Here is a 72089-nt window from a genome sequence, read left to right on the forward strand (position 1 = left end):
GCGCCGACTCCATGGGGCCTGAGGGGGCCCGAGCCCCCTCAAAAATTCGTTTGGGGGCTCCGCCCCCCAATAATCTCGGGCGCCCCTCCAGCAGAGCGCCACCGTCGCCCCTCCCCCAGCCCAAAATGCACAGGGTCGGTCTGCATGCCTCCTGCCCTCCCTCCCGAGCAAAAGCTCCACCCAATTTCCTTCGGAGCTGATTAATAGGCGCAGCACGCTCTCCCCTATTCGCTCACGAGGAGGTGGCGCCACTTTATCTGCATATTCATGAGCTTATTTATTATTCATGAACTTTCCCGGCCCCCCCAATATTTTTTATAAGTCCGCGCCCCTGCCCCCATAGGGATACAGCCTCAGTCTCTTCATCCCAAACAGTTCATTTCCAGCACTGTAGATTTGTCCTGCTTGTGGCACTCTTAACTTTTCAAATTACTAATTATTTCACAATATCCAAGGGAGAAAGAAAGCAGCTCAACCTGCTGGATGGGAATTCTGCCTATTGGGAAATTTGGAAAAGGCAGGTCCTTAGTTCTTGCACAACCTAATCCACATTTCCCTCACTCACACCTTTGCAAAGAAGGAGCGGCTGGGAATGCCCTGGCATTATGGGAAATCGCTGCAGCTGGGGTAGCAAATCTACTAAAACTTAATTTCCAAGAGTAGCTGAAGCGTGGAGCAATGTTCTTTGCTGTTGTGGCTGAGGTTAGCTAGAAAGCACATACAGTATGTATGTAAGGACAATTGCCAAATTAACAATACAGTCCGTCCGTCCCGTCCCCGTCCCCCATTACTTCCTTGAAAATCTGAAAGGCTGTGCTATCCTCAATTATCTATCATGCAGGCAAAGGAAACTGCCACATAGATAGCAAAATGGATGAGGCCACTCATGAAGATATGCTTTGGCAGGCACATTTTAACTATAAACAATCTAATATACTCATCCAAAGGGGTGTGTGTGTGTGTGTGTGTGTGTGTGTTTTCTCCTAATTTCCAGATCAGGGATGTACGACTCTAACTCCCATCATCCATGACTGGCTGGGACTGATGGCAAGTGCTGAGTCCAACAACATGAGGAGTGTGAGGTGGTCTCACAGTGTGATAGGTCAACCCAGTATTGTCAGGAGCAACTGCATATGTAAAGGTAAAGGGACCCCTGACCATTAGGTCCAGTCGCGGGCGACTCTGAGGTTGCGGCGCTCATCTCGCTTTATTGGCCGAGAGAGCAGCGTACAGCTTCTGGATCATGTGGCCAGCATGACTAAGCCTCTTCTGGCGAACCAGAGCAGCACATGGAAACATCGTTTACCTTCCCGCCGGAGCAGTACCTATTTATTTACTTGCACTTCGATGTGCTTTCAAACTGCTAGGTTGGCAGGAGCAGGGACTGAGCAACGGGAGCTCACGCCGTCGCACGGATTCGAACCGCCGACCTTCTGATCGGCAAGCCCTAGCCTCAGTGATTTAGACCACAGGATCACCCACATCCCAGTATTGTCAGGAACAACTGCATATGTATATACTTCCAACTCATCTGCCTACTTCCTCCATTCAGATATGGGTATCCAAGGAGGTAAGACCCAAGGATGTTCACATGTTACAGGCATGGAAATCCACAGTGATGTCACTGGGTCACATGCAAGAGTGCTGCTTTTGGCCCACCAAAGGGCTTAGGCATACTCAGTCTAACTGACAGACATCCCTTTTGAAAAAAGAACACATTTTTTTTTTTTTTAATTCTAAAACTCTCCTGGTATGCTCCAGGGCATATACTAGTGACTATCACCAGAAGGAGAATGTTCTACAGGCTGCATATGAACAAAATGAATTCAAGGAACTGCAGAAAGAGGGGGAAGGGAATCAGTTTAAATGTTAAAATGATTGTAAGATTAGATGTTTTGTTATATCGCTTTTACTCTTCCCGTTCCCTTGGCCTGGCGAAGTGTTGATTTTACCTACTTGCTCCAGCCATCCTGCAGTGCCATCATTTTTTATAAAAGACTTCCAACATTTACTAGAAGACACAACACCAGATAAATACAGTGCCTCGTTGTCATGTTGAGATCTGCCCAGCCTTGGGGAGGCCCATATATTTTTCTGGAGCGATCCATGAAAATGGCAGGGCAATCCACCCTGTTTCCTTACAGAATTATTTTGTGTAGCAGGAAGTAGGGGAAAGGGCTTTGGGGAATCGCCTGTTATTTTAACAAAGGAAAATAAAATTGTAAAATTAGTGAAATGTATGAATTTGAAAAGCATAAATATTTTAAAAATATGTATCTATTTTTAGTTAAGTATTTTTATTTATTCACTTGGTTTGGAGGGGAGGTGCAGCTGCAACGCCTCAACCCACTCCGTGACTTCAACGTTAAGAAGCACCAGATTTCAGGAGAAATCATAGAATCATAGAGTTAGGAAGGGGACCCCAGGGGTCATCTAGCCCAACCCCCGCTGCCAGGCCGGAGCCAATCGCTGCGGCGCGCGCAGAAAAAGCAGAACCTGCGCTTTTACTTGGCATGGGAATAAAAGCGAGGGCAGGGAAGGGGAGATTCCTGCCGAGCCCAGAGGCGCCGGGGAAGCGGCCACCGGGTCGGGCCCCATCTTCCCCAGCGCCTCCGTCCCACTCGGGGTACCGAAAGCCCCAAACACCGCGTCGTCGTCCCGTCCCCCCCCCCCCGTTAAACCGCTCTTAAGCAAATGAAGGCAGCTGGCCTTGGCGCCGACGAGGAAGTGCCGCTCTGCCGAAACCCAGCCGCTGAGGAAACTCGAAAATGAGGAAGCGGGCGCTCCAGTCATCCTGAACGGACCCGGGGCTCCTTCGGCGGGGCCCGGCAGGCGTGGCCCGCGAGAGACCGCCGAGCCCAGGCCGGCCTTCTTCGCCGCGGACACTCGGGCTGCTGCTGCTTCGCCGAAAGGGCGCGACAAGCGGGGAAGAAGGCTCGGCGGCTTGCGCGTCGAGCCTCGCCCGGGCAGGTGGCCGGCGGCCGGTCTCCAAGCCCGCGGTCTCTTCTGTCCTCTCACCCCTGCCCACCCCGGCCTGGGAAGGCCGCGTCTCCTGAGGCGAGACAGAGACGTCACGTCAGTTTTCCCGCCCATTCCCCTCAGGTAAGAGACGCTTCTTCTGCCTCAGTTGAAGGAGGGACGGGGGGGGTGGGACGACGACGAAGGGAGCCACGGCTTGGGGCCTGAGGGCAGTGCTGGGTTTACGTATAAGCTAAACTAGCTGCAGCTGAGGCCCCAATAAAATTTAAAACCCTGGGTGTACATTTCCAAAATATGAGATAAAAATTAGATAAAATAAAACCTACACACAGCAACAGTGTTTTGTGTACAGATAGGTAGCCGTGTTGGTCTGCCATAGTCAAAATAAAAAAGTTCCTTCCAGTAGCACCTTAAAGACCAACTAAGTTAGTTCTTGGTATGAGCTTTCGTGTGCATGCACACTTCTTCAGATACACTGAAACAGAAGTTGCCAGATCCTTCTATATAGTGAGAAGGTGGGGAGGGGTATTACTCAGAAGGGTGGTGGGAATGGGAGATAGGCAGATAGCTGAGATGAGCCTGTTGACGACTCTTAACGACTGCAATAGGTCTTACAGGAAAAGGCAAGGGGTGAGAAGGTGAGAAATGGCTTAGTCATGTATAATGGGATAAGAATCCAATGTCTTTGTTCAAACCAGGTCTCTCCATAGTTTTAAGTTTGGTAATGAGTTGCAATTCAGCAGCTTCTCTTTCCAGTCTATTTCTGAAATTCCTTTGTAGTAAAACAGCTACTTTGAGATCTTGTATCGAATGTCCTGGGAGATTGAAGTGTTCTCCTACTGGTTTCTCTGTTTTGTGATTCTTGATGTCAGATTTGTGTCCGTTTATTCTTTGGCGTAAGGTTTGGCCTGTTTGTCCAATATAGAGAGCTGAAGGACACTGTTGGCATTTGATGGCATACACAATGTTAGACGATGAGCAATTAAATAGTCCCGAGATGGTATGTGTGATGTTGTTGGGGCCAGTAATGGTGTTGTCCGGGTGTATGTGGCAGCAAAGTTGGCATCTGGGTTTATTGCAGTGTTTTGTGTTGTGTAGGATCCTGTGATGTAAGTAATGGGCCCTGCCTCCTAGCCTAGAACATCAATGGTTTGCTCATTTCTAGATATAGTGGTACCTCGGGTTAAGTACTTAATTCGTTCCAGAGGTCCGTTCTTAACCTGAAACTGTTCTTAACCTGAGGTACCACTTTAGGTAATGGGGGCTCCCGCTGCCGCCGCGCTGCCACCTCACGATTTCTGTTCTCATCCTGAAGCAAAGTTCTTAACCTGAAGCACTATTTCTGGGTCAGCGGAGTCTGTAACCTGAAGCGTCTGTAACCCGAGGTACCACTGTATAGGGTGCCTACATTCTGCATGTGCAAATGGCTTTAGATACCTACGAGGTCCATAAATCACCATATATTCAACACACACAAAAGCAACAATTTGTTGTTGAGAAAGGACAGCTGGACATATAAAGAGCCCCATTACCTTCAGTAGCTTAGGACCTCATCAAACCTAAATCCGGCCCTGCCTGAGGGGGTCGCTTGGCTGAAGAAATTCACGCGGGAAAGAGCTGGGGTGGGGGAGGGGGGCAAGAGTGAAGTGGTACATCTCTCTCCCCCCCCCCCACCGCCATAAGTAAAAGTAATAATAATAATAATAATTTATTTATACCCTGCCCATCTGGCTGGGTTTCCCCAGGTACTCTGGGTGGCACCCAACAGAATATTAAAAACATAATAAAACATCAAACATTAAAAAATTCCCTAAACAGGGCTGCCTTCAGATGTCTTCTAAAAGTCAGATAGTTGTTTATTTCCTTGACATCTGATGGAAGGGCGTTCCACAGGACGGGCGCCACCACTGAGAAGGCCCTCAGCCTGGTTCCCTATAACCTCACTTCTCGCAGCGAGGGAACCGCCAGAAGGCCCTCAGAGCTGGACCTCAGTGTCCGGGCTGAATGATGGGGGTAGAGATGCTCCTTCAGGTATACTGGGCTGAGGCCGTTTAGGGCTTGAAAGGTCAGCACCAACACTTTGAATTGTGCTCGGAAATGTACTAGTAAAAAGATAATGGACCCCTGGATGCAAGAGTCCATACCCAGCAAGCATTAATCAGGCCAGAAAGAAAGCTACAAGGGGCAGTGCATGAATGGCAGGGTGATTTGGCACCCCGGCATTACATTGGACCAGGGTGAAAAAAGGTAAAGGACCCCTGAACAGTAAAGTACAGTAAGAGGTGACTATGGGGTTGCAGGGGTCATCTCGCTTCAGCGGCATTTGTCCACAGACAGCTTTCCAGGTCATGTGGGCAGCATGACTAAACCACTTCTGGTACAACGGGACACTGTGACAGAAGCCAGAGCACACAGAAACACGTTTTACCTTCCCACCACAGCAGTACCTGTTTATCTATCTGCTATCTGTGTGCTAGGTTGGCAGGAGCTCGGACAGAGCAACGGGAACTCACCCCATTGCGCGGTTTCGAACCGCCAACCTTCTGATCGGTAGCCCCTATCTGGACAGGGGTAGCCTAACTACTGTTGACTATGCTCTGGTAACCTCAAGCTCAGATTATTGCAAAGGGCTGCCTCTGAAGACAGTTCAGAAACTTCAGCTAGTGCAGAATTCAGCTGCCAGGTTGCTCACTGAAGCAAGACGGTTTGAGCATATTACACTAATCCTGGTACGACTGCGCTGGCTACCAATTAGTTTCCGGGCCCGATTCAAAGTGCTGGTTTTGACCTATAAAGCCTTAAACTGCTCAGGACCGCAATACCTCAAGAACCACCTCTTTCCTTATGAACCTACCTAGACCCTGAGATCATCTTCGGAGGCCCTTCTTCGTGTGCTTCTTCGAGAGGTCCGGAGGGTGGCAACATGAAAAAAGGCCTTATCTGCAGTGGCTCCCCGTCTGTTGAATGCTCTTCCCAGGGAAGTTCGCCTGGTGTGTTCATTATACACCTTTAGGTACCAGGCAAAAACGTCTGAAGAAGTGTGCATGTACATGAAAGCTTATACCCAGAACAAACTTAGTTGGTCTCTAAGGTGCTACTGGACAATTTTTTAATTATTTTGACTGCGTCAGACCAACACGGCTACCTACCCAAACCTTTTTAACCAGGCCTTTAGTTGATCCGATTTACATCCTATGCCCTTTTAAAATGTTCTTTTTTGGGGGGAGTGTTATTGGGTTGTTATTTTGATTATATGTATTGTGGTTTTATATTTTTATTTTGTTCTGTGAACTGCCCTGAGACCTCCGGGTATAGGGCGGTATGTAAATTCAATAAATAATAAATAAAAGCAATAAGGACACATGCTACAAAAAACAAAGCAAAAAAACCCCCTCTTGCAGCCATTCCTTTTTCTCTGTGCAAGTCTGTGGTCATTCCTTTTTTGGTTGTTCCTCCTTGTAGTTCCCTATAGCAAAATCTGAGCAAAAAAACAAACAAAACTAAATGCTTGGAAGGATTTCATAATTTCTTCACTTGGTTTCAGTCTCAACAATATTGCAGTTTATTCATTTTGAAAGAAGCATGAATATTTTTATTTTAATAACAGTATGGTAAAGTTTGGGGGGAAAGGGAAGGGGAGCTGGACATGGGGGTGGGAACCCAAGCCTGTCTTTTGTAACACTCTTGTGCAGGCTTTAATTTGGTTGAGTCTGTTGAATGCAAAACAGAATTCAGGTTTCACTACTGGGGCAAAGGAACATCATGTTTGTTTCTACATTGTAGAAGTTTGCTTGAAGTGAAACAACAAATGCATCATTTTTAGAAGGTGCATTTGGGTTTGCCACACTCCATTATGAAACTTTCAACTTCTGCTACATGCAGTCAGTGTGATAAATGGGGAAATATTTTCAGGGCTGACTCCCCCTCCCCCTTTGTGCTTCTTGTGTGAAGAGAAGAAATAAACAATCTAATTCAGCCATGCCCTTATTTCTGTATGTTTTTATTTATTGGACATATTGGTCACTTTTTAAAAAACAATATGTTAACTCAAAGTGACCTACAATTATTTAGTCTAATGCAACTAAAATATAGCATCATGGAACTGCATTGGTCCAATTGGTTCAAATCAGTGCTGCAAAATTGTTAACTGGGAGTGGGCAATTTCAACATATCGCAACAGTGTTTTAACAGCCAAACAGGCTCCCAGTTTTTCTGAACCAAATTCATTGTCTTGGTTTTAACATTTAAAGCGCTTAACAGGCTGGGACCAGGATAGCTGAAAGATCATCTATTCCCATATATACTTATACAGACCTTAAGATCCTCTTCAGAAGACCCATGAAGTGAAACAGGTGGTACCAGGGAGAATGTGCTCCCTCAGGAGGGCCACAGTACAGTGGTACCTTGGGTTAAGAACTTAATTCGTTCTGGAGGTCCGTTCTTAACCTGAAACTGTTCTTAACCTGAGGTACCACTTTAGCTAATGGGGCCTCCCGCTGCCACCGCACCACCACCGCACAATTTCTGTGCTCATCCTGAAGCAAATTTCTTAACCCAAGGTACTATTTCTGGGTTAGCAGAGTCTGTAACCTGAAGCGTCTGTAATGCGAGGTACCACTGTATTTTCTTCAAGGCCATTTGGGCACCAGGTTTAGTCTTCCAGTCCTTTTTTTTTTTTTACAAACTACCAGTATGTTTAGTGTTCTGAACTACTGGCTTTGTTTTTCTCTTTGCTAGCAGCTTTTACTCTGGAAGTATTTTTCCATGTATAAGATGCCCCCATGTATAAGACGACTCCTATTTTTTTAGCCCAAAATTAAGAAAATGAAACCTTAAAATAGAAGTGAAAATCTGGATGATTGGTGGTGGCAAGTTGTTGATCTTTTGGGGGGCAATTGCCCTCAAAGTTTCCAGCATGAGGTGCATGCAGTGCACCGTGTTGCAGAAGCAAAGGCAGTGACTGCGGCTCCACATGCTCCCCCTCGGTGGTAGCTGCTGCTGTGGGGAAGCAGGCTCCCAAGCAAGATGTCAAGGAAGAGCCGGGGGAAGGCAGCGGCCACTCTGCGTCAGGCCATGCCGTCGAGCAAACTGAGCTGAGGAAGGTGATGAGCGGGCTGGGGGCAGGGTGGGAGTTTGAGAGGGGAAGAGGAAAAAAAGGAAAGAAGGGCAAGGAGAGGTAGCTGAAGCAGCTCTCAGTGGTGGCAGCGGTGGCTGCTCTCAATCCGGTGGTCGAGCCAGTGGGGGCTTCAGGAGGTGAGCCAGTTGGCAGCATGCAGCCCCGGGGGGGGGGGGAGAGAGAGAGAGAGAAAGGTGGGATGGTAGCAGGAGGGACCGCCTCAGTCCGCCCAAGCCAAAATCCCAGACATATGCTTAAATATTTTTTTAAAATTCCCCCAGATGCCCATGTTCCGTGTACAAGACGACCCCCATTTTTTAAGAGCAAAAAACCTCGTCTTATACACGGGAAAATACAGTGATATTACTGGGCTTTTTATAATTACAATAAAATATATAAGTAAACCTTAGGACTTGATGGTTGCAATGTGCTCTATACAGGGTTACCCTTGCACCCAGTACAGAAGCTACAACTGGTGCAAAATGCAGTGGCTAGCCTGCTGGTGGAGACAGACCATGGCCAGCACACAGCTCGTGCTTAAAAGCTTGCACTAGCTGCTCATGCATTACTGGTAGCCAGATTCAAAGTTCTCGTATTAATATACAAGGCCCTCCACAATAAGGGTCCAGTAGAACTGCCTGATCTTTTATATCCTGGCCCAATTACCAAGATCTATGCAAGAATCTCTGTTGGTGGTTTCCAATGATTTAGAGGCACAGCTCATAACTACTAGATGTGCATTCAGTGTGCTGTGTCCAAGCCTGTGGCACACCCTCCCAGCTGAAATTAGACAGGCACACTCCTTCCTAGCCTCAGGTGCATGACGAAGTCTATCTTCTTCCAGCAGACCAGGTTTTATGATAAAGTTTTAATGTTTTATTATCCTGTATTTGTCATGCATTTGTTTTCTGTAGATTGTTTTTATGTACACTGCCATGAAATGCAAACAATTAAGTGATATATAAATGTCTTCAACAAACGAATAAAAGATAGAATGTAGCTAGACGTCCCAGATGGGATTGTAAATCCCAGTTTTCACCAAGAGAGACATCTAGAAATTAAGTCTTGCCTGAACAGTACAGTGCATATGTGCATTATCCTGTTTATGATTTCCAATCCGAAAAGATAGAAATCAGTGTGCAGAAATCTTGCTTCTGCTTGTAGATCTTTCTTGTTGAATGATGGTGAATATGTTTAAACAGTATTATTTTATTCCTTGTCAAAATAAAAACTGAGCTCAAGAATTAGAACACTTCTGATGGGAGGAGCAAGTATTCTGCATTTAACAACGGAGGTTATTTGCCCCTCCCAAGTCAGTCTTAGCTTGGCCAGAACCTGGACAAGTTACTTACCAGGAAACCCGAGTGAACTCTTCTGAGCTTTTCAGTGGGAGTTTGAGATACAAGCATAATAAACAGGTAAATAACATCATTGGAGATTAGATAGATAGATAGTCACTTCAACAGGAGGTGCCTAGTTCTGTTCTAATGGGCTTTCTTGTATTTATTGTAATCTGCTTTTCAAAACCGAAAGGGCCAGTTACAGGATTCACTTCTCCATCTGTAAAAGTTGCAATATAAAGAGTGGCCGTAATGCACGTAACAAGTTACAAGAACAGCAGGAACGGCAGAAAGAAAGGAGGAGAGAAACCTTTAATACTGATTGTTAAAGAAAAAAGACTGGCAAAAAATTAATAAGCTTTCACTTGTGTTTTTTGCAAAACAGAATGACTTTTGTTCCATTGTGATAGAAGTATTGTAAAATTTATCCAGCGCCACGTTAGAAAAATAATAATGAGACAGCTATTTAGTTTAAGCTGGCATGAATCCCAGAGATAAAAGGAACAATGTTGAAATGAAGGGATAGAATTAACATTGTACTAGGAAGATACTTATTATAAAATTACACAATTTAAAACAGTAAGTACATAAACATTTTAAACACTGCATTTACAAACCTTAATAAAGGTATTTAGCATACTTTCTAGTAGGATTGCTAACTATATACAGTGGTACCTCAGGTTATATTACCTTTGGGTAAAGTAATTTCGAGGTACGAACGCAGCAACCCTGGAAGTGTATACTTCCAGGTTTTGCTGCACATGCATGCGCTGATGCACTCTATCATGCCACACGCATGCAGAATCGGCGCCTCCGGATATGGACTTTTTGGTGTAAGTATGGAACCCCGGGACGAATTAAGTTCGCATCCACTGTACTATAGGGCTCTACAGAAAATACTCCCCTAAACAAAATTTCCTAGAGGTCTAGACACAAGCATGAGTGAAATATAGCACAGCAAGTTCCAGATATGTTACATTATAGATCCACAGATGAACAAATCTGATAGTTATGTGGCTGGTACTCAACCAGAGATGTCTCATTTAATAATTGATTTGGGTTAGGGAGATACAGCACCTTTCTACATAATATTCCACATGGTTGTCTGCTAGCATTGACAAGAAAGGTACAGTTTGAAAGCAGAAAGACAGGGGAACAGAACAGCTGGCACAAATCCAGCAAAAATTATTAGCAGGTAAACCCTATTGAAATATATGGAGCTTAAGTAAAGTTCACCTCCACTGCTGTCAATATGACTCCGTTCAATTCCATTGCTATAAATATGGTTTACCTTTGGTTTGTAGAACCTACAGCTTTCCATCTAGGAGAAAACACTTTCCTCCATGGATCTGAGGACCAGACCACACACCTGACATAAGAGATCCGTGACCAGATCTCTTGATATTGTGAGTTTTAAACTTTAAAACAGGAGATTCTGAATTTGACTGAAGGCATGTTTAACCCATCCTCACTGGTAGTATTAGCCCTTCCCCCAGATACAGATACACAAAGATCTGGATGATCAACAGTAACCATGGAAGATGGAACTAGGAAACCCCGCTCAGGGCTCTACAGTGAGCAATAGCTTTGAAATGTCCAATCTAGACTTTTTGTTTGAAATTGATTCAACATTGAAATTGAGTAAACATTGGAACCCCTGGAGTCGCTTGCTGCTCAGAGATTGGGGTTGCACGGAATAGTATTAACAGTTCTGCTCAACTTTTGCCAGATTTTCCTATCATTGCCCCACATCCTATTGCATTCCTAGTGCATGGACACTGTCAAAACACTGTAAAGAATAAGTTCAATGAACTGTGCTAGCAGCTGAAGAGATTATATGGCAACAGAGGAAATCTGAGAATTAAAGCCACTTCACTGAGTGGAGGACATTTTATTTATTTACAATTCCCTGGGCAGCTTACAGTAAAAAAGAATTTAAATACAACAGATCTTGAAGTGAGTGCCAGTGATAGGAACCCCTTTCAGATACTAGTCAAGGATGTGGAAGTGGGATCGCGTATGTTTGACCATACATTCATTGCACAGGATTAAAAAGAGCACCTGTGCATGCAAAACGTGCCAGTTTCCCAACTGCACAGAAAGAGCCTGCTGCTTTTACAGTCGTACACATGGGGCTGTTTCAAACCTTATACTGAACACGTGAAGGCCGAGCACACACAGTCTTACTTTGAGCCTCATGCATTCATCCAAGTTCAGAACAAGGCCAAAGTTTGGGTGTGCAATGCTCAGAGTAGTACTTAGGGGTTGGTAAGGTTGGTCTTTGCCAAGGGTGCAGGCCAGGAGGAAGGTGCAAAAATTGTGCCTCTCTTGTAACTTCAGCTGAGGAATCTGGATGCCGGTTTGGGCTGTCTCAGCAGCTGCAGGGTTCCCTTACCTGTCCCTGTGAGGGCTTCTCCCCACCCTCTGATCCCCCTTGCTTGCCCTAAGAGCAGCCTTTCAGCTGAGAAACATCAGGCGAGGCTCTTAATTTACGATAGCCAAGTCGCTTTTTCCTGGTTTCTTTCCCGGCTTGACCAGTTTCCAGCCCGTGGGCCACTGCAAGTTTACCCCAGAGAGCAAGGGCCATTGACTTAAGCAGGGCTTACTTCTGAGTAAAGGATGCACTGGGGTGCAACCTCCAAGTTATTGCCTTTCTGCTGGCTTCTTGACCGAAGTAGTGAAAAGGCAAGTGAGGTATTGTCAGAAGTTCCTGCCTCTGACTTGCCAGATTTAGGCTGCAGTCCTGTGTACCTACTTTCATAGGAGTAAGCCCCACTGAACTTGGTTGGATTTACTTTTGAGTATAATGCTGTTAAATGCCCAGTTCAAAAGTCATTTGTGATGACTGAATTACATCATGGGTTTTTTTCTGGAGATGGGTGGACGGGTGCTGATACATCTCCTTGTCAAGGGTGGAAGGGAGCCTAGGTACACCTCTGCTGATGCTGCATATCAGGGTGGATAAAAATCAATTATATATATATATATATATATATATATATATATATATATATATATATATATGTGAGAGACTTTTTTTTCATTTAAATCGGATTTTTAAAATAAAATGCTTTTGGAGGAAAAATCTTTCTAAAGATAGTTTTTTATTTAAGTTACATTATAGTCCAAAGGCTATTCATCAGGAAATAAGGATTTGTTTTAAGTTTTTCATGTGTGGTAAAACTTAGCCTAAGTTTGTTTAACCACAACAGTGTTTGCCTTTCCACCTGCCTTGTCCTGCTCTACAGTTTTCACAAGGAAGTTGCTGCAAGAAAAACTCCGAAGGGGCTTTCTGGACATTAAGGTCAAGATATAAATGTTATGGCAGGTGCTAGGCACTAATGCCACCAACTTTGTGGCTACTTTGGGATGTGAAGGTATTGCATACTGTTAATTGGAACTGTTGGTAAGCTTTGTAGGGATATAGGGAGCTGCCTTACACTGAGTCATACCATCAGTCCATCTGGCTGATTATTGTCGGAGTAGACAGGCAGAAGCTCTTCAGGATTTCAGGCAGGGGGCTTTCAGAATCCCACCTGGAGAGCTGGGGATTGAACCTGGGACATTCTATATGAAGTGTTCAGTTTTTGATATATTTCAAATTAGCAGTTAATTCTTAGTGTTTATGTTGTAGATCTAATTTTTATTATGAGTTTTGGTGATTGTATTAGACTTGTGTGAAGCACTTTGAGCAAAAATGTGTATGGTCATGGGGACACATTTTCAGAGAAGCACAGGAAGCGTTTCTCAAAAACTGACAAAAAGAGTGTGATTCTTGTAAGACCAGAGTATAATTAGCATAGGCAGACTAAAGCCAATAAAGGCTTGAATATAACTTTTTGTTTGCATTGAGCATAGTCAGCTTCAAGTGTTGTATCAAGCTGTTGCTATTGTTACTGTTACTGTTATATTTATTAGACTCTTCCCCTCAGAAAAATGAATCTCAGAGTGACTTACAAAAATGAGTGCACTGCAGTTTTAAGAATATAGACAAAGCAGAACCGGGGTAGAGGAGGGCAAGAAATGAGTGATATGTAAAACAAATCCTATGAGGAAAGAGTGAAGAAGTTGGGTATGTTTAGCCCAGAGAAGACTAAGCAGGTGAAGTATGAGCAAGAGAGAACGTTTTCAAATAGTTTTGGCTCTTAGTGACACAGAAGACAAAGGGCATGACTAGATTGAATGGGCTTAAGTTACGAGAGGGTTAGAGTTGTGCCTGAATGTTAGGAGAGGCTTCTTCACAGAAATAATAGCTCAGTAATGAAATCAATTAGCTGGAGGAATGATGGGCTCTCCGGTGCTGGAGGTCTTAAAGCTGAGACTAGACTTAGACATCTTTTGGGGATGTCTTAAGCTCTAGATTCTCTACGTTGAGCAGAGGATTGGAGTAGGTGACCAGAAGGCCTTCTCCAACTCTTCTACAGCACAGCCTTCCCAAGTTTGATGTCCTCCAGTTGTTTTGGACCACAGGCCTCACTGGCCCTCACCACTGGTCATTCTGCCTGTAAAGTGAAAAAAGGGGAAGACAAAAACAGGTTTCAGTTCTGCCTGTTTTAAAGGCATATTTTCTCACAATCTGTACTTTTCTCTGATATGTACTGGATTGGCGTAATTCTTGCCTATGAGCTGCAGCTCAAACATTTGGTAAAACGTTCAGTGGCTTCTAGATCTATCATTAACTTTTATGTAAATTTATCAACCTGTAATCTGGACAGGGTGAGAAGCGTCCTTGCATAGCTACCTCTAAGAGGATAATTTCTGAGTGTTGCTAGTGAGTTACTTTCACTTGACACAGCAAGTGTATGTCCTTCCTTTGTAGTGACCTCTTCCAGCCCAACATCACTGAAGTAATGTTACACATCTATGGTGCAACCTGAATGGAGTACAGTGTATGGTTCTGGCCACCGTACGTAGTTAAACCATGGGATTCACTCCCACGAGGTAGTGATGGTCATCCACTTGGATGGATTTTAAAAGATTAGACAAATTCAATGGATACGAGCCAGTCCCTTTCTTCTACCTCCACTGCTGGAGATGGTATGTTTCTGAATTCCAGTCGCTGGGAATAGCAACTGGGGAAGAATACTGTTCTCAGCTCCTGCTGATGGGCATTTTGCTGGCCAATGTGTGAACAGGGTTGCATGCAAACCATACATTTGAGCCACATAACTTCTCCCAAGACTCCCGGGATCTGGTGTTACCTCCTTTCAGAGCTACTATTACTAGCACTACAGTTTCCAGGATTCTTGTGGGGGAGAAGAGTCCTAAATGTGCTTTAAATGAACCCCCCCTCCGGGAAGTTCACCAGGTACTTTCATTATACACCTTTAGGCACCAGGCAAAAACGTTCTTTTTTAACCAGGCATTTGTTTGATTTGATTGAACTCCTATGCCCTTTTTAAATGTGTTTTTGGGGGGGGGGGCGTTATTGCGTTGTTCTTTTTATTTTGATTATATATTTTGTGGTTTTATATTTTGATTTTGTTCTGTGAACTGCCCTGAGACCTCCGGATATACAGTGGTATATAAATGCAGTAAATAATAATAATAATAATAATAATAATAATAATAATAATAATAATAATAATAATAATAATAAATAGTTTGTATGCAGCCCAGGATGCTGGTCTAGATGGGCTATTGGCCTGATCCAGCATGCCCTTCTTATGTTCTCATTTATTGCTTTACTTCTTTATAAACATAAAAATAAAGCGAATGCTACCAAACTGACTTTTCGGGTACATTACTGCTGTGGGTCACTGCAAATTACGGATGTGCAATTAGTGTCAGGTGACATGCATACGTATACTGAAAAAAGACTTCTGTTTTCTTGCTATTCCTCTTTCATTGTAGCTCTGCGTCTGTCCCCTTAGCTTCTGTGCCCCCCAAAAGACTATAGGATGCCAGGCAAGAGGGTGATCCCTCTATTTTCTTTACGAGACTAAGCAGGCATAATGACTCTTCAGCCATGCATTCCTGTACAGAGGTTGGGGTGTAAGCAGCAATACAGCATAAAATGATATGCATGGCGGGTGACAGAATCAAATTCTGGGATGTGCTGCCCCTGCTTGAAGTTTTTCAGTGCACTGGCTCATGCAATTTGGGCCTTTGTTTATCTATAGTGGGGCTCTGGCATTTCCCCATCTTAGCATCTCAGACTAACACACTGCCAATCTTGCCCTAGTTTTGTATTTTTTACAAGTTGTAAAACAATGGGATATTTCTGGGATATTTAATTTTATTGTGCAAGTCCTTCATATATATTTCCCCATTGCTTCTCTTGTGGAGATGAGAGAACCTAAAATTGGAAGATAATTTGACTTTTCCTAATTAACAACACTTGTTGTTAAGTATCAACTTGAGTGTTATTAAGTTCATGTTTTGTGTGAAAGATTAGCTTGATTCCTATCTAAGCTGTCTTAGAAAACTGCATTCCTCCTCTTGTCTAAAAGTTAAAATCCATCTGGAAAAGTGCTATGTTGGCATACTAAATATTTCCCCCCTCATTTATGCTGAACATAAACATTCGGGGCATTGGATTGACAGTTATTTTTAGGGCAACTTATTGCTATTTAACTTTTTTTATTACACAGCTGAGCTTTTCATTTTTGCATATCATTACTGTAGTAGCTCTGACTCTAGTGCCTTTTTTATGTACATGTACCACTTCCTAGAGATACCAGCTTTACATTTTCACACACTTGCAGATGTATAACTATTCAGCTTTCTTCCCTTGCATCATGCTAAATCATGGGTTGGGGTTGGGGGGTTTTCTTCTTTTGTACAGCTCAGTTAAGTGAGTGGCTGGTAAACTGAAATGTCACTTGAAAATGAGAGAAGCCTTAGTTTTTGAGCAGCATGTAGAAAGCAGAGTCTCCACACACATAAACAGAGCCCAGGAACCCATAATACAGTGCTGTCAGCATCCAAACTTGCATCCATTTCCAACAAGGTAGCAGCACCCATAGAGCTTTTTGACACCCATCCTTGTTACCACTCCATGGTGTGCCAACAGCAAGTCTCATAATTCCTTCCAGCAGATCCTTTTGTTGTCTGGACCTAAGTAATATGGGAAATGTGCCCCCCCCCCCAATTCCATCATTTTACACAACTTGGGATTCAAAGAGATACCGTTGAAATTCTCAGGGGCTCTAACATTCCTGGAGAAACATTTAACTTTTTCTATTGAATTAAAAAGAAGATTGTCATTTGGCCAGGGGTCCTGTATTTCAAGGGCTTCCTGGGATGGTACCCTCTTTCCATACACCCAATACTGGGCATATGGGATGAGGCAGGCAAAGACAAATTTACCTTCCTGCCTTTTTTGCCTAATTAAGCCAGAGGAAAGCCAAAAGCTGAGCTCCCACTGCCAGCTCATGCCTGCACTGCAGAACGAAGCTTCAAATGCCGCTTGTTGGGCAAGAATGAAATCAGCTTCCTTTCCAGGAACTTTCTACAGGAAAAGAAATGGCTCCCATTTCTTTTTCTGCATAATACACATGGGAAGGAAACAGCATCATATCTCAGAGGTATTTGAGATTTCAGCTCACAGAACATCAGCAAGGTAGCAGTGGCAACTCACCTGCCAGGTGAGAAGAAAGGAAAGAAAGAAAGAAATCACTTGCCAGCCACCTAATCTTTAAAGCCCTAAATGGCCTTGAGAGAGTATACCTGAAGGAGCGTCTCCACCCCTGTTGTTCAGCACGGACACTGAGGTCCAGCTCCAAGGGCCTTCTGGTGGTTCCCTCACTGTGAGAAGTGAAGCTACAGGGAACCAGGCAGAGGGCCTTCTTGGTAGTGGTGCCCTCCCTGATGATATCAAGGAGATACAGAACTACACAACTTTTAGAAGACATCTGAAGGCAGCCTTGTATTGGGAATTTTTAAATGTTTGACACTTTATTATCAGATCCTTTCTTGATCTGTCAGTCATTGAAACAGTTCTGATTTTGGAAACAGGGAAGGTCCGTTGTACCTTTCATTCTCAGTTTCACTAGAGACTGGAAGCTAGGCACTTGTTTTATATGTCTCATTCTCAGTTATTTCCCTTATATATAGATATTTAAGTTAGTGTTTATATATATTGGTTTTTGCTGAGGGAAAGGTGTTTCACTGATCAATAGTTCTGTGCTTGTCTCTATTATCTTCCACTCATTTTCTTGCACACTGATTAAAAAGTGTCTTTTGGTTAAAGTAGGCAACTTTTGAATGTCCACTAGCCACAGAAGGAAACAGAAAGGCAGGTTAGACGCTTTCGGCTAGAGAGATACAAATACTTAAATGCTGAGGAGCTGAGCATTTGTGGCTTCCTGTGTAACATGAAAATAATTTTAAAAGCATAATCGAAGTGCATTGCAGTCTAGAAAAAAACCTAGAGTAGTGGGTGGAGAATAACACAAGCAACAAACCTTATAAGATGGTTTTTTTGGTCTAACCATAGACCAGGGCTGCAGTATGATAAGCAAACATGGACTTTCCTGTAATTCAGCAGCAGTTAGAAAGATTTAAAAGGCAGTTGCACTTGTGGTAGCAAACCTAGCATGTATGTTTGAGCTGTAAGTATATAGTGGTATAGGCAAAAAGTCTCATTTCTGTTGAAATGGGCAGAGCAATGGGTAAGCGTGTGAGCCAGGAAATCCCTGATTCAAATCTCCTCAACTATGAACATGGCCTTAAAAGAGCCACAAGCTCTCATCTCAGCCATACCATCTGCAATATGATAATACAGTGGTGCCTCACAAGACGAAAAGAATCCGTTCTGTGATTCTCTTCGTCTAGCGGTTTTTTCGTCTTGCGAAGCAAGCCCATTGACGGATTAGCGCTATTAGCGCTATTAGCGGCTTTTAGCGGCTTATCTGCTGATCGGATCAGCTGATAAGCGGCTTAGCGGCTTAGAAAAAGGGGGGGAGGGAAAAAAACCAGCAGGAACTCGCAAGACATTGTCGTCTTGCGAAGCAAGCCCATAGGAAATTCGTTTTGCGAAGCACCTCCAAAACGGAAAACTCTTTCGTCTAGCGAGTTTTCCGTCTTGTAAAGCATTCGTCTTGCGGGGCAACACTGTATCTTTAATTCACTGGAATACTTCTTCATATGCCACCCATATAATCCAAGCATCACTTCCACCTGTGTTGAATTAGCCAAGTTAACTTGTGTGTTTTCAGGATTAAATCTCACCTACAACCAAGGGTATCTCAAGAGAAGAAAACAATAAAGGTAATTTGAAGGTTGTACAGTGGTACCTCGGGTAAAGAACTTAACTCGTTCTGGAGGTCCGTTCTTAATGTGAAACTGTTCTTAACCTGAGGTACCACTTTAGCTAATGGGGCCTCCCACTGCCGCCACACCACTGGAGCACGATTTCTGTTCTCATCCTGAAGCAAAGTTCTTAACATGAGGTACTATTTCTGGGTTAGCAGAGTCTGTAACCTGAAGCATCTGTGACCCGAGGTACCACTGTATTTCCCCCCATTCTCTCCCTCCTATTAATAGGGAAATGATTCTGGTCTAGTTGAGTTCATGGCAGTAGGGGCAAACAGATTTGTAGGACAATAGTCAGAACCATGGCTCTTCATCTTCATGGACACAATTCACAGAATGAAGGGTAAAAGCATCACCAAAATATAGATTCTCTGTAGTTTAGCATTGCATCCTTTTGGCTACATATGGGGCTCTCGTTGTGTTGTGTGCATCCCAAAGGTGGCCCTCAAGGTGATATGCTTTAATATGAGGTCACATTTCTTCAGACAATTTCTTCTTTCCTTACAGGTACAAAATAATCACTATAAGGAACTAAGAAGTGAAAGGAAAAAATGGCAAGTGCTAATCCTGTTAGTCACCTCGGCTTTTTCTTTGGCAACATCACACGTGAAGAAGCTGAAGACTACCTGATGCAAGGCGGGCTGAGCAATGGACTGTATCTCCTGCGACAGAGCCGCAACTATCTGGGTAGCTTTGCTTTGTCCATGGTTCACGGTGGTAAAGTTTATCATTACACCATTGAGAGGGAAATGAGTGGTTCTTACGCCATTACAGGAGGAAAGTCCCACAGGAGTCCTATAGAACTCATTAACTACCACTCCGATGAAGTTGATGGTCTTGTTTGCCTGCTCAAGAAACCGTGTCATCGACCACCAGGAGTGGAACCAAAAACAAGCCAGTTTGAGGACTTGAAGGAAAATCTAATTAGGGATTATGTGAAACGAACGTGGAATTTGCATGTAAGTTTAGTTCTCCTGTGTTTTTCTGTTTTGCATTTGACACCTGGTGAGTATGGAGATGTGTGAAGGAGAATAAGAAAAGAAGTGAAACCTCACACTTTTGCAATGGCACCCAAGCACTGTGAGCATAAATGACAAAATTCCCCAGCTAAAGAAAAATACCATTCTTGCCAGCACTATTCAGGCGGGGGTTGGGGTTGGGGTTGGGGTGGAGACTACTTGTAAGTTTTCCAGTTTCAAATTCCATGTAGCGATCAAATTTACTGTCACAAAAGCACAGGGTAGATTTTAGGGTGCTGTGTTTTCTTGCATGGGTCAGTCTTTTATGAAATCTGTTGGATTATTTGGCATTTTATTTTTGCCTTCTAAAATGTGCCTTTTGAAGTATTGTAGCCTATTCTACTACTAATTGTACAGTTTTTAAATAAACAGATATACCAGGGGGTTAGCAAACTTTTTCAGCAGGGGGCCGGCCGACTGTCCCTCAGACCTTGCCGGGGGGGGGGGAGGACTATATTTTGGAGAAAGAAAATGAATGAATTCCTATGCCCCACAGATGCATAGATGCAGATGCATAGATGCAAATGACCCAGAGATGCATTTTTTTAAAAAAGCACACATTCTACTCATGTAAAACACGCTGATTCCTGGACCGTCCGCGGGCCAGATTTAGAAGGTGATTGGGCTGGATCCGGCCCCCGGGCCTTAGTTTGCCTACCCATGAGATATACAGAAAAAAAGTGCTTTGCTTAATATAGCTTAAAATGTTGTTGGGCTAAACATGCCTACCTGCCAAACACACACACACACACACTGGCAAAATACTCTGGATATGCCCAGCACCTAGCTCAACTTCTGGAACTGCTTATTTTGTATTCTTACAACTTTCCCCCATTTCCCCCTACTGTGCAGGGCCATGCCCTTGAGCAAGCGATTATTAGTCAGAAACCACAGTTAGAGAAATTGATTGCTACAACAGCACATTTGAGAATGCCTTGGTTCCATGGGATAATAACTCGGGAGGAATCAGAACAGCGTGTTCTTCTGGGCACAAGGACCAATGGGAAATTTTTGTAAGTAAACATGTTTTTCTTGCAATTTCTAGAGGCTTAATGCCGATAACCTGAACTGCAGTAGGAAGACTAAGTAGTAGAGTCATTATTTCTAACAATACCAAAGTTTGCCAAGTATGTTTATCTTTACTCATCTATATTTCCATCTGGCCTTGCCTTCCTGGAAGCAGCATTTATGGCTTATTTGCCGAGACATTGTAAGTTATTTATGAAATATTGAATTGACTCCTCTTTTTCCTTGTTATGGATATGGGATAGTGTTTTTCAAGACAGCATTGTTAAGCTAACAGTGGATTATACTTTAACTGTTATTAACCAACTTTATAACTATTTTTCTATGAGAGGCAATGGTGATGTGGTGTTCTTCAGCACACTGGAAACATTAATTGTCCCAAGCACATTCCACTGTTTTATTATCTCAAGTACTAATCCCTGTTGGTTGTTGAGTATATTCAAACCCAATGATCTTGGTGTAAGATTGTTGATTTGACTGTGTGCAAACCCAAATTTTATAAAGACAGAGATAACTTACCTAAGCCTACTAAAAAATCAGAATTTACTGCTCTGGAAAATACTCTTTGGTCGCTACCACACTGTTGCTCATGACAGGCATTAAAGGCCGTGGATTTCTTTGCGGTGGAACAAATTAACTGAATCCCCATCCCATATTTCATTCACATTTTATATTTTGGGGTTTCTCTCCTCTTTTATCTGACTATGTCCTGTAATAACAACATTTGTAACGCCTTTATTTCTGGTTGCCTTTATTTCTGTTAACAGCTACGTAATCTATTTATAGATAGGCCAAGAAGTGCACAGTGTTCTAGTAATTCAGGAACTGGAAAATCCAACTCACCCATGTAGCTTGGACTAGGCAAAATCACATTAGTTGTTCTGCCTCTCTCCCCACTACCACCCTAGGCTGTGGCATAAAAGAAGTATGATAAGCCAATAGATTTGCTCTTCCTACCACATTACATCTGTCCTTCACTTTGGAAGCCAGTTGTTTTTAAAATGAAGGACTACTGTAGTAGACAAAAATGGAAATCCTGAATTTTAAGGGTGTGATGTTTTCTGTAAAAAATAAAATCAAGCCACACTTGGAGGGACCTTTGTGTAACTTGCAGGGAAGTGAGAACTTGTAGATGTTAGTGCCTGTTAATAATAATAATAATAATAATAATAATAATAATAATAAATTTATTATTTATACCCCACCACTCTGGGCGGCTCCCAACCGAATATTAAAAACACGATAAAACATCAAACATTTAAAACTTCCCAAGGAATATTAAGGAGCTAGGAAGGTATTTGTTTTATGACAGAGTAATATTCTGAAATAATTATTATTTTATAATAATTGGGATTATTATGAGAATTAAGGAACCCAATAATCCTTACTAAATGGACTAGGTAACTGCACCAGTCAATTCACATGGCTGTTTTTCTGGATACTGCTCAGTCTGTCGAATCTCAGTTGGGAAAACAGCTGTACTTTGGCTACTAGTTTGGGGTCTGGGGGTGGGTGGATAGTATGCCACCATTGTCTCCAGCAGCTGTTAGACAAGTTGTGGGTGACAAACGTAACTCTGAAGACCATAGAAAACATGATGAGAGCTTTACACAGCTAATAACAGTGGAGAAGAATTAGCCTCATATTTGTTTACGTAAGAATGACTCTCTGCAGTTTGAAAATTGTTCCTTTGTTTATTTATTTATTTTCTTTGCAGAATCAGGGAAAAGGAGAATCAGGGATCCTATGCTCTCTGTCTGCTCAATGAAGGAAAGGTGGTACATTATCGTATAGAGAAGTACAAGAGGGGGAAACTCTCAATCCCAGAGGGAAAGAAATTTGATACACTCTGCCAGGTTTGTCAAGTGTCACTCGCTGAGCTGTCTGTTATGTCTGCATATTGACAGCATAGACAACAGGAGTTTTGCTTTGCTGTGGGTCTATAGATTAAATGTGTTATGCAAAATCACATATTTTCCTGTTTTCCATTGTGGGCAAAAGTATGGGAGGATAATGCTTACTTTGGTTAATATGAGCTGTTTAGATTTTCCTTAGAAAAAAATAGGTTAATTTGGGCTACGGTTGTTGTTGAGCAAATTGCAGGAAATCCCAAATCATCTATGATTCTATGACTCGATGGCCCTTGTGGTCTCTTCCAACTCTATGAAAGTATTTATTCATGAAAATAGCAGAGTTATAGAAAGACAGTGAAATTCCATTTTTGTTATGCCCTCTCTGAAACACTATGTGCCATAAGGGAATATAAATTTAGGATTGCATTATGAGACATCTGTTGTTGCCTTTCTTCCCCCCCCCCCTCTGTTTTGAATCAATACAAATAACAAAAGACTCTCAAATTGGCAGAAATGTGCTCTTTTTGAATGCAGTTTTGTTACAAGTATGAATTCAAGATTTTCAGGATATTATACATGTACTTGGTATTAGTTCAGTGTACATTGGGCTTGGATCCATGATGCTTGAGTCAGTGTGTAGAGTCTGCCATTATTTTCAGGTGAGTTTTCTACGAAGGAGTAGCAACAGCAAATGCATGAGTGATTTGTACACTCAGTTTTCATAATTCTAGTGTATCATGGGAAAGGCAAAATGGTGCCTGTTTCCCTACGGCAGTGATGGCCAAACTTGGCCCTCCATCTGTTTTGGGACTACAGTTCCCATCATCCCTGACGACTGGTCCTGTTAGCTGGGGATGATGGGAGTTGTAGTCCCCAAACATCTGGAGGGCCAACTTTGGCCATCACTGCCCTAAGGGAATGTGTGAACTTTGAACCTTTTTTTGAGCATACACATCTTTCTGCTGGGGAGGTGTGCAAGTTCTTTCTTACGTGTTAATATACAAGCACCAAAAGAGAATGTACATTAGTTGAACATTTTCCATTAACACTTCTTTTTAATTGAGGAAACCACCCTCGGTCTTGGCTCCCAATTATTATGAATAATAGTAGTATTCATTAATGAAATGTTCAGTGTTGCACTTTGCAAAGAATAGTGGTCCTACCAACTGTGGTCAAAAGCAGGGGAAATTGTCAAGTCTTTTGCTCTGTAAACCTGGTTCTTTAATTCTAATGTGGTTGGAGAAGATGGATAAAGTGTTGTGAAATAGTGAGAGAAATGAGCTCTGCACATGTCCAGAGGAACATTCATAAGTTATAGGGCTGAGGGTATTTGAAGACATGGTTGAGACCTAATGAGTCCTAGAACATACGAGATACTGCATAGTACTCTATTGTTCTCTGTTATTGGGCTGTCTGTATGAAAGAGAGGGAGAGGGAGGGGTTTGAATTTCTGAAGTGGCACAGGCATGATAAGGACTGAATTTTGAATCCAAAGTACATACCACTTGCTTTTGCATCACTGTAAGCAAGACGTAACATATGTGTTTGGAAGTTAAATGTGACATTTTTTGAGTGGAGATACTCAGTACCTCACATGTAGGATATACAGTGGTGCCCCGCAAGACGAATGCCTCGCAGGACGAAAAACTCGCTAGACGAAAGGGTTTTGCGGTTTTTGAGCTGCTTCGCAAGTCAAATTTCCCTATGGGCTTGCTTCACAAGACGAAAACGTCTTGCAAGTTTGTTTCCTTTTTCTTAACACCGTTAATACAGTTGCGACTTGACTTCGAGGAGCAACTCATAGAACGCGGTGTGGTAGCATTTTTTGAGGTTTTTGGTGATTTTTTAAGCTTTTCCAAAACTTTTCCGACACCGTGCTTCGCAAGACGAAAAATTCGCTAGACGAAAAAACTCGCGGAACGAATTAATTTCGTCCTGCGAGGCACCACTGTATCTGTGTTTGCAGAGCAGGGCCAGGCCTCAATATCACCCTTCTCATCTGATCTTATTCTGCAACAACCATTGCAGTGCACAAGACACTACTCATATAGGGTCTACATGAAGTCGGGATACCCAGTTGCACAGGGGCCCCAAACATGGAAAGCCCTGCAAGTGAATAGTGGTCATGCATTTGAATTTTTCAGCAGGCAGTGCACACAAGATAGATTTGTTGCAGAAAAAAGACCTGGGGGCTTGGCTAAAATTGCTGCCACACACCATCATCAAAACAGGTATGGTCTACATGCAGGCAACGTGTGAACAGGGCTACTGTGGACATTGTCATGTTTGAAGTATGGCATGGGATCCTTAGCTAATGAGTGCTAATCGGTGACCCAATTGTGTCCTTCCTGCAAAATGAACTCTTTTCCAGGGGGCACAGCTAGAATCTCTTCACAAAGGTCTCCATTCACATAAATTCTTCTGTGGCTCATGGTAAAATCTCCTGGCCACCCCTACGCTACAGTATTTTGCTCACCACAAAATTGACCTAAGGGGAGCAGGTACCTACGATAACTTAATGACTAATGGCTAATGAGTAAGTGGAGCTGCCTGGGGATAAAATTACTGGCTTCAGAAGTGGGGAAACAAAATGAAATGTTTGAACCTGGGGACCAGAGAACCCATAGAGGGCAGCAGGACAGGTGGCTGGATTTTATATATTAACTAGAAATGAGTAGCTAAATGTCTGGCCCTAAGCCACTGTAGCAGTTCAGTAGCTTGTTATTTCTCCTTCCTTCTAGTCTATTCTTTCTTATTTGTTTTCTTCTCATGATAGCTAGTGGAACATTATTCCTACAAAGCAGATGGACTTCTAAGAATCATCACAGATCCAGTTCCAAATCCTAACTTGAAAAATGGTGAGTGACTGGGTTTATTTTTAAAATGTAGAATTTGAGTCCCCATGGTGGTGTACATGAAAATCATCCATAAAATTATAAGAGCGTAAAATACATAACTGAATCCAAGAAATTTTCTAAAAACACTTGGTAAATCAAAAAATGTTTACAGCAGGTTGATAGGATATTGGAATTGTGGGTACCTGTATGATTCCAGTAGGAACAGTGTCCCAAATTACTGGTGCCGCTACACAAAAAGTCTTAGTAAATGCGGAAGCTGAAAGAATATAAAAACTGTGGGACTGTCAGGAGGACTTCTCCATATGATTGCAGTTTTTGATCCGTGTATACTCATTCATTTAGCCTTTATTGGCATATGATTGATCTGTGTATAAGGGACAAGGAGGTCAGGCCATTGGTCAGTCTAGCTCATTGTTGTCCGCAGTGGCTCTCCTGAGTTTCAAACAGATTTGCAGCCATAGGTTGCCCAATCTTACATTACCTGTAGCAGTGCAAATGTGTAAAGCAGCAACACGCTGTGTTAAGCAAGTGGGCCAGGGCTTTCTCGGAATCTCTTCCAAATTCCCTTTTAGTGCTGTGCCTTGCATCAGGGACACCCTTTCAAGTCTTGGAGCTTAATAACAGCATAGCATAGCATGGATAGTTGCTGGCATCCATCGGTCTCCATGAGTGAAGTCAAACTGCTGTGTTTGTAGCACGGAAGGGACCTCCTGGTGGCACAAGCCTGGGCAGTGTGTCTGGAGGTCCTGGGCTTCCCAGATGACAAGACCGCCCTCTCAGCCTTGCTGATTTAGTCCAAAGGAAAGCAGAGCAATACGTTTGATACCAGCTTGGCTGCAGAAGTTGCCAAAAGAAGGCATACAAGGTGCCATCCAATTTCCTTAGGGACTCCACTCTGAATTTGTGTATGGTTTACTCCTTAGCCTTTTCTTCGAGTAAGACTATATTTATCAGGTTGCTGCAACCTCAGAGTCACTTGGGGCTCACCCAAAATTCCTTTTGCGTCATGCTGGTACTGGTCTGTGCTTTAAAGCTCCATGTCCCGGCACTTTCCCCAGGGAAGACCCGTATTTTGCCATCTTCTCTGGGGAAGGGCCATAGCCCAGTGGTAGAGCATGCAGAAGGTTACTTGTTCAGTCCCTGGCATGTTCAATCCAGGGAGAGACCCTTCTCTGAAACACTGGGGAGCCACAGCTAATCGATGTAAGATGACCCTGAGCTGGGTGCAGCTGTGCTCTGAGTAGGTATAAGGCTGATTCCTGTGTTCATTTCTTGTTAGTTCAGTAATTTCATATGCCACAGCTACACTGATGTTTGCATATTTATTCCCTTGAGAGTGTTCTTCTCCTGTCTCCCCCCCCCCCCCAGAAATGTATTTTGATAAAAGCAGCAATAGTAATTAGTGTACCTCATTATCTTAGGCGTATTCACCCCACCGGATCACACGCCTAATTTCAGCAAGGTAAGAAAATTGTTCTGATGAAAAGCATTTATGGTGGTTTTTAATAATAAAATAAAGTTCAAGGATGGTTAATTTTCACTTTTTGAGTTTCTTAATATATGAACATTTGCTATAATTTTCAGATATTAGCGTGTCTGTTTTACATGCAATAGCATTAGACATTATGTGGATTACTTTTTTTGCTCCAGCTTTTAATTCTTCATAAGAAGTATTTTGGGGTGAAAATATCATGTATTCCAGTCTGCAGTGGGTGGACTCCAGTTGGTGTTGTTCCACAGTAGAAAGTATGGGAATTACTCCAAACTTCCAGAGCAGGTTAGGGAAGGGCATTGGGAAGAACCACCAAGATAAATCTTCTTTCCTGTGCTGTTGACCGAGCTATATCTTGCATCCATGGAGTGGCACCAATTGGCTTCTACTCTTGTTTCACTTTGTACAGTGTATGTTGTATTCTCTGCCACAACAGTCCAAATTTGGATATGAGAAAATACAATTATAAAATCACAATAATTTAAATTAAGATGTTCTGCGTGTATTTGCTTGCTCTGCAATCATTGTTCTTCCAAAAATTTGGTTATACAAGGGATTTGAATGTGTTGACAAGGACTAGAGTAGATAGTGAGAGAAAGCAAGATAGGAGAACTGGGTGGAGGAAAAATAATGGGAACGTTTGGTATAGAAGCAAGGACATAAAAGCCATTTGAAGAGTGAATGACAGGAACCAGAACACGAGAAATGAAAACTCATGGTCTCAAGCACTGAGCCCTTTTGAAAATTCTTGCTCTGTCTTGTATGATAAAGCTTTTCTTATCAACGTTCGTCTCAGGGCTGAAGGAGGCAAAGCATTGACTTCAGACTGAATGGAGATGCATTTTAAAAGTTTGTTCACTTATTCAAATTGCCACACCCCTTCTCCCTCCTTTACACCCAACCCATGGGTGGTTGCTTGAAACACAGCTGTGCTTCTAGCATCTTTTACAATACAAACCCTCACTTGTTGCAGTTTAGCATGATACGGTGATAACTCCTGCATGCATGCAGGAGGACAAATACATTGTACAAACAGATTGCAAAGTGGAGCAGTCTCTTTTGAGTTGGGTTTGAAGCAACCACTGACATGCTTACATGGATGAACTGGGCTGAAGAGTTTGAAGGTGTTTTTCGTTTTTTTTAAAAAAGAAATATTTGGTTTACAGTCTGGCAGTGCATATTATAAAGGATGTGTACAGGGCAAAAGTGAAGGTCCTTGTATGTGAATCCTGGCTAAAAATGCAAAAGTTTGCAACCAAGTCCTATTCTCAGTAGAAAGTTTGGAAACCACTATTGTAGATGACTAAAGAAAATAAATGTGTGTGTGAAATATTTCTTACTTTTTCTGATACACTTATTTATGCTTTTGATATCCTTTACGGTTTCTAGACTTGGTCAACAGGTGGAATTTTCACCAGAATCAAGTCATACACTTTCCCAAAGCCGGGAAGCAAAAAGGTGCATAAACATGGTGTTTTGTAAATTTGCAAATGTGTGGAAGGACTTACTCTCATGAAGCTCACTTACAGCTCTTTTCAATGATTTGGCTCCATGCCTTGCTGCTAATGCTCTGCGCACATTTGGCAACTTTCTTCAGCTTCTACTTCTGGCCTAATATAATTAACCCATGGCTCAAATTTAGCTATGTAAAAGAAGTGATTGCATTTTATTTGTTGCCAACATGCTGTGCCATAATATTCATAACTGTAATAATGAGATCAGTTTGGTAGAATGGAGTTGAAAATAAGCTAGTATCACATCTTTGAAAACAGCCTTTATGTTTCAGTGAAACAATATTTATAGTTTTGTTTTAAATCTTAGTTTTTGATCTTAGTTTTTGTGTGAGTTATCTCTCTCTGAAACATGGGAAATGTGGAAAACAACTGTCCCTGCTTCTTTAGAGAAGATATTCCACCCCTCTGTTCTTCTACCTCCACCCCAGGTTTGGGGGCTAGTGCCACTATTGTACCAGCTAATAACATGAAAGCTAGCACTGAGCATATGTACTCTCCTGCCCCCACCCCACCCTACCCAATTCCAAGACCTATGCATTTTAGACACAATGATTGCTGGAAAAAGCAAAAGCCAATCACAGTGGCTGCGAGCTGAAATTAATCCTTAATTCTCCTGGAAAAAGGTTTATTTGAGGACAAATGGATGAATGGTGCCCATTTGTATATTACATTACAAATAAAATATTAATAAAAATACTTCCTAATTTGTGGAGCAGATTGGCACATGCCTGCTTCTTTCCCATAACGGTGGGTCAGATCAATTCTCTGTGTGAATTTTCATGTCTGTCTCCTTCATGCTAGTCCTAATGAATTCTGATATGAACAAACGTCGTATTTAAAAGTAAATCTCCAAACATTTAAACTGGTTTAGCCCTACTTAGTTGGCAAAAAGACGTGGCTTAGGATAAAATTTTAAAATATTGAGAGGACAGTTCCTGTCTTGGTGTTTTTCTTTTTTGTTGAAAGTCAAGAGTTTGCATCTTCCCTAGCAAGTGCAAGTACCAAAGTATGAAACATATGTGTCAGTTGGGAACCTCATATCTATGTTTTGCTCACTACTTATCCCCTTTAAATATATTGCTCCAGTGTCTCAGAAACAATTTCCCACTTCCATATATTAACAGGATACACAAGAAATAATATATGCTTGCACTCTTTATAGTTATTCCAGAAGGTGTGCACTTGTACTATAGTGTTTAGAGACTTACTTCTGAGTAAAAATGTTTAGGATACAATTGCTTGCTTTGCAGAGAGAATAGAGTTGATTTGTCTGATGACATGACTTCCCTTTAAATCAGTCTTATCTTAAACACTACATTTTTTCTTCACCCAGGCATCTTTAATAGTGTTACTGATTGGTAGAGATGCAGGAATCTAAACAAGAGTAAGGCTGATAGACAACACCAAAATTATTTTCCGGATCTCTGTTTCTTTGCAAGTTACACTGAGTGACACAAGCCCTGGACTCATTCCGCTGCAATCCCATCAAAATTTACAGAGTAAATATTTAAAAGATCAGCTCAACAACCTTAACAGCAGAAAGGCCCAGGGTGTACATGTTGCTTTTAAACATAGATGTGGCGCTGGGTCCCACAATGCATTTATTTTCCCATACACCAGCCTTTGGCAACCTGGTGACTTCCAGATGTTTTGGACTACAGTTCTCATCAGCCCCAGCCAGGACAGCCATGCTGGCTGGGCTGATGACAGTTGTGGACCAAAACATCTGGAGGGCACCAGGTTGGCAAAGTGTGCTTGCTGTACACAATCTACCCACAGGTATTCCTGGCTCAAGAATGCATTGACCTTTAATGGGAGAAAACTAGGTAAACACAGATACAGGTGGCAGAACTTTTCCAGACACCAGAACTCTAGGAATTTCACCTGTTTGACCTGAGTGCCCTCCAACTGTCAGCACTAGTTGCAGACAGAATAAAATGTAAGGTGTGTTTCAGTCATTTAGTATTGCCCTTTTGTTGACTTACACTGAAAAGGGCCAGCGACATAGATGAGTGAGTTCTCTGCACAATGGCAAACATCTGGAGAGGGTGGAAATGGTTTGTGGGATGAACCTATGTCTGCCACTTTCATTTCAAATGTTGGTAAATGTGTCAACCTGGGCTCACTCTCAAGCTTCCCGATTCAGAGTTTGCGGGAGACCTGTTTATATGCTGCATATGCCATCAAAGGGAATCCATGAAAAGCATAGTACTGATTGGAAGAATAAGACTGAGCAGCTCCAGATTAAGCAGGTGTAGGTTTTTTGAAAAAGACCAACTTTATTTGCTATTGAGTTCTCATTTGAACACAAAGCCATTAGTTCAGGCATAGGCAAACTCGGCCCTCCAAATGTTTTGGGACTACAACTCCCATCATCCCTAGCTAACAGGACCAGTGGTCAGGGGTGATGGGGGTTGTAGTCCCAAAACATCTGGAGGGCCGAGTTTGGGGATGCCTGCATTAGTTAATTCCCTCATCAGGAAGTTCTCCGAAATACTTGCCAGAATCCTTTTCTGCTTTAGCAGCATGTCTCTTACCTTGCTGACACAGATATGCAAGAAACAATCTGAAGATTTAGGTAAGCTTCGCTCGCTTTCTTTACTCATGCTTTCATTGCCTACATCTTTCATTGCTTAATTTTTCTTATCATGCTCTCTTTAATACCCCAAATATGTACTAATGGAAAAATCTGTTTGTGTGCCACAGCCACCTTTACCTGTCCGGAATGATGATTCTGGATTACCTTTTAGAACATCAACAACATCATTACCATCTGCCGCTTTCTCAGATAACCCTTATGGGCCACCACGTGTAAAGCAAGGTAGGCAATTGAAATCAGTTCTCTTTTGATAATAGTTGTTCCCCAAGTTTCCTTCTTATTTTGCACTGGACAGACTTTTCTGTAGAATATTTGAGGCACTAAACATGGAGAGTGATAGAACCCTGAATAATTGTGACCATTCATAATACAGAAACCTTTTTTTGAAAGAAAGAAAAAATCCTGGAAACGCTTTTCCTATTTAGAACAAGTACCGTATTTTTCCGTCTATAAGACGCCCCCATGTATAAGATGCCCCCTATTTTGGGGGATTCAGATTTAACCCAGCGGAAAACCTAGTCTTATACACAGAAAAATACGGTATATTTGTCACCAATCTACATCTTTGCAGCTATCTGTACTTACTTACTGAGAAAATTCATTAACAACTTGATCAAAAGGATCTCCAAGCAGTTTACAAATTGAAATTGTAAGATTTGTAAGGTGATTCTAAGTACCGCTACTTTCAGATGCTGATATTTCTGGAGAGAAATAAGAGCAACTTGAAATTCATGCAATTGACCCGGTAGTTCAGAGAGAAACTGAGAAATGTCCTGTTTCAATTTGGTACAGCCCTTGTCACTGGCGAGGGCTGGGACCCATGGAAAGGCATTTCTTTTCTCTTCTAAACTGTAAATAAATTCCAGTTTAGCAATGTTTAGCAAGGGTGTGAGAGAGAGTATGCTACTTGAAAAGGTACAGAGCATTTTGAGTGAAACCCAGCTCCTCTCAGAACCCCTTCTGTTGAGAAAAGTACAAAACCCCATGATGCCAGTGTGAATTTTTAGGAAAGCCATTATTTAGATGAAAGCCAAACAGGTGCCTGTTAAGCAGCACAGCAGGGGGAGATTGGAGAGAAAAGCTGACAAATGGGAACTGAAGGTGGGATAAGGTAGGAGTTAGTCGGCAATGGAAGTGCAGCTAAATTGAGTCTGGGAGGAGGACTTGACATAAAAGTCTTTGCTGCAGAACTGGATATCAATGAGGGAAGTCCGGAAATGAAAGAGGCTTGCCAAAATAGTGGTAGGGATTGTTGCTAGCATATTGCACCACATAGGAGGTGAAATGGATGAGAAAGCAGGCAGAGTACTAACATTTGACAGGCAGGGAGCACAGAAACATTTGTGTGCCAGAAAAAGCTAAACCTGTTCTGCTGTTCAACACCCAGGTGATCAGAGGTTGCCCATGGACACAGAGGTCTACGAGAGTCCATATGCAGACCCAGAAGAGATAAAAACTAAAAATGTCACCCTGGACCGAAATCTACTGGTCCTGGAAGACCATGAACTCGGTTCTGGTAATTTTGGCACTGTGAAAAAAGGCACCTATGAAATGAAAAAGTAAGTTTTGAAATGCTGTCATCTTACCATCCTTCCCTCTTGACTTATTTTATTTTATTTGTCCTATTCCTTTGATGATACCGCTGTTCTTAAGCCCTGGACTAGACTTCCTTTGCCTCAATCAATAGAAACCCATGAGAGAGAGAGAAGGACCTGCCCTGCCTTCTTATATCAGTAGAGGGATGCAGGTGGTGCTGTGGTCTAAACCACTGAGCCTCTTGGGCTTGCCGATCAGAAGGTCGGCAGTTCGAATCCCCGTGATGGGGTGAGCTCCTGTTGCTCTGTCCCAGCTCCTGCCAACCTAGCAGTTCAAAAGCACGCCAGTACAAGTAGATAAATAGGTACCGCTGTGGTGGGATGGTAAATGGTGTTATGTGCGTTCTGGTTTCCGTCACGGTGTCCCATTGAGCCAGAAGTGGTTTCGTCATGGTGGCCACATGACCCGGAAAGCTGTCTGTGGACAAATGTCAGCTCCCTCGGCCTGAAAGCAAGATGAGCGCTGCAACCCCATAGTCACCATTTGACTGGACTTAACCACCCAGGGTTCCTTTACCTTTTACCTTTACCTGTATCAGTAGTACAGGTGTCCAGGATGGAGTGGGGTATGGCAGCCTGCTCAGGGGGGAGCTCCAGGTTAGCTTCCCGAAGGTGTGTGTACTGACACCACCATCTCAGAGCTCCCTTGAACTCACCTACACCCCGTTGCAGCAAGCAGAAGGACTTCCAGTGCCAAGACGGTAACACTGCCATGCCTCCATCATGTGCACAGCCTACCCCAACTGTTGCCCTCTGGATATTTTAGACAACACCTCCCATAAGCCTTGCCTGCTGCAGATCACCAGGTTAGAGAAGATGATTTGGTACCAGAGTATGTTCCATAAAATAACTATGATTTATTTTTCTACAATCCACAATGTTTTATTTTGGGGTGGCCTTTTTAACGTTAAGGGTATATTAAAGTCCTTTTCACTCAGTAATTTTAAAAAGTGAAAGCTTTTAATGTGTGATCCCATGCATTGTTTTCCCTAAAGAAAATCAGTAGTTAGTTTGCATAGATTCTCTACCTCAGTGACAAAAGAAGGCACATATTTGTATACATTTTGTATCATGTACAAATTTTATCCTTTGTTGGGGGTAAGGTGGATGGATGAACCAGGCCACACACAATTAATAAAATGTCTAACCTGTATCTTATGTGAACTAGAGGAGCTTTCCCCATACAGTGGTGCCTCGCAAGATGAAAAGAATCCGTTCCGCGAGTCTCTTCGTCTTGCGGTTTTTTCGTCTTGCGAAGGAAGCCCATTAGCGGATTAGCGCTATTAGCGGCTTAGCGGATCAGCTGATAAGCGGCTTAGCGGATCAGCTGATAAGCGGCTTAGCAGATCAGCTGTTAAGCGGCTTAGCGGATCAGCTGATAAGCGGCTTAGCGGATCAGCTGATAAGCGGCTTAGCGGATCAGCTGATTAGCGGATCAGCTGATAAGCGGCTTAGCGGATCAGCTGATAAGCGGCTTAGCGGATCAGCTGATAAGCGGCTTAGCGGCTTAGGATCAGCTGATAAGCGGCTTAGCGGCTTAGGATCAGCTGATAAGCGGCTTAGCGGCTTGGGGAAAAGGGGGGGGTTCCCCGCAGGAACTCACAAGACATTTTCGTCTTGCGAAGCAAGCCCATAGGAAATTCGTTTTGCGAAGCACCTCCAAAACGGAAAACCCTTTTGTCTAGCGGGTTTTCCGTCTTGCGAGGCATTCGTCTTGTGGGGCACCACTGTAATTGTATTACCATACTAAAAAAAAGACTTCACTTGCTGAATTTCTGCCTGCTTTTAAAGGCACAAGAACCTTGCTGTCTCCTAACTCCATTGGGATGTGTTCTCAAAAGATTCATTTGTCGAAACAGACTAACAAACAGTGTTCCGTCGTGTGTGTGTTGCTCATTGCCCTATTCATGTCGTGTTTATTTCCTTTTAAATACGCTTCTTGAATACAATACAGTATGTTTTCATAACTTTGGGTCTTTGACCTGTTTTGATACATAAGCACCAAACAGCAAAGCTTTCCTTTTCTTCTTTGACAACAAGAACTTGTGCCTTTGACCAGAATATATCGATTTAAGTGCTTATACCACCAACAACAATCCACCCCAAGAATGCTCCCTTTTTCCCATCAGTGGGAAAGAAATCAATTAACCTTCATCCATATTTGTGCCCGTATATTTAGCTTCATAGCTTTTGCTTTAGAAGGACTTATAGTGCATGAATTATGCAATGTTGCCTGTTCCTCCTCTGTGGTGTTGCACGCAGCCGCATTTGGAAGCAGAAACTGGATAGATTGAGCACATGGCAAACAGACAAGAATACTTTGAGCACTGCATATAATGTAGGCTTTCTGGTGGTTTCTTTTCAGGGGAAAGAAGACAGTGGCTGTGAAAATTCTCAAGAACGAAAGCAACGACCCCTCCTTAAAAGATGAACTGCTGAGAGAAGCAAATGTTATGCAACAACTGGATAACCCATATATTGTCCGGATGATAGGCATATGTGAGGCCGAGTCCTGGATGCTGGTAATGGAAATGGCTGAACTTGGCCCCTTGAATAAATATCTGATAAAACACAGGTAAATTATTTATTGAATTATTGTGTGTTAATAGGCAAAACTGATGGACTAATCACTAGCTGAGTAGTTCTCCAAAGTTTTGTTTTTTCCAAGAGCACATTTACTACTGGTTTGTAAAAAAATAAGTTCTACTTTCCCGCTACATTTGTGAAATTCATTCAAAAGGTGAAGATGTCCTCTAAAAGAGTTGAGTGCATCGTTCCTGTTTGTTCTCCAGTATGGGTCCCTTTGAGGTGGGATCCCTTCATTCTTGAAAAGTGTAAGCACATAATGTATTTAGCATAAGTATTTAGTTAGTTAGGTAACATAAGTATTTAGTTAGTTATGAGATATTTGTTTCCCCTCCACATTTCCCTCACATGAAAGCAAAGGGTCTGATTCTGACTGGAAGCAGAAGGACACATGCCGTCAAAATATTTTCTGGATAGTTTGCTAACCCTTGGAAACAGATTTTTAGCTCATGGGGGGGGGGCGGACTTTAAGGGACAGGAAAAGAAGAGCAGGTCTACTTGTGTAACATTGGATTCCACACAAGCAAAATCCAGGAACTAGTTAATTACCAGCAAAATAAGTGGAATGTAATAATTAGGAATGAAAATTTACTACAAATTGCTAAAGTAGTAAACTAGTTCTGGTTTTTCAGAGATGTCGCAGAAAAGAATATCATTGAGCTGGTTCATCAAGTTTCCATGGGGATGAAATATTTGGAAGAGAACAACTTTGTGCACAGAGATTTAGCTGCGAGAAACGTACTGCTGGTCACACAACATTATGCCAAAATCAGTGACTTTGGACTTTCCAAAGCCCTTGGTTCTAATGATTATTACAAGGTACTATTTCACCCTGTAACTTGTCTCGACTGAGATTTCTTCTCATGATGTCACTGTGGCTTCCTGTGATGTGCATGGACCGTCATGGTAGTTTAAAATTTGTTAGCTGTCCTTCAACACAAAACATGATCAGGGCAGCAGGCGTGCCTCTGCAAGGAATCTTTCCTTTGCTACATACACTCTCGAAACTACTTTTATTTACAACATGCAAGCCATCACTGCTGGGAGCTGAGCAAGGCAGGGGCCTGGGGGCTGCAGGTACAGCTATGTTATACAGTGGTGCCTCGCAAGACGAAATTAATTCGTTCCGTAAGTTTTTTCGTCTAGCGAATTTTTCGTCTTGCGAAGCACGGTGTCAGAAAAGTTTTGGAAAAGCTTCAAAAATCACCAAAAACCTCAAAAAAGGCTACCACACCGCGTTCTATGAGTTGCTCCTCGAAGTCAAGTCGCAACTGTATTAACAGTGTTAAGAAAAAGGAAACAAACTTGCAAGACATTTTCGTCTTGCGAATCAAGCCCATAGGGAAATTCGTCTTGCGAAGCAGCTCAAAAACCGCAAAACGCTTTCGTCTAGCGAGTTTTTTGTCTTGCGAGGCATTCGTCTTGCGGGGCACCACTGTATGTGCTCAGTAGATTCTAGCAGGTTGCCCACACACCAGTGTACACTTACACACACACACTGATGACATCATCGGCTCACAACATGATGCAGTACTGGGAAAACTAGATCCACCAGTGACTAACCTTCCCCCTCTGATGGTGTCAAAAGAGGGTGGACTTTAGAAACTCTGCAAAATCATGATTCCTTCCTCTTGTTGCTGTATGCTGTGTTATATTGTATTTTAGTGTTTTGTTGGAAGCCGCCCAGAGTGGCTGGGGAAATCCAGCCAGATGGGCGGGGTATAAATTATTATTATTATTATTATTATTATTATTATTATTATTAGTCTAATATTCTCTTTTATGTGTGGCACAACTGTAGGCAGAACATTATGGGAAATGGCCAGTCAAGTGGTATGCTCCAGAATGCATGAACTTCTTCAAATTTTCGAGCAAGAGCGATGTTTGGAGTTTTGGTGTTTTAATGTGGGAGGCTTTTTCCTATGGGCAAAAGCCATACAAGGTACATTTTATATGTTGCTTTCCTTCATTAAACATCCATATTTTAATACCGATTCAGGTCTTCCTGTGCTTGTGCTTATGTAGCCAAAACCATACCACTGGAACGCAAGATGTTACCACTATCAGACTCAGAGTCATGCTGATGCATGCTCAAGTATTAAAAAATTGTGGGGGGAAGCGGGGGCGGGATACCCCAAACAGCCCTATAATAACTCAGTGACATGGACTAGTGATAGATTGAGAGGAGAAATAAAGGGATAAGTGAGGGGAAGGGTGAATGGTGTGGCTGGAACAGGAGGACAGAGAAATATATGTAGCTATATCTGAATGTAAAAAGAACTATCTCGTCTGGATCACTCTCTTCCTGGTTCCCACTAACAATCTATTTTTAAATGTCCCCAGAGATAGCAGAGAAAGCTGCTCTAGACTTGAGCGCAGAGTTTAGTATAGCTGGGATTCAGCACAAATATGCCTACCCAACTCAAAACCCAAAAAGCAGATTCAGGATGCTCAGTGGGCACAGAGTGCTGATGGACTTGTGGCGGGTAGGAAACAGATCTTGGTTGTGTGGGCACGAGCAGAATAAAGATGCTGGAACCAGGAAGAGGAACACTCTACACTCCATGTTGTTGCAGAGCGTCACTTGTCCCTAAATAATTGAGTTTGACAAAAATAAGTAAATCCTTTCTCATTCTGTTGCAGGGTATGAAAGGTGGGGAGGTTGCTCAGATGATTGAAAGAGGAGAGCGAATGGAATGTCCAGAAAACTGCCCACCTGAGGTCTATGAGTTAATGAAATTATGCTGGACATATGAGTGAGCATCATCATATTTGTGTTTCTTCTGATAAAATACTGGATTTCTTGTGCTTTTCACTCCCCACTCTGTCTTCACTTTTTCTGCATTTTAAACCATGAAATAAAAAGATGCAAACTGCCCTTGAAGGAACATTTCAAGCCAAAGGAATAAAATGTGAATTAACAATCATTGTCACCCTACTTAACGCCCTCTTGATGAAAATGAGAAGTAATGCCCTGCAAGCCAAATTGCAATATAGCTTTTAGATGAGATAACTTTCTTATAACCACTGTGCACAGCTACATAGCAACAGATTGTTTCTGGTACAGCATTTTCCAGAAACGGACTGGCAAAAGCTTGTTGAGCAGAACACTGGGCTACAAGAGCTGTGCAACATGAAAAAAATTTATTACAAATATACATAGGGGTGTATTTTTTAAAAAAACAAACCCTCAAAAGTACAGTGATGTTCTCGGCACATCTCACAAACAGAAGAGCCTTCAGTGATGAGGGTGCCCTAAATTATTGCAGTAGAGTACTTAGATGATGATCACTTAGCAAATGTTCTCTGTCACATGGGAACCCAGAACAAACTAATCCCAGGGGGTGGTGTTCTAGGGGCCCCTTTAAGTACTTTTCTGCGAAACGCCTATCTAGATCTCTGAGATACATTGTATAAGACAAAGGAGCATTATTGGCTGCTGATCCAGTTCTGCTTGTGGTCTTCAAGGAAGGGTCAAGAAATAGCTTATTCTTCCCAGCCTCACAAGTTCTCCTTGAGAGCTCCCACCCCCTTTGTGGAGGGGATAGACTCTGTATTCACACTGCAGCTAGGAATTGCAGTTTTACTTCAACTACCTGCATTTCTTCTCATAGCCATTATTCCCTTGCTTCATCTGGTACAAAGCATCTTGCTGTTTATTGCTATCGGAACTAGGGGCTAAATGTCTGTATTGCCCTTACAAACTTCCACCTAGTGTCTCTCAGGACCTTCTTGACACTGCTGGGGAGCAACATTTTCTGGCATTACCTGCACATGTGGTCAAAACCCATCTCCACTTATGATGGCTGGAAATTGCCCATCTGGACTTAAATGAGGAGAGAGCAAAGGATGTATGTGCCTATAACAAAAACGAAATGTCTTTCTTTTACAGTGTCGATGATCGGCCAGGATTTTCTGCAGTGGAGTTCAGTCTGCGCAATTTCTACTATGACATGGCACAATAAGAGCACTGTGTACTGAATGGCTGTAAATGGAGACACCATGCAGGAGGCAAATATGAAGAAAGAAGATGCTCTCCAGTGAAAAGAGTTCTGCTGTACAAATGCCTTTGCAGCTTTTCAGAGCATTTCTGCAGGAATTGTTTTCCAAGTGGGGTTGTGTTTGTTCTTTGGATATTAATTATGCTTTTAACCTATTGATGCTGTTGGACTGGTAAGAATGCTGGAGAACCGAGCAGACTGTCCCCACACACTTTTCCTGCTCTCAGTAGAATACCCGTAATGCTATTAAGAGATATTCAGTGCCTTATTTGATACTGCCACTTTCATAACCTTTCCTTGGGATAGTCAACACAGGGATTGATTTTGGACCGGAACTGAGTCCTGAGCCTGCTTCAAGTAGCCGATTTCAGCCTTAAAACTGTGTTTGCCAATGCAAAATGCAGAAGAAGTGTGTTGTTCATGTGCTAAACAAGAGCCTTGCTTTGGCCTCTGCTAGTACTTCTTCCTCACTGTTAAGTCCTATTGAACACAGAAATCTAATTATTCTGTAGGTTATGTTCCACAACAGCAGCCTAATCACACCCTCTTTCTTGATCTATATAACTTAAGGCTGCAATACCTAAGGAGTGATACTTAAGCAGTGATTCTTGTTGATTGACTTCTGAGTTTACATTTTTAAAAATGAACTATAATTTTCACAGTAACGAAATACAGTGGTACCTCAGGTTAAAAACTTAATTCGTTCTGGAGGTCTGTTCTTAACCTGAAACTGTTCTTAACCTGAAGCACCACTTTAGCTAATGGGGCCTCCTGCGCCGCTACTGCACGATTTCTGTTCTCATCCTGAAGCAAAGTTCTTAACCCGAGGTACTGTTTCTGGGTTAGCGAAGTCTGTAACCTGAAGCGTATGTAACCTGAAGCATATGTAACCTGAGGTACCACTGTAAATAAGATACACGAACTAGCCACCAACAGTGCAACTAATCTTAACTGGTATCTGCAAGCTGTAGCCACCAATCCAGTGTGACTGTCCCATCTTGTAGGCTGCTGAAAAGTACTTCCATGGGAAGACACAGGAGTTGATGGGCATCACCTTTTGAAAGACTTCTGCTGCCCCTCAGAATCTCCAGGTGAGCACTGCACATCTCAGGATTTGCTTGCATGGAGAAGCTTAGATGTGACTGAACCAAGGAATGCAGCAAGAGCCTTCAGATTTAGCACCCACTATGCAGGAGTCCTTTCATTGGTCCCCATGCATAGTTTGTCGCATTTTAAATAAGCCCTCATAGCCTGCATTATTGCTGGCTGGCGGAAGGCGCACCCCTGAATTTCCATCCCCTACCACCCTGAAGGGCCCCTAGATTTACTGTCTTGAGCATAAGCACTGCTCCTAAACAGTCCTGGATCCATTCCACAGCCTTCCACTGAGCTTTCTGAAGTGGTTTTGTTGCCTTAATTGTGTCCCTGAAGACCAGCAACCAAAATGATCATGGGACTGCAGGAACTCCCCTATGAGCAATGGTACAACAGTCTTTTCAGCACCTCAAATGCAACAAATAGAAAGGATCATGACATTTAAAAAATGGACTTTCTCTTTGTAATCAAGCAATGCTGTAGAATGTAAACTAATGCCAAACAATCAGATTCAGAAATCTTAGCACTAGGTCCTATGAATGCAAAATGACTTTTTTAAAACAGTTTTTTTTAAATGAACTTCTATTTTCATTGCCTATTTATGTACAGAAAATGCTTCTCTTATATTATTTCATATGGTCTACATTTTGATTTTGAAAAACAAACATCTGTTTATTCCATTTTTCCTGGCTGTTTGTTTTCCTTGGTCTGGTTTCTCAGTGCCTTTGTTCAGGGCTAGTTTATATCACGAGAAATTCCACGGATGGTGGTGGGAGTTGTATTAGGACTGTGGTGATAGCCCTTCCTTGTATGAATTTTGTGGGTCACACAAGCCCTGTCTGTGGCTCATAGAAATCTGTGAGTGATGTAGATTGGGGAGTGTGGGCAAGGTAACTGGAAGTCCAGTCATCAGGAAATGTCACTTTCATTTGCCCAGGGACATCTATATCAGGAACAGGCAAACTCGGCCCTCCAGATGTTTTGGGACTACAACTCCCATCATCCCTAGCTAACAGGACCAGTGGTCAGGGATGGTGGGAATTGTAGTCCCAAAACATCTGAAGGGCCGAGTTTGCCTATGCCTGATTTTTATCTATTGTGGTTCTGTGGGAATGCTGATACACTCAGGCTGTCGTAATAGGTGCAAAATTCAGCTGCTAACACATTTCAGTTTATGTTTTAATGTTTCTGAGCTTTTGTAGCTGCAAAGATGTGCTTGAGAGGGTGCAGGCAATGCTTGCTGTAAACTCAGAAGCTGAAGATAGGACTGGGAACCTTGATAGATGCCTGAAACGAAGGGCTCATTCACACTTCCATTTGCCACGCTGCTTTCAGATTTCCCGTGGATTGCCGTTTGTTCCGATTTAGCACTAAAGAGAGCAGGTTTTCCAGGGAAAGCGGAAGGACAAGGGCAAAACAGCTCAGACCTGTGCCTTATAGGCACAGTACAAGCCTAAGTGACACCATTGGTCCATTTAGCGGGGTGCTGACGGCAGTTTCAAACTGGCGGTGAATCCATCTAGAGATGTGGTTGTATTGTTCCTATAAGGTGTGCAATGTCCTTACATTTTGCATGCCATTAGTCCTTTTAAGTTACTCATAGCGTTTGAGAAATTTTATAGAAGGCTAGGAGACACACCTCTCAGAAAGGTAGACAAAAAATTTGCCCTCTCTCCCACTGGTGGTTTTTGAATCTGTGTACACACAATGTTACCTGGGATGCAGAGCTATCCTGTAGTTTTCTGGAAATGTTGTGGTTTGATGTGGTTTTCCCAAATCCAGCACTGACTGTAGCAGGAAACTAACCAGACAGTTTGCAACCCTGCCTGCTCTCTGCCCATTGGTGTGGACAGACTGCTAGCGAGATGGAAACACGTCAAAGCATACTGATGTGGACAAAAAGGTGCAAATACACCTTGAAACACGGGGGGGGGGGGGGACAACTTCGCTGCATTTTAAACCAGCAATGTGTACAGAGTCTTAAAGAAAAGCAAAACAGGAGGAGGAAACTCCTGACTCCATCCAAAGGCCGGTGCCATCTAGTGAGCAGATGATAAAATGGCAGTGTCTTCACAACAGTTTACTCTGAAAGTGAGCATGATAACTACGTGTTTCTTCGGGGGGGAGGGGCTTTGTAAATACTGCAACTTAAAATAGATTAGATCAGGTGAAAGGAAGAGAATAAAAAGGATCCTAATGGGAAAGCACATGAGATCTGTGCCCTGGCATTGTTTGTTTATTTATTGGAATACAGTGGTACCTCTGGTTATGAACTTAATTCGTTCTAGAGGTCCGTTCTTAACCTGAGGTACCACTTTAGTTAACGGGGCCTCCCGCTGCCGCGCGATTTCTGTTCTCATCCTGAGGTAAGGTTCTTAACCCGAGGTACTACTTCCGGGTTAGCGGAGTCTGTAACCCAAAGTCTTTGTAACCCAAAGTCTTTGTAAACCGAGGTGTTTGTAACCCGAGGTACCACTGTATTTATAGATTGCACTTTCATTAAAACAACAGTATGATGGTATACGTCATACAAAATTAGAATAAGGTCAATAGCAATGCCCATTATCTTGAGCCTCCAAGGATGCATAATTATACCAGCAAAAAACAAAAACAAAATCCAGTTCTTATTAAACACCTCCAAATCTTTCCCAATCTAGAAGAGCATGTGAAGAAGGTGAGAAATAGTTTGCAGCCCCTTTCTGCTCTATATGCAGGAGCTTGGACTACCTCAAAACTCCAGGACTGGCATGAATTTGCTATCGTGAGCATCTTGTGGGAACCGAACCAACCCTTAATTTGACCATTATTCAATATTGACTTGTTCTCTGACGGTCTTGTCTACCTCTCCAGGAAAAGGTTCCCCTTAAACCTAAAATTCAGTAGAAGAAATAGCAAGCCCATTTTCTAGTCTGATTCTTCCAAATCAGAACCAGTGAAGGCAGGGAAGGTCCTGTGTGAGTGTCTGGAGGCAGTTGGAGGATAGATGGCGGCTAACAGATTGAGGTTGAATCCTGACAAGACAGAAGTACTGTTTTGGGGGGACAGGAGGTGGGCAGATGTGCAGGACTCCCTGGTCCTGAATGGGGTAACTGTGCCCCTGAAGGACCAGGTGCACAGCCTGGGAGTCATTTTGGACTCGCAGCTGTCCATGGAGGCGCAGGTCAATTCTGTGTCCAGGGCAGCTGTTTACCAGCTCCATCTGGTACGCAGGCTGAGACCCTATCTGCCCACGGACTGCCTCACCAGAGTGGTGCATGCTCTGGTTATCTCTCGCTTGGACTACTGCAATGCGCTCTGTGTGGGGCTACCTTTGAAGGTGACCCAGAAACTACAACTAATACAGAATGTGGCAGCTAGACTGGTGACTGGGAGCGGCCGCCGAGACCACATAACACCGGTCTTGAAAGACCTACATTGGCTCCCAGTACATTTCTGAGCACAATTCAAAGTGTTGGTGCTGACCATTAAAGCCCTAAATGGCCTCGGTCCAGTATACCTGAACGAGCGTCTCCACCCCCATCATTCTGCCCGGACGCTGAGGTCCAACGCTGAGGGTCTTCTGGCAGTTCCCTCATTGCAAGAAGTGAGGTTACAGGGAACCAGGCAGAGGGCCTTCTCGATAGTGGTGCCTGCCCTGTGGAACACCCTCCCACTAGATGTCAAAGAAAAAAACAACTACCAGACTTTTAGAAGACATCTGAAGTAGTGATGCTAAATTCTCAAGAATAACCTTTTGGACATCTGAAGGCAGCCTTGTTTAGGGAAGCTTTTAATGTTTGATGCATTACTGTATTTTAAGATTTTGTTGGAAGCCGCTCAGAGTGGCTGGGGAAGCCCAGCCAGATGGGCGGGGTATAAATAATAAATTATTATTATTAGTCCCAAATTCAAATCTATGCCTGTTAATAACCAGCATTTAATGCTGCCATGGATGGGGCACCTTCTCTGCTGGATTTTTCCACGTGTTTTGTTTAATCTTTTGGTGTGTTTCTGTATTTCAGTTTCTTACTGGCTTATCATTAATAATAATAATATTAATAGACATTAAGAATTGCCAAGTACCTAATTACTGCATTGCCAGAATCCACACACTTCCTCTTAACTCTGGGTTTCGAAAAGATCACAAACAAGGAGCTGTATGGTGTGAAAACACTGGTAAGTGAGGATTGTAGCAACAGCAAAGAAGTTGTGTAATGAAGAGTTTGATGAAACTTTTCATCTCTCTCACACACGCATTGCCCTGACAATCTAAGCAATGCCTAGATCTTTCCCCCACTGCCCCCTTTCCTCCCGTTAAGAAGAAAGTCTTCTTTATTAGCATCAACCTATTTATTTATTTATTTCTCATTGCCCTCCCATCATCTCATCCCTTCACCTAACAAAAATGGAACAATAATAGCAAAAGTGGAACCCCCCTATGCAAAATGTCTCCACCGTGCCAAGTAACCTGTAAGAAATATATTTGACCAACAGATGGCAGCCTTTGAATGTATATTGTTTCTACTCTGCTTTTAATTCCAACTTTTGCTTTTTTAAAAAAAGAAAAAAAGAACCACCATCACTCCCTTTGGTTAGTGGTCTACAAACTTTCAGCAAACCATGAATGCTTTATAAAAGCAATGAAGGCTCAAATACACAAAACAAGAATATGTAACTTTATGTCTATGAAACAGTATTGAAGGGCTTCCCCGATTCCCAGAGCCATATATAAATATAAATAAAAATAATATAAATATAGTGGTACCTTGGTTCTCAAACTTAATCCATTCTGGAAGTCCGTGGTTCCAAAACCAAGGTATGCTTTCCCATAGAAAGTAATAGAAAATGGATTAATCCGTTCCAGACTTTTAAAAACAACCCCTAAAACAGCAATTTAACATGAATTTTTCTATCTAACGAGACCATTGATACAGAAAATGAAAGCAATAACCAATGTACTTTACTATAAAATAAATAAGACAGTATTATCGATGATAAAAATTAAAATTATTTTTTTTCCCCACCTGTACTGATGATAGTCACTGTTTGGATAGTTTTTTTAATCCATTTCTACAGTCACACATCAGTCAATCAGCAGCTGAACTGGGTTCCACACTCACAAAAACAAATTAACTGGAAAAGCCTCAAAAACAGAAAGGCAAAATAATTAGCGCAAACAAATACAGTGACACCTTGGTTCTGGAACGTAATCCATTCTGGAAGTCCGTTTGACTCTGAAATGTTCCAAAACCAAGGCACGGCTTCTGATTGGTGCAGGCGCCCCAGAAACAAAAGCTGACAGCTGACAGCTGACATCAGACGTTCGGCTTCTGAAAAAAATTCAAAAAAAGGTTTTCAGTGTTTGGGAATAAAGGAGTACCAGGGTGTTTGGGAACCAAAGTACCATTGTATAAATAAATGTACACACACACCAGTTTAATGCACGCTTACTTGTAAAAAAAACACCAGAAAAACTCTTTGAAATCAGTGAGGCTAATTCCCAAGTAAGTATGCACAGGCTTACACACTCACCAACGGAGTAAACCCCACTAGGCATAATGGGGCTTTAATGGCAGTTTATTCTGTTTTTCTGACACTTCCTTAACTGTTGCAGCGGTTCTCAACCTGTGGGTCCCCAGATGTTGTTGGACTACAACTCCCATCATCCCTGAGCTCTGGCCTTGCTAGCTAGGGGTGTTGGGAGCTGTAGTTCAACAACATCTGGGGACCCAAAGGTTGAGAGGCAAACTAAGGCCCGGGGGCCGGATCCGGCCCAATCGCCTTCTCAATCCAGCCCGCAGATGGTCCGGGAATCAGTGTGTTTTTACACGAGTAGAATGTCTCCTTTTATTTAAAATGCATCTCTGGGTTATTTGTGGGGCATAGGAATTTGTTCATTTACACACACACACCCAAAAAATATAGTCCGCCCCCCCCACAAGGTCTGAGGGACAGTGGACCAGCCCCTGCTGAAAAAGTTTGCTGACCCCTGGTTTAAGGGGTACTCCAGGCAAGGAGGCAAAGAATAAAAGGAGCAGTAATCAAATAATTGTCCCATGTGAGGCATGCTTCAGATGAAACCTGCTTTGGCTCCATCTGCACAGCCGCAAGCTAATATTAAGTGCCATTGTGCTCAACATGGCACACTTTTATTTGGGTATCAGTTTTAGCCAACATATACTACCAATTAGGCTGGCATGTACTCTTACAAGGGGGATGCAGTCGCGTGCAGTGGAATTTTTCATAGGGGAACAGTTAGAGCCAGAGGCCCTAGCTTGCGAGGGGTGGGGGTTGATGTCATGAGTGTGACGTCACGCATGTGTGAATCGCGCCTGCCTCCCTAAGCCGGGCAGAAACTTCCCGGGATTTGCAAAGAGGTGCCAGGGCTCAGACAGGTTGCTGGAGCCCTCCTGACTCCTTCCTCCTTCCAAAAACCGGATGGGCTTTGGGAAGATGGCAGGACAGACCCATCAGAGCCTCGCACCTCCCTCCCTAAGCCGGGCAAAAGCTATCCATGCTTTAGGGAGGCAGAACATTTAGGTAAAGGTAAAAGGTAAAAGCCCCCTGGACGGTTAAGTCCAGTCAAAAGCGACTATGGGGTTGCAGTGCTCATCTCACTTTCAGGCTGAGGGAACCGGCGTTTGTCCGCAGACAGCTTATCAGGTCATGTGGCCAGCAGGACTAAACTGCTTCTGTCACAACAGAACACTATGACGGAAACCAGAGTACACAGAAACACTGTTTACCTTCCTGCCGGAGCGGTACCTATTTATCTACTTGCACTGGTGTACTTTCAAAATGCTAGGTAGGCAGGAGCTGGGACAGAGCAACAGGAGCTCACCACGTCGCGGGGATTCGAACCACCAACCTTCTGATCAGCAAGCCCAAGAGGCTCAGTGGTTTAGACCACAGCGCCACCCACATCCCCTTAGTCCAATGGCTGCATGCCACTGGGTGCATGAGGTATGTTTGTTGTAAGCAGGCAATCCAAGGCAGCCTGTCTTCCAGCAATTATTTCTATGTGCACATCTATAATGGAAGTTAGCAGAAGCAAAATGTTTGCAAATTTTGTTTGTCCTATTGTTCAGTAGTGCACATCTTCTTTCAGAGTGATGTGTAACTGGGCTGCCCTAACACCTGCATAAAAACCATTTTAAGCTCTTGGATCAGGACAAGAACTTTTAAAAAGAATGGGGGGGGAATTGTTATTTATTTAGGAGACCACTGTAAGCAGATGAAAACATTAGCAGGATTTTAATCACACCTGTAACAAAGACTATGGAAAATTCAGATGGATTAAAAATGTGGATAATGGAATTATATGCAGTTGAAAACGCTGACAGTAGGACCTATGGAGGGGATGGGGGGAAGTCCTGAGATTCAGAGAAATCTCTTTCTATGATATGCAATTGATAAGTTTATATCTGTAAAATCAAATAAAAATTATTTCATAAAAAAAACCAGTTTAATCTAAAGGCCAGTTCTACAGTATATGAGCACATCAGAAAAAGCCACATTATTATTATTATTAGTGTTATCATCATCATCATCATCATCATCATCATCATCCTTGAAAAGAATTGTGCCAAACAGCTATTTCCAAGAAAGCTGATTGGTGGATTTCCAGTTTCCCATAAAAGGGCTGTGCACTCATAATCCCTGCCGCTGGCTTGGCCTGTACCATCTTGCCAGTAGCAGCTATTTGTGCATGCAATTTCCTTATGCAGTTGGAAGACCTCTGCAAAGCTGCTTCCACGCATATGAGGCCTCCCGGCTGGATCAAGACAAACACAGATGCATTGGCGGCAAATGAAGCGATGTTCTATATGCACAAATAAAAACAAAGCATTTTTTTTTCATCTTGTAGGGATAATTTTGCCCACAAGCTCTCAGCTTAGCAACGTAAGAACATCAAGGCACACGTATAGCGGTGTGTTCTCAGACCCTGGATTAATTCCAACCATTTAAATGCCGGTTTGTGAGTCATTTTTGCTCTTGTTCCTGCTGTGAGTATGGAGGGGGGGAGACTAGGAAAAGGCGGCTTATTGCTAGAAGCAGAGTCCATGGCCACTAGCAGCTATGAAATATTATGCTTGCTTGGCACTGAGTGCGTAAACAACACATGGATTTGACGTGGAAAGCAGAGTTCTCAGAAAACGCTCTCTTGATTGTCTCATCTAGCGTGATGGCTATTTTGGACAATATCCTATTATTTTCTAATTTACATGCGCTTTGCTTGAAGTATTGTGCAGGCAGCACATCATGTACTGAAGCGAGCAGCTCTAAGAATGCCTGCTCTGCGTTCTCTACTCAAGGAGCTCAGCCATAAAGCGCAAGGCAGATCTCTCGTCTTCTTTTTTATTGCCCCATCTGTTCCTCTTTTCTTTCTCTCTTCCTTGCTGCTGTTGTGCAGCACAGTGCCGGATTTATGTATAAGCTAAACAAGCTATAGCTTAGGGGGCCCCCAAAAATGTAAAGGGGAAAAAACTGGATGTACATTTCCAAAATATAAGATAAAAAACAAATAAAATAAAAACTACATACAGCAACAGTGTTTTGTATTGTGTAGGCTCCTGTGATGTAAGTAATGTACCCTGCCTGCTAGCCTGCTCCCTCAAATATCACTGGTTTGCTCATTTCTATATATAGGGTGCCTACATTCTGCATGGACTGGCTGCATGGCAACATGTGCAAATGGCTTTTAGATGCCTATTAGGTCCATAAATTACCATATAACATATATTCAACACAAAGAAACAGCAACAATTTGTTCTTGACAAAGGACAGCTGGACGTATAAAGGGCCCCATTACCTTCAGTAGCTTAGGGCCTCAGCAAACCTAAATCCGTCCCTGGTGCAGTGACGTTTAAACACAGTCTGATGCAGACAATCCTCTGCAAGCTCACCGGGGACAAAAGCTGGTACATTTGCAGCCTGCAAAGTGGCTGAAGAAGCAATGAAAGGTGGAGGGAGGGAGGGACAAGTGGAAGAAAGAGCAGCTGTGCACACGCCAACAATTTCAGTCGCAATAATTGTTTGCATTTCTTGCATGCCCAGATCCAGCTTTGGTGAACCCTGGGCCATCTGCCATGCACAATCTAGTTGAGATTCCTGCAACAACAATTTATTATTTGTACCCCGCCCATCTAGCTGGGTTTCCCCAGCCACTCTGGGCGGCTTCCAACAAAGACCAAAAATACACTAAGATGTCACACATTAAAAACCTCCCTGAACAGGACTGCCTTCAGATGTCTTCTGAATGTCAGGTATTGGTTTATCTCTTTGACATCTGCTGGAAGGGCGTTCCACAGGGCGGGTGCCACTACCGAGAAGGCCCTCTGCCTGGTTCCCTGTAGCTTTGCTTCTCGCAATGAGGGAAGCGCCAGAATGCCCTCGGCGCTGGACCTCAGTGTCCGGGCAGAACGATGAGGGTAGAGACACTCCTTCAGGTATACTGGGCCGAGGCTGTTTAGGGCTTTAAAGGTCAGTGGGTTGGACTAGATGGCCTTTGTAGACCCCTTCCAACTTTACAATTCTGTGATTCCATGATGGAGTGAAGCTATATGAGTTGACTCAGCTGACCACACTACCCTTGTATCAGCATGATACTAGATATATTAATATGTCTTGGAATCTGTGTGCTGGTATTACTAAGCTCAATCATCATCATCATCATCATCATCATCATATAATATTTTTTTATTTATACCCTGCCCATCTGGCTGGGTTTCCCTAGCTACTCTGGGCGGCTCCCAACAGAATATTAAAAACACGATAAACCATCAAACATGAAAAACTTCCCTAAACAGAGCGGCCTTCAGATTACTGATGTGAAGTGAAAATATTCTCTGCTAGAAAATTCTCTGGAGAATATTCTCCACAAACTGTAAATTCTAATGTAAGAACCAGTTTTACAACCCACATTTAAAAAATCTAGTAAATAATAAGTCAAACAGTGATTTTGCTAGTGTAAGTAATGAATAAAGATCTTTTTTTGATCCAGTTACATTACTGGGCATTGTGTCATTCACCATTGGCAGTTCTGAAATGTGAGCTACAGAAAACATTTATTTATTTATTTAGTTTTAAAAATGCTATTCATTTAATTTGATGAACATTTGAATTCGTATGTATTTCAACTATATGTAATAGCCTTTTTTTCTATTTTGGTGTGACCTTATTCTTAGCAATTCTATACCCTTGGCCATTCAGTGTGATTTTTTTTTAACAGAAAGTAGCTTTAATGCTTTATACACTTAAAGTACCTAGACCTATACAGTTATGTGTAACAGCATGTGAGGTGGCCTTGATTTAAACAGTTGACGTTTCTATTTTTTTATTTAGTGTATCACCTCTTCAGATGTCTTCCAAAAGTCAGGTAGTTGGTTTTCCCCCCATGACATCTGGTGGAAGAGCGGTCCACAGGGCCGGCACCACTACTGAGAAGGCCCTCTGCCTGGTTCCCTGTAGCCTCACTTCTCGCAGGGAAGGAACCGCTAGAAGGCCCTTGGTGCTAGACCTCAGTGTCCGGGCTAAACAATAAGGGTGGAGATGCTCCTTCAGATCTACTGGGCTGAGGCCGTTTACGGCTCTAAAGGTCAGCACCAACACTTTGAATTATGCTCAGAAATGTACTGGGAGTCAACATAGATCTTCCAGGACCGGCGTTATATGGTCTTGGCGGCCACTCCCAGTCACCAGTCTAGCTGCCACATTCTGGACCATCAATTTACTGTGAAACTGAAGTCAGTGTTTACACACTAACATTAAGAACATTTGCTGGGGGTGGACCATACTAATCTCAATCATCATCATCATTATCAAACCTTTATAGGCCTCACATTCAGGCCAGTGCGATCTCGTTGCCATTTCAACAGTACAGTCATTTGCCAAAGGGAAGAAGAGGCGAGCAATCTATTTCATCTCTATGGGTCTCCAGCAAGGGCAGGATCCTGTAGCGTACTTCGACGACAAAAAATCAAATAGAGGAACTTAGCTACTGTCTTGGTGAGCTCCTGGTCTCTCCTGTGTAATAAGAAGTGCATAACCTCCGTCTCTGGTTTCCATGTTGGAATACACAGATGGTCTAGAAATTGTTGGCAGAGATCATCATACATTTTACATTTAAGGGCCATGTGAACTAGAGTTTCCACCAGGTGGGCATCGCATGGGCAGATCCTATCTCCTTCTGCCATACCCACAAACCTACCCCAAAGGAGGTTAGAAGGGTTAGAATTGAACCTAGCCAGCGAAAAAGCCCTTCTTTATTGAAGGTTAAACAAAAATAGTAAATAATTAAGGTTAAATTCCTTCGCCCAAGAGAGTAAAAAATAAAGAGGGGAACATGTTTTTTCCGCAGCTGAGAACTGATCTCAATGGTGCTGAATTCCCAGTTAGGACTTCAACCCTATGTGGAGTTCCACCATCTCTCTGAACAATAAAAGGGAAGATGATTTCAGGGAGGGGGACATTTTGAATTTCATACGGAGAGAGTTGCATAACCTATGATCCATCGCAGAGACAGACCTTTCTGGGAAGATAGACTAGTCCAACAATGGTGACTCAGGGTGAATGTGGTTGAGCACATTGAGACGGCTTTAGGGCCTATTCTGTGGTGGGGAGAACAGCAGAGGAATCTGACCTCTCTAATAATATTACATCTGCTTAGTGTTGTTCAGTGGAGCTCTTCCAGGTATTCAAAGACCTTCAACGATCTGGCCAAGGCAATGGAGTGATAGAACCATTAGTGGCCTGTTGTGACCACTTTTTGCATATCAAATTGCTCACATCAGCTCCCAGATAGACATTGGAAACAAGATGGAGAACGTTTATGGTGCAATCTGGAAACAGTCCAGCCTAAACACCTGGAGAGCAATAGGGAGTCAACCATCGTCAACATGGAGCCATGCAGACTAATGGTCCTATGTCCCTATCATGTTCCTGTTGTCTGATTCCAAGGATGCAGTTGGAATTATGGTAGCAAATCAATAAATTAATAAATAAGGAACCCATGTTACCTGTAGCCAACCCCAAGCAAGACTGCCCTTATTACCCTTCAAACATACTATTAGATGAGACTTCAGTAGCACACTGCCCATCTCTAAGAGGTCTCCAAACGTGATCTGCAATTCCCTTATATAAAATTTCCATGCTGCCTTGGAAGTAGGATTAAGAACAGGTACAGGTGCCCTGGGACATGGGTGGCGCTGTGGGTTAAACCACAGAGCCTAGGACTTGCCGATCAGAAGGTCGGCAGTTCGAATTCCCACAACGGGGTGAGCTCCCGTTGCTCGGTCCCTGCTCCTGCCAACCTAGCAGTTCGAAAGCACATCAAATTGCCAGTAGATAAATAGGTACCACTCCGGCGGGAAGGTAAACGGCGTTTCCGTGCACTGCTCTGGTTCTCCAGACGCGGCTTAGTCATGCTGGCCACATGACCCGGAAGCTGTACGCCGGCTCCTTCGGCCAATAAAGCGAGATGAGCACCGCAACCCCAGAGTCGGTCACGACCGGACCTAATGGTCAGGGGTCCCTTTACCTTTACTACAGGTGCCCTAGAAATGGGGCTCAGGTGTGCTCATCCTTTAGAATTCTTTGGGGTACTTTGTTCTTTGTTTAAAGGCACTATCCCAAAAAACCCAGAGTCCTTTCTGTTCAGGATAATTCAGACTGAAATTCCCAGGAGTCAGAAAAGGTTATTTATGTATGCAACCACTGTGGCCCATGTTTTGTTAGCCCCAAAATGAAAAATGAGCGAGGTCCCAACCAAAGAAGAAGGGCAGCTTAAGTTGACAGAATATGCACGATTTGCAGACTTCACATATAGAATAAGAGAACAAGAAGAACATACGTTTAAAGAAGATTGGAAAACGTTTATTGCCAGTAGATAAATATGGGAAATCATTGTGTACAACTGAAAAGGCTGGCAGCATTAAGATAAATTCAACAGTGTCAACAAGTTCTGATGGATGCAATAATGGAATACTGAATGGTATAGTTTTTATAAAATATGCAGGGATTTATTATATGTAAAATGAACCATGGAAAGAGAAGGGAAGTCGTAAATATCTGAAGGATGTAAAATGAGTATTTTAAATTTTAAAACAAAAAAATTTAATAAAAATTATATTTGAAAAATTAAATTAAATTAAAACATAATTCTTTGGGGAAGAGCTCTAGCTCATTGGTAGAAAAGGTCCCACATTCTATCCTTGACAACCCCCTGTAGGGCTGGCGAGATCCCCACCTTAAATGCTAGAAAGCAACAGGCATTCCGTGTAGATAACACAACAGTCTGACTCCGTTTAAGGCAGCTTTCTAGGTTCCTATGAATCAGAAACTTTAAGCAAAAGCCAGCATGTTCCACCAGCAGAACACCATACCATCTGTGTATTGTACAGCACTTTAGTCTTCAAAGAACAAATTGTAAAGCCCTCCAGCAAACTCTTTTATTAAAGGAGAATCACACAGAAACACAACAGGCTAGCAATAGACTTGCTCATGCTGCTCTCATGCTGACAATCTCACCGTGTTCCATTTATATCCAACAACACTGAAACAAAGTCATTTTCACATATCTTGGAAGTGGGAATGGGGAGGGCTAGCGTGCAAAGCCAACAGGTGTCATTTGTTTAGCTTGCTACATTACACACGGGTAGCGCTGTGATCTAAACCACTGAGCCTCTTGGACTTGCCGATCAGAAAATCGGAGGTTTGAATCTCCACAATGGGGTGAGCTCCCATTGCTCTGGCCCAGCTCCTGCCAACCTAGCAGTTCGAAAGCACAGCAGCTCAAGTAGATAAACAGGTACCACTGCAGTGGGAAGGTAAACGGCGTTTCTGTGCACTCTGGTTTCCGTCACGGTGTCCTGTTGCGCCAGAAGCGGTTTAGTCCTGCTGCCACATGACCCGGAAAGCTGTCTGCAGACAAACACCAGCTCCCTTGGCCTGAAAGCGAGATGAGCGCTGCAACCCCATAGTCGCCTTTGATTGGACTTAACCGTCCAGGGGTCCTTCACCTTTACATTTTTTAATTATTATTACATTAGGTACTTCAACTGATGAGGTTTGCCAGGCAGCGATAACATTCCACATCACCATATCTGTACAATGGCATTCAACTCCCTTGCAACAAGCGGAGCAACATGTTCTGCAAACCCCCTTTCTGCCATGTGCCTTCTCTTGGGTTGTGGGGTACACCGTGGGCCAGACTTAACTGAATGGCACTGCAATGGGCTGCACTATGATTCTGTGAAAAACCTAGGAATTCCACTCAAATGCAGTTGCGTGTCAAGGCAACTGAGCCACAAAGTTCCCTGGAGAACAATAAAGCACATGAAGTATTTTGGTTTATGGGTTCAAAAAGACCACAACTTTATTGGTTACAGATGAGAGCAGTATGGCTTAGGCACTGGGGTGAAGCCAGGCTATACCTTGACTCCTGCCTGTCTGCAAGGAGTCAACTTAAGGATAAACCCCTGATAGGGGGTGCCCTATGACTTACATCAAATAGGAACATCCCGAGGGGTCCCTGTAGGGGCTGTGACATGGCCCTAGCCCATGCCCAGGCTTCAGACAGGAGTCACACCCTGGATCCCTTTAACAGGATACCCTTACTGAGGAGGGGCAGGCGAAGGCTACAACCTTCCTGAAATAATAATAATAATAATAATAATAATAATAATAATAATAATAAAATTTTATTTATATCCCGCCCTCCCCAGCCGAAGCTGGGCTCAGGGCGGCTAACAACAGTCAAAATAGTCCAACATTCTAAAACATTCATTCTAAAATTAATTAAATCAAATTAAAATCAAATTAATGGCAACCATCAAGCAAAATTTTGTGCAGATTGCCAGAGGAGGGGGTCAGGCTGCGCCCTGACCAAAGGCCTGGTGAAAAACCTAGGAGTCCCACTCAAATGCAGTTGCTGGCAAGCCAAACTTAATATCAGGAAGATAAAGGTGGGACACGGGTGGCGCTGTGGTCTAAACCACTGAGCCTCTTGGGCTTGCCGATCAGAAGGCCGGGGGTTCAAATCCCTGCGACGGGGTGAGCTCCCGTTGCTCTGTCCCACCTCCTGCCAACCTAGCAGATCAAAAGCACACCAGAGCAAGTAGATAAGCAGTTGCTTTTGTGACATCACAAGAAACCCACAGCCAATGGCAACAGCTGAGGAGGCATCATTTTCATTGCTTTGAGCCTCACAATGGTGGGTGGGCCTATCAGTGATTGTGTGGTCTACACCACTGAGCCTCTTGGGCTTGCTGATCAGCAGGTCAGCAGTTCAGATCCCCATGAGGAGGTGAGCTCCCGTTGCTCTGTCCTAGCTCCTGCCAACCTAGCAGTTTGAAAGCACGCCAGAGCAAGTAGATAAATAGGTACTGCTGCAGTGGGAAGGTAAGTGGCGTTTCCGTACGCTCTGGTTTCCGTCATGGTATCCCAATGTGCCAGAAGCAGTTTAGTCATGCTGGCTACATGACCCTGAAAGCTGTCTGTGGACAAACGCTAGCTCCCTCGGCCTGAAAGCGAGATGAGCACCACAACTCCATAGTCACCTTTGACTGCACTTAACTGTCCAGGGGTCCTTAAACTTTACCTTTTACCTAATATCAGGAATGAGGAAACCTACTGGGGAAAACAACATAGAATTTAGACTGTGCCTGTCCAGGCACTAGTCACGGTTACTATCTGTTGCCTCCAGCTTCAGATGCGTGAAGCCTCTCAAAACCAGCTGCAGGAGAAGACAATCAGGTGAGGGCTGCTGTGGTCAAGCCATGCTTGTGACCTTTCCAGAGGAATCTGACTGACCACTGTGAATACAAAATTCTGCCCTGACTGGGCCTTTGATTCAGTTCAGAAGTGTTTGTCTTATGTTATTAGATGCCAAAGGCTGAGCTAAGGCATGAATGATGAATTAGCCGTGTTTTCAGCAATTACTATTAGCCAGTTGACCCAGTGGAGGAAAACAATATGCAAGTACAATGTAGGATATTTTTGCTTATTAGCCTACCATTCTTCCCAAAGTCTCCATGATGCTTTTGAATGTTTCCCCCAGGTGGTTTCCCACCCAGGCAGCTTACAAGGTCAACCCTGCTTTGAGAGCCATGTGCAAGATGGGAGAGAAACTCAGTTCAGCTCTCCATTAAAAAGGAACCTACATTTTCCTAAACAATATGTGAATCGGAACACAGACATCTGACAAAGTTCACCCTTCTCTGAATTTTTTCAGTACAGTTCTGCAGACAAGTAAGGTGTGCAAACATGCATCTATCAGGGGAAGTAATATACAAAAATGTGTTATATTATGGAAAAATGCTTTGCCAAAAAAATGTATATTACGTCAAATTGCATACAAACATGTGTATACGGTCATACCTTGGAAGTGGAACGGAACCCATTCCACTTCCAAAACTTTTGAAAACCAAATCACGGCTTCTGATTGGCTGCAGGAAGCCCCATCAGATGTTCAGGTTCCAAAAAAAGTTGGCAAACCAGAACAATCACTTCTGGGTTTGCGGCGTTCGGGAGCCAAAACACCCAAGTTCCAGGGCGTTTGGGATCCAAGGCACAACTGTATTAGGAAGAATTCACCTCAAAATGCTGATGAATTTTCAAGCAAACTTTTAATAATAATAATAATAATAATAATAATAATAATAATAATAATAATAATTCTCTAACCGATGTGTGAGTGCAGAGAACTGAACTGACTGGTAAAATGAGAAACTAAGTGAAACTATAATGGAAGCATTTGCCCATCCCAAGTTGTGTGTTTTATCTTCAGTCCAGTCATTAGGCCTCGAGAGCGATTACAAGCAAGTGAAGGACTGCAGAGGACTTTACATGCTCAAATGCATTTGGAATTAACAATAGCATCCAAATCTTAACGACGAATCATAAGAAAAATACATCCTCTTTTTATCATTATATTTTTCAACAAAGACTTTTTGCTGTACCACAAATAGAGAAGATTTAGCGGACGAAAGTCACAAATCATTTGGGAAGCTTCCGTAAAATAATAATAAAAAAAGCTAAGTCAAAAGTGGTTCCATTGACAAGTGAGAGAGAGAAGGACAGGGAGCGAAAATAGTATTTTACGCAACTGTTTTTTGTGGTGGAATACCAGAGGCTCGCTTCTGGGACATCTGCCGGATGCAAGGCACCATTTGTGGGGGGTTGTCACAATTCATTTGCCCTCACAAAGCAGATGACTAAAGCCACAGCCTAGGACCGCATTTCAGGTATGGTTAGATGGAGGGGGAAACACCCAAACCCAACTCCTACAGAGCTGATATCAATCAAGTTGTCTGTTTCCATCTGACACGGATTTTGTGAAAAGCCGAGAATGCAAAACCAAAGATGTATGTGTATTTTTATATATGCCATTCTTGTGAGAAATGGAGGGATGGCCTTATCCTTGTGGTACACATGACCAGAACCACAGCATCTGCAACTCCTAATTATAGGAGAAATTTGATTTTGTAAGCAGGTGTGTGTGTGTATATGTGTTTATTATATAGATATGTACAGAGATAAATACATGAAAACACATGAATTATGTGAAACCGCAGTGGTTCAACAGTCAAAATTCCATCCCTGGAAACACCTTTCTTGGCTCCTTAGGGAAGTCATTTTGTTTTTGTTTCTGCTTCACAGTTGCTTTATTTTCAGTGCAAAACTTGGAAGCAAATCCCACTGAACAGGAGCCTCCATATGTTGTCTTCTCCAATCAGCCATCTACAAAAGTGATGGAGAAACTGTGCTCCCCCCGCCCAATTATTGTCGGACTCCAAATCCCATCAGTCCTAGCCAGCATGGCTATTATGCTCAGGGATTATGGGAGTTCCCTGATCTACAAGTATTTTACTTCTCTCCCTGGCCCCCAGCTCCGGTATAAATTTGTCTCGTTTGAAGAAGAAAATGATCTGCGTTGTCTGTGATATTTCAAGGGAGGCTGTTGAATGTTTTGGCTGCTTGATCAAACCACAGAAATTCCTAGCAAAGTGTGTTTTCACTTAAGGATGATATCAGCAATTCAGCTGAGGACACTTCAATGTACATAAGAGGACGATGTTTGAAGTGCAAATGCTTTGATTTGACACAACCGGGAAACATTTATGAGACAATATTGAGTGAAATCCTAGTTAGGCTTTGGTTGTTCAGTTGCTTCAGGGATGATAGAATAATTACATTATATCTTACTTGAAGATGTATGGTATACAGCTGAGATGATGCGGCATATTAGATTTTAGCAGACATCACACACTATCTGCTGATTTGCCCCCTGTATACAACACCCAGAGGAAATTTTATTTCACCAATTTTTAATTGACTTCCAGGTTGATCCACACAGGAAATGACAATTGAACTCCTAGGGGAGGGGGGGAGAAGAAAAGCAAAATAGTAGCATGGGTTCTTTTTCTAATTTTAATAATTTTTATTAAATTTTCTGTTTCACAATTCAAATTTTACATCCTTAAGATATCAATGACTTCCCTTCTTCTCTTTCTGTGGTTCATTTTACTTATCTTAAATCTCCACATATTTTACAAAAACTCTACTAATCGGTTTTCCATTATTGCATCCATCAAAACATTTGCGCTGTTGAGTTTATCTTAATGCTGCTAACATTTTCAGCTGTACACAATTATTTTCCATATATTCAATACATGTTTTCCAATCTTCTTTAAGCATGTGTTCTTCTTGTTCTCTTATTCTATGTGTGAAGTCTGCAAGTTGTGCATATTATGTCAACTTAAGTTGCCATTCTTCTTTGGTTGGGACCTCGCTCACTTTCTATTTTGGGGCTAAAAAAACATGGGCTGTGTAAATAACCTTTTCTGACACCTGGGGATTTCAGTCTGAATTATCCCCAACAGAAAGGACTCTCAGTTTTTTAGGAAAGAACCTTTAAACATTTTTTTCAAATCATTATAGATCATTTCCCAATACTCTTTTACATGTCTACCACGTATGAAACAACGCTCCCCCTGCCTCTTTAAAATTCCATTTTTGTTTATTCTCAGTCATATGCATTGCCCAAACCCCATTATTATCTGAAATGGTGGTAACAGCGTTAAGAGATTTTGGAAGACTTTGACTCAAGGTCTTGACTTTCCAATTACAGATAGGTAGCCGTGTTGGTCTGCCATAGTCAAAATAAAAAAATTCCTTCCAGTAGCACCTTAAAGACCAACTAAGTTAGTTCTTGGTATGAGCTTTCGTGTGCATGCACACTTCTTCAGATACCTTGACTTTCCAAAACATACTTCTCCCTCCCGTAAAACATAATTTATTTCATGCCAATGCTGATTTTATTTATATATGTATATTCCACTCGTGTATATTATACCTTGCATATATTATACTCACAGTGGTTTATACCCAACAAACAGAAATATTAGAGTAGGAAAAATCAAACCTAAATTCACCTCAGTCCTGTGTGTGTCAACTCCAAAGTAAGGCCCACTGAAATCAATGGGACTCTCAGGTCAGTGTTTATAGGATTACAGCCACAGTGTACATATAACAAGAATGGCGGGCCTGTGACCTACACTTCCAGTGTTGTTGGACTAACTGCCTTCATCCACAGCCAGCCTGGTCAATGGTCAGGGATGCTGAAAACTGTATTCTAGCCATCTCTGAAGGGCTACAGGTTCCCCACCTCTATAATATATCAATACAAATAATATAAAACTTCATGATAAAGAGTACAGCATTTCAATATTTATGAAAAATTCTCATTAAACGATTCAACAAAGCCTAGTTAAGCATAGGATCAATCAGACCCATAAGTGAAGGGCCATAGCTCAGTGATAAATCACATATTCTGCACGCAGAAGGTCTTAACGTTCAATCCCCACCATCTCTATGTAGGGCTGGGGAAATCTCCCTACCTGAAACCCTGGACAGTCACTGCCAGTCAGTGTAGACAATATTGAACTAGCTGGACCATTGTTCTAAGTCAGTATATGGAAGTTTCCTATGTTCCGAGCAAGATCAATCATACAGCAGGCCAACTTATAATTACTAGATCATAGCAGCATCTCAAAATCACTCAGTTAAAGCCTAAAGCAAAAAGATTTGCCAATATAGCAAGAAGTACATGCAGATTACAATAACAGTTTGTAAATACATAAACCTAAAAGCAAAACATTGGGTTCCGCAGGTGGCGCTGTGGGTTAAACCACAGAGCCTAGGACATGCCGATCAGAAGGTCAGCGGTTCGAATCCCCGAGACGGGGTGAGCTCCCATTGCTCGGTCCCTGCTCCTGCCAACCTAGCAGTTCGAAAGCACGTCAAAGTGCAAGAAGTTAAATAGGTACCGCTCTGGCGGGAAGGTAAACAGCGTTTCCGTGCGCTGCTCTGGTTCACCAGAGTCATGCTGGCCAATTGACCCAGAAGCAGTACGCCGGCTCCCTCGGCCAATAAAGCAAGATGAGCGCCGCAACCCCAGAGTTGGTCACGACTGGGCCTAATGGTCAGGGGTCCCTTTATCTTTACCTTTACTAAAAGCAAAACATTAACAGCCTTATAAAGCTAGACAATATATCACAGACAAGTTATGCCTAAAAGTTACAGGACCCTGTACACAACCTCTGTTTACGCTTCCAGGCTGGTTAAATGTAACATCGTATTCTAATCTCCTTTGGTTCTATTATAGTCTGGGTTGTAGAATCACTTATCACCTCCATCTGAAGTAGGCTCTTAAATCTTTCACTTCCCACTATTTACTTAGCCAGTTCTGATCAAAACAAGGATATCTGCATTCACACATTGCTGCTGGGTCAGTTTGCAACTGAAAGTAACCTGGGGTTGAATCAACTTTATTTCACAGTTGGGATTATCGAAATCGTTCCCAGATACAATCAGTCTTGCCATCGACACTCAGTGAAATTAATTAAGCTCCCCATTTGTTTAATGTGCTTTCTAATTAACCTAGTCTGGAGAACAGCAAAACAACGTCCAGATTCTGTGAGCCCTTTTAAAGTTTGGCACCAGGGAAAAGACATTAGAGTCTCCATATAATTAGCCCTCCCCCCCATCCGCTCTCCTAATGGCTAAATTAGAGGTCTTCCGCATAGCAATAGCTGCACCGTGTTTAATATTACAATAAAAGCATGCATAGGAAGGAATGCCATCAAGTGCAACACCCAGAAACATTATTTCTTTAATTAGGATTGTAATTGTGATATATTTACTACTTTATAGTGCATTTGGGGCAACAGCTTCCCTGCCTGCAGGCTTCTCCTCCCAATTCGATGGAGCAGCGAGTTTCAACACAGTCATGTGTCCCACTTTACAGAGGTCTGTCCTCTACTTGGAAGGGTGCCAAACGCCAGTCCTGTTATTTAAAGGCCTCTTTCTTCAAAGGGCTCTCTTAGCGATGGAACAGTGGTGAATTATGAAGTGTAGGAGCTCATTGTGACACCGCTGCTAAAGCCACACTCACAAGGGCTGCAGAGTGTGGCAAAGAGCTGCAGTTATTAAAATTATTATTATTATTATTATTATTATTATTATTATTATTATTATAGATGACTGGGTTGCCCCAGCTACTCTGGGGTACATAACGTAGTGGTTGGCAGGGATGGGCTGGATGAGGAAGAGTGGTGGGCCTAGAGCCCCCCAGGGACGACACAGAAGATGACGTAGACCCCAGATCGTGGTGGTGGGATACTGGGGAGCAGTCTGGGGAAGGGACGAGCTGGGAGGCTTGAGCGATCAAGGGGGGTCACAAGAAGGAAGTCCTTTCAGGACAGTGCTGGAGGCTGAGAGTCTCAGTGTCAGCACAGAGTCAGACAGGGAGGAGTCAGAGACTGTCCCTGCTACCCAGCAGCAGGGCAGTCCCAGTCTTTCTAGAGGGGGACTCTGACACCTTGCTCCAGGAGAGTCCTTCACGTTGCTAAGCTACGGACCGGACAGGAAGAGCCCATCTCCTCGCCACTTGGGATGAATCCCGAGGGCAAAGCTAGAGGGCAAAAGTTTGAGAGATTTATTGAAAGTGAAGTCTGCTAATACAGTGGTACCTCAGGTTAAGAACTTAATTCGTTCTGGAGGTCGTTCTTAACCTGAAACTGTTCTTAACCTGAGGTACCACTTTAGCTAATGGGGCCTACCGCTGCTGCTGCCGCACTGCCACCACGCAATTTCTGTTCTCATCCTGAAGTAAAGTTCTTAACCCGAGGTACTATTTCTGGGTTAGCGGAGTCTGTAACCTGAAGCGTCTGTAGCCTGAAGAGTCTGTAACACGAGGTACCACTGTAAATCTTGTGCCCACACGCTTCCTCTGGCGTGAGCTTTGCAGAGTACGCAATGTTGTTGGAAGCCAATTGAAGTCTGAACGCTGTCCTTCTGGACAATGAAGGAAAAGATGTCTTGAAAGCTACAACTAGTGTTTATTGTAGTAAACAGTAATAAAGACATAGATTAGTAAATACAAGTACAGAGTCTTAACAGCATGTACACTCTCTCAGCAAACTGCCATTAAACAATCCCTCGTACTCGCTAACCACCACTGACAGGCCAGACTCAGAAGAACACAGGCATATATATAGCTGCTCTGTTACAGTATAACACTCATTGGCTAAGCAGCATTTTTTTATATGTGTCTAGATTCCACCGTGCTTACATTTCGCCAAGTTCCTGTTTGTGGAAGTGTTAGAAACTAAGTAGGTTGGCACTCTGTGCCTGTTTACTCAGAAGTAAGCCTCTTTGAGCTCAGTGGGACATACTCCCAGGTAAGCATATAGAGGATTGCAGCAGGTGTCTACAAGATGCTTCATATATCTGTGTTTTAAACTGAACTTTAAATTGATTTAGGTCTTAATTCAACTCTGATTGTAAATTTTGACCCAGGCCTCTTTTGCATAGCTTGCTTCTCTGGGACACGGAGACCAATTTATCTTTCTCGAGCTTCCAATAAAGCTCCTCCACTACTTTAGTTCTTTATACTGTTCCTGGCCGAAAAAGAAAAAGAAAATCCTGCTTTTCAAGCACTGTACACAAATTAAATATTCATATCCCTTAAAAGCAATTAAATTTACTGTCAAGTAATTTGCAACTCTAAACAGCAAATGTACAAAAATAATTAGCCTGGTTGAAAATCAGTTAGTTTTCTGATAAGCTCATAAGCCCTTTTAATTAAAATCACAATATTCTTTTAATTGCCAAAGGGAATATTTTGTTTATAACAGAGGAACATTCCTAAGTTTTAATTTAAGTTTCACACTGATATTCCTGTAATTGAGTATCACCCTCTGGGGCCACGAATACCCATCTAGCAAAATAATGTGCTTCCCATCAGCGCTATAGAACGGCATGCATGAAAATGGACCGTTCTGAAAAAAGAAGAAAATAAAAGTTATTATAATAGATTGGGTCATTGCTCGTGAGGATTTACATGGAGTGCTGTTCATATTCGTTTAAGAGGTTTTCTTATTTTGTCAAAAGGTTGCTTTGTTACAGTTCAATAATCTGCTTTGAGTACAGTGGTACCTTGGTACTTGAACGGCTAGGCTTCCGAACAAATCGGCTCCCAAACGCCGCAAACCCAAAAGTGAATGTGAACGCTTGTGAACGTTTTTCGGAAGCCAAATGTCCAACGAACAGACTCCCCGAACGGATTAAGATTGAGAACTATACTTTTAAACAGTAGTTTGGATAGGCTTAGCTCAGTCAGAACTTACAACTAAAATCCTAACGGTGTATTCATAAATAATCACATCGAAGGCACCAGTTACAAACCAACATTCCATGGAACATTTTTGCAGGTTTCATGCCCTGATGTGGATTTTAGGATTTTTCCTTATGGACCAATGTTACAGCTACCTTGACTTTAAGTACAGTGGTACCTCAGGTTAAGAACTTAATTCGTTCCGGAGGTCAGTTCTTAACCGGAAACTGTTCTTAACCTTAAGCACCACTTTAGCTAATGGGGCCTCCTGCTGCCACCGCGCCGCCGCTGCGCGATTTCTGTTCTCATCCTGAAGCAAAGTTCTTAACCCGAGGTACTACTTCCGGGTTAGGGGAGTCTGTAACCTGAAGCGTCTGTAACCTGAAGTGTCTGTAACCCGAGGTACCACTGTACAAGAGGTAATGCAAACTAAACAGCCAACATTCAGATTTCGGGGTAGTCCGTTATTGTGTTGCAATCTTTTCTTAGCAAGAAAAAAAGCAAAAAAAAAAAAAAAAAAAAAGCTCACACTATTCTAGGCTGCATCAACAGAAGTCTAGTGTCCAGATCAAGAGAAGTAATAGTGCCACTCTATTCTGCCTTGGTCAGACCACACTTGGAATACTGTGTCCAGTTCTGGGCACCAAAATTTAAGAAGGATGTTGACAAGCTGGAACATGTGCAGAGGAGGGTGACCAAGATGATCAAGGGTCTGGAAACCAAGCCTTATGAGGAACGGTTGAAGGAGCTGAGTATGTTGAGCTTGGCAAAGAGGAGATATGATAGCTATCTTCAAATATCTTAAGGGTTGCCACATGGAAGAGGGAACATGCTTGTTTTCTCCTGCTCTGGAAGGTAGGACTCAAATCAATGGCTTCAAGTTACAAGAAAGGAGTTTCCAAGGAAATGTCAGGAAGAACTTTCTGACAGTAAGAGCTGTTTGACAGTGGAACAGTCTCCTTCAGGAGGTTGTGGACGCTCCTTCCTTGGAGGTTTTTAAGCAGAGGTTGGATGGCCATCTGTCATGGATGCTTTAGCTGAGATTCCTGCATTTCAGGGGGCTGGACTAGATGACCCCTGGGCCCCTCCCAGCTCTAAGATTCTATGATTCTTCTCTCTTCTTTCTCTTTTTCCTTTTTTTGTTTTGTTTTTGAGAGAACTGAATCATTTTGGTTAGGTAATATGTTTAGTTTCAGCTCTTTCACACTACACCACCCTTCCTGTGGTCTCACCCAACAATGACCCCCCCCACTCCACACACACCTCTCCTGACAGAAACCTTTCCTTATATACTGACAGCCACGTGTTTAGAGAATACAGGTCCCAAAACTAGACCTTTCCATTTATTCCCTGTTGCTGGCATTTTACCAGGAGTAAAGGAGCAGTGTGCTTCTTTCTATATGCAGTGCGTGAAATAGTTACTAGACTTTAAAAGCATTACCGGTACGTTTGCATTTTTAGATTTGTGAGAGAGGTGTCGTTCGCAACTTTGGCAACAGCATAAATGGGCAAGCTTTGCTGGAAAATGCAGAAGTTTGAAGGCCACATTTTCCCCAATGATGTTTGAAAAAATGTTTTCAAGAAGCTTGTTAGGATGTTGAACAGTCTCGGGAGCCTACTGATGATTTATTTACATCTCTATTCTGTTTTGTCAACATGGACATGGTCATGAAGCTCTGTGGTTACTGCTATGTTTTCTTTGGTTTTATTGAGTCATCTAATATAAAGTACACCATGTTTGTTCCAGGATTAAAAACCTTATCTGCAGTCTCTATTTTTGAGAACTGTTTTGCAGTTTTCCTGCTATACATATTCCAATTTGTCTCTCCTCAAGCTATTAAACCCTCAAAGGACAGAGCCAGAGAATTTAAAGGTCCTGCTCCTAATTTTAAAAAGCACTGGGCATTCAACTATTGATAGAGGACATGAAGACTTTTGGATCTGGATAGATGTGATCACATTTTCAAGAATACATGTTTCAGTCAGAAAAAGGCTGGGATAGCTGTAAGCCCATCAGTCCAGTCAGAGATGGCCCAAGACATTTTCCTACCTGAGATGAGGGTGAAGGGGGTGTTTTTTTCCCCATTCCACATACAGAAGCTAACCAGACTGGAAGTTTCAATGCTGCCAGTGGAGTAGGAATCCATACCCTCCAACATTTCTCTGATGAAAATAGGGATGTCCCATAATGATAATTTTACTACAGTGGTACCTTGGGTTACAGACGCTTCAGGTTACAGACTCCACTAATCCAGAAGTAGTACCTCGGGTTAAGAACTTTGCTTCAGGATGAGAACAGAAATCATGCGCCGGCAGTGCGGCAGCAGTAGGAAGCCCCATTAGCTAAAGTGGTAACTCAGGTTAAGAACGGACCTTCAGAACAAATTAAGTTCTTAACCTGAGGTACCCCTGTATTTATACCTCTTATTAGTGTGCCCCAGCCATTCTGGGCAACTTCCAACATATATAAAAACATAATAAAACATTTATTTATTTTTTAAAAAACCTCCCATAGACAGGATTGCCGTCAGATGGCTCAGAGGTCGGATAACTCCATACCCTCCAACATTTCTCCAATGAAAATAGGGGCGTCCAGTGAAAGATTAGCAAATTAAATTTTGTGAATACATAAATCTGGCAAGACTCACAGCATACATAAGGGGACAATCGGACCAGAAATGATTAAAAGAATGGGGTTGTGCTAAAGAGTATATGAAAAAACATTGTTCTGGAGTAAGTATATTGGTATGTAATGAATGATGCTTTACAGTGTTAAAGAAAAAGAAAAATGGTGTTAAAAAAAAAGTACAAAGGTGGAAGTAATCTAATTAGACACAACAATATAGTAAGAGTAAATTTTTTGAGGTCTTAGAACAAAGGAAGGAAGTCAATACGTGTTTATGTACGTAATGATATGGTTTTTTTCTGTAGATGTGTACTTTTTCGTTTATGTTTAGTTTAGTTTTGTTTCCTTTGTTTTGTTTTTTTCCCCTTTTACTTTCCTTTTTTTGTATGTTCCTTTTTTATAGTATTTTGTATAGTATTATTTTGGATTCAATATTTGTAATTTTTGTTATGATTCTGCATTGAAAATAAAAAAAAATTAGAAAAAGAAAAAGAAAATAGGGGCGTCCAAAGTAAAAGTGGGACATTCTGGGATCAAATCACGAACAACCCTGCAAAATAGGAACACTTGGAAGGCCTAGCATTCTAGCTTGGAGGATACAGGGAGGGCTAAGTAGCCACACACAATTAGCAAATGGATTTTTTTATTGAAGAAAGCATAGAAAGGAGTACAGTGGAACCTCGGTTTTCGAACGTAATCCATTCCAGAAGACGGTTTGAATTCCGAAACGTTCGAAAACCGAAAGCTCAATACGGAATCCTCAAAACACAAAAATTAATATGAAAAACTCAATATGGAAGCCGCCTCGGAAGTTTGACTTCTAAGGCGTGTTCGAAAATGGAAGCATTTACTTCCAGGATTACGGCATTCAAGTGCCAAATCGTTCGGAACTGTATTAAGCTTGCGCTACATTCCATTATAATTCCAGAAATGGCTTTTGCATCGCATGAAAGCTCAAATCTCACGCAGAACTTAACAGGGGAAAGTCATGAAAACAGAAAAAAATGGCTATTTGAAAGCAACTTTGGTCAGTTTGCGAAGCACCACAGAAACTGGCAAAACAGGGACTAAAGTAACTGTGTATAACACAAGCAAAAATATAAAAAATAAAAAGCTGTACTTTTAACCCTGTGGAAAAAGAGATCTATCATCTCTCTACAGCCTGGAATTATTCTTGCTCTCTTACTTTTCTTAGCTCCTCAAGAGAAACAAAATGGCTGGTCAGCTGCTGCTGGAAACATTTCTTATACAAACAGAAATGCGAAAATAGATACATGAAATGGAAGACTAAGCTTCATAAGCCAGCCGTCTTAACTGCACGTTCCTTCTGGGATAATCTGTTTAATATTTCTGATAAGGTAATCCTTTCTTCTCCCACTTGAAATATGTCCAACTTCATATCTCATTAGACATTGCTGAGGCCTCGTCTCTCTAAAGGACACTTGGACAACATCCTTTTGGCTCCAGCCATGACAGCTTTAGCTCAATCTATGAATGAATTCTTGATCGCTACAAAGGTGTAAATAATTCTTAAAATTAAATTTGTTGTGTTTGTCTTACTACTAAGTGCAGTGGTACCTTGGTTTTCAAATGCCTTAGTAATCAAAGGCCTTGGTTCTCAAATGGCGAAAACCTGGGAGTAAGTGTTCCAGTTTTTGAACATTTTTTGGGAGCTGAACGTCTAGTGTGGTTGTCGACTATTGTTTCTTGGGCACCTGCACCAATCAGAAGCTGCGCCTTGATTTTCAAACATTTTAGAAGTCAAACGGACTTCCGGAACAGATCAAGTTTGGCGCTTTTGTTTTTGCTATTTATTTTGCGTTTTGGTTTTTGAGGTTTTTTCGGTTAATTTGTTTTTGTGACTGTGTGAAACCCAGTTCAGCTACTGATTGATTGATTGATTGACTGTGTGACTGCAGAAATGGATAAAAGCCGCCCCCCGCCCCTATCCAAACAATGACTTCCAAACATTGAAGCTTTTAATGTTTGACAAACTATTGTATTTTAAAATTTTGTTGGAAGCCGCCCAGAGGGGCTGGGGAAACCTAGCCAGATGGGTGGGGTATAAATATTAAATTATTATTATTATTATTATTATTATTATTATTATTATTATTATCATCATCATCATCATCATCATCATCATCATCATCATTATCATCATCATCAGTGAAGGTAAGAAAAAAATTACATTAAATTTTTATCATCTACAATACTGTCTTATTTATTTTATAGTACAGTACACTGATTATTGCTTTCATTTTATGGATCAATGGTCTCGTTAGATAGAAAAATTCATGTTAAATTGCTGTTTTAGGGGTTGTTTTTAAAAGTCTGGAACAGATCCATTTTGCATTTCTTTCTAGGGGAAAGCACGCCTTGGCTTTGGAACGCTTTGGAACGGACTTCCAGAACGGATTAAGTTTGAGAACCAAGGTACCACGTATTTAGTCTGAAATGAAAGGAAGCTCTGCAAAGCCATAGCACACAGGTTTCATACAAATTTAAATCTTGAGTAGGCATCCATGGCTGGATTCAGCATCTAGTGGTTATTTATTACTGTTTTCACTTCTGGCTTGCGCCTGCACTTAAAAAAACCCAGAAGTCCATTGTGGATGTTCAAATAGCAATCTCCCCCAGGCACACCTAAGATAGGACTAAACAACAATATTTATTCAACAAATGAGAAAACTGGTAGCATAGGCAAAATGACAAAAGTATCTCCAAAATCAAAACATTCCATCTCCTCTCAAGGTCTAGATGTACTGGTGAAAGATTCTGCCAGAGTACCGCTGCGCACCTGGTCCTTCAGGGGCACAGTTACCCCATGCAGGACCAGGGAGTCCTCCACATCTGCCCACCCCATCTCCCCAAAACAGTATGTCAGGGAACTGACATCGGAGCTAGAGGCGGAGGGAAGGCTCTCCAATGATGCTGGAGAAGGGCCCAGCAGGGAGAGAAGCAGCTCAGCAGATGGGGAAGCAAATCAGCGCAACACCAGGGATAAAGGGGGGCAGATGGGGGAATCGGAGAGAGGGCTCCAGGACTCTTCACCGGACACCAGCGGGGAGAGCACGGGTCCTCCGCTACCCACGCCCTCCCTGCGCAGAAGGCTTCCGCGCAGGGAGAGTAGGAGGAGACTTGGCATCAAACAACTTTTATGTTGGAAAAGGTTTAAGAAACGCCCACTGACGGATTCTGCTAGCGACTGAGGCAGCCACGATAACGATTTTGACCCAGCAATAGGCAGCAATATTTCACTCCTCGCACGAGGGAGAGCAGGGCAGCTGATTTCAAGGCGCCGCCAATATCGCACGGTGATCTCAGCCGATATCGCTTCTGCCTTCTGTCACGCTGAGGGAAAACAGGGCATCCAATTGTGAGGCGCTGTCTTCCCCTTACGCTAATGGAGAACAGGGCAGCTGATCATCCTTTCTTCAAGGCACCATGGCACTACCTTCTTCTGGCACTGAGGCAGAGAAGATTTTCTCAGCAGGAAAGCAGCAGCAGCAGCCACAGTAGATCTTTGCTGGCTGCCCCGCTGACAGTGGCTTGATGCACACACACCCCCAATCCCCTTCAATTTCAGGCATTGTGATATCTCGGAATATCGTGATGTTTAGCTGCTGATATATCACAATGTTGGAAACCAGAAATCACTCACCCCTGGGCTGTTGTTTAGTATACCCAAAATCCTTTGCTTATTAGGGGCTACCCCACATTTTGTTCAAAAAATTGCTTTGTAGGGGTAACTACCGCAGAGTTGTCAACATTTTCAAAAGTAGGTGGTCTTGGCTTTTGAAAATAGGGGGTCCTCAGTAATCAGCTAATTGGGAGCCCCTGCGCTAGATGGCCCTCCATGTCCCTTCCAACTCTGCAGTTCTATGATTCTGTGATTTTATGCTCCAGCAGGTGGCAGCAGATAACTTGGGTGTGTTATGAATGCCTCAGGCATCCCATGGCAGCAGCAAATTTGTATTCCAAATCAGCAGATGGCATATGTCAGGGGTCAGCAAACTTTTTCAGAGGGGGCCGGTCCACTGTCCCTCAGACCTTGTGGGGGGCTGGACTATATTGGGGGGAATGAAAGAATTCCTATGCCCCACAAATAACCCAGAGATGCATTTTAAATAAAAGGACACATTCTACTCATGTTAAAACACCAGGCAGGCCCCAGAAATAACCCAGAGATGCATTTTAAATAAAAGGACACATTCTACTCATGTAAAAAGATGCTGATTCCTAGACTGTCCGCGGGCCGGATTTAGAAGGCGGATCTGAGGTGGATCTGGCCCCCGGGCCTTCGTTTGCCTACCCATGGCATACGTTCTGTGGTCTCTGAAGCATCAGCCAATCGGAAATGCAAGCAAGTCTGTCCATGTGGCCCATGAACCATCCATCCTAATAGTGATTTTGGCCTGGAGGAAGGAACCTGCTTATTCACAATTTCACCCTGCGGTCTTCACGACGAAAATGGGCAAATCTCTGCTGCAAGCACTCAGAAGAGCAACAGTTCAGCTCAGATCCACAAGAGAGGAGAGTGGTTTCTGGTCTTAATCTGTTTTGCCTCACCAGAGCTGTGTGTCTGTGTTCCCAGTGCCACTACTGCCCAGGAGGAAACAGGCTCCTACTGGTTGTTTTTTTACTTCCTAAGGGTGGCTGGGGAGGACGACTGACCCAGTACCTGCTTGTTGGTTAATGTCTTGTTGTTGGCATCCGTCTGCCTCGAGAGACAATGGAGTGCGCCTCTGGAGGTGAAGTCAAATTGCTGCATTAGCAGCAACGAAACGACCTCCCTAGGGTATGAACCTGGGCAGAGTGTATGGAGGTTCTGGGCTGCCCAGATGACAAGACCCCCCTCTCGGCTACACTGATGTAGTACAAAGAAAAGCAGAGCAATATGTTTAGCACCAGCTTGGCTGCAGGAGTTGTGGGAAGGAGGCATACAAGACACCATCCAACTGCCTTAAGGACTCCCACTTAGGGTTGCCACCTTTGTTCTGGCCAAATACAGGATGGGTCAGGGCAGCTGGGGGATTTTTTTTTTCATCTGATGCTGAAGTGACTTCAAAGCGACTTGGATGATGGACACAAGGGCATCCTGATCAAATTTGCAGATGACACCAAACTGGGAGGGGTGGCTAACACCCCAGAGGACAGGATCACACTTCAAAACGACCTTGACAGATTAGAGAACTGGGCAAAAACAAACAAGATGAATTTTAACAGGGAGAAATGTAAAGTATTGCACTTGGGCAAAAAAAAATGAGAGGCACAAATACAAGATGGGTGACACCTGGCTTGAGAGCAGTACATGTGAAAAGGATCTAGGAGTCTTGGTTGACCACAAACTTGACATGAGCCAACAGTGTGACACGGCAGCTAAAAAAGCCAACGCAATTCTGGGCTGCATCAATAGGAGTATAGCATCTAGATCAAGGAAAGTAATAGTGCCACTGTATTCTGCTCTGGTCAG

At 42.8% G+C, this 72089-nt stretch overlaps 1 protein-coding gene across 6 annotated transcripts; it reads left to right on the plus strand.

Moving 5' to 3' along the window:
• The first annotated feature begins 2358 nt into the window (after positions 1 to 2358).
• Positions 2359 to 41011, plus strand: SYK (spleen associated tyrosine kinase). 6 transcript variants are annotated; one of them, XR_014516932.1, is made up of 15 exons: positions 2359 to 3102; positions 19201 to 19652; positions 20565 to 20725; positions 22456 to 22594; positions 25368 to 25449; positions 26871 to 26911; positions 28331 to 28399; positions 31162 to 31276; positions 32442 to 32613; positions 35015 to 35224; positions 35868 to 36054; positions 37037 to 37177; positions 37879 to 37991; positions 39128 to 39897; positions 40133 to 41011. XR_014516932.1 is itself a non-coding variant. In XM_083464904.1 (14 exons), the coding sequence occupies exons 2-14, from the start codon at positions 19245 to 19247 to the stop codon at positions 39198 to 39200; spliced, it is 1911 nt and encodes a 636-aa protein (XP_083321030.1). In that variant the 5' UTR covers positions 2359 to 3102; positions 19201 to 19244; the 3' UTR covers positions 39201 to 41011. The 6 variants fall into 6 exon arrangements, 4 of the variants coding, with proteins under 4 accessions (XP_083321030.1, XP_083321032.1, XP_083321031.1 ...); XR_014516933.1 differs by lacking the exon at positions 28331 to 28399; XM_083464904.1 differs by having other exon boundaries at positions 39128 to 41011.
• The last annotated feature ends 31078 nt before the right edge of the window (positions 41012 to 72089 follow it).

This window comes from Podarcis liolepis (genome assembly GCF_965112155.1).
Source record: "Podarcis liolepis genome assembly, chromosome: 11".
Lineage (NCBI taxonomy): Eukaryota > Metazoa > Chordata > Lepidosauria > Squamata > Lacertidae > Podarcis > Podarcis liolepis.

Bases quoted from the DNA above. Each gene is read 5' to 3' on its own strand.
- SYK (XM_083464904.1), top strand. From the start codon at position 19,245: ATGGCAAGTGCTAATCCTGTTAGTCACCTCGGCTTTTTCTTTGGCAAC. The intron at 25,450-26,870 runs GTGAGTGACTGG...TCATTATCTTAG, and splicing joins AAATCCTAACTTGAAAAATG to GCGTATTCACCCCACCGGAT. The intron at 35,225-35,867 runs GTAAATTATTTA...CTGGTTTTTCAG, and splicing joins AAATATCTGATAAAACACAG to AGATGTCGCAGAAAAGAATA.